Source organism: Pleurodeles waltl, chromosome 4_2, assembly GCF_031143425.1.
Source record: "Pleurodeles waltl isolate 20211129_DDA chromosome 4_2, aPleWal1.hap1.20221129, whole genome shotgun sequence".
In the NCBI taxonomy this organism is placed as follows: Eukaryota; Metazoa; Chordata; class Amphibia; order Caudata; family Salamandridae; genus Pleurodeles; species Pleurodeles waltl.
In genome coordinates this window covers 233,974,888-234,046,976 of record NC_090443.1, presented here as the reverse complement: position 1 = coordinate 234,046,976, position 72,089 = coordinate 233,974,888, and positions in this window count along the sequence as shown.

The following is a 72,089-nucleotide window of genomic DNA, read 5'->3' as shown; positions in this document are numbered from 1 at the left end:
CACCTTGCTATTGGTTTGAAGCCACAGGGATGTGAATGTGATTGTGAATTTTCAGTGTTCAAAGTTCACCAGTAAGATTTATTCCTCGTGCAGAAAGCATCATCTGAAGAAGATCCTATTTTTTCTGAGCTTAGGGATTGTTTTGACAATTGGGATTGCAATCAGCAGGTATTTCTTTGTTGACACAAGAACAATGAAGTACAGAGTGAGCAATCCCCATACCCTGTTGATACCTCTGCTATTTGGAGGAGGGACAAGATGACTGCCATTTCTTATTCAGCGATATAGCATACAGATAAATAAAAAACATGAGGACTCTTGTTGCTGATTCTTACTACTTTTTATTTGATCTGAACCCTAAAGCGCGGTTTTTAAAATAATGATTGCCGGTGCCCAAGGCTCTGCTGAGAAGCCCGAGGCCAGTGCAATTAAATGTGGGTGTGCCGATCACCCAGTCTGTGTAGATTTGAATCCACCTCATGACTCTTTAGTCCACTACCAGGCACTCTCTCCCGCTTCATCTCTTGGAGGTCCGGCGATTCTCTGTTTGTGTAATTTTTTCCATCTTCCATCGTCCATCTCTCCCTTGCTCTGTCTTTGGCCTTTGTGTTTTTTCCCTCTATTTTTCTTGGTAAATGAACGACACAGAAAAATAAGAGTTCGTCCCCAAAATGATGTGCTGTGGCCCCCACAGCAATCTCTGGCTCAAATGTGGCACTACCAAACTCCTCTATGTGTACAGGTTGTCTACTCCTCATAGATGTGGCATCCCACCATGCACACTCTATGCTGATCTGCTGTAAAATGGCCAACACTGGATCGCTTCCTGTACATGAGGTAATTCACGTGTCTCGTTGACACCCCGCCTCCTGGTATCCTCTTACTACCTGACAGCATCATCTTCTGCAGTACAAAACCATGTAGCATTATGCAAATGGTTAAAACGTGCATTTAAGAGAAGCATCAGAAAATAAAACTGGTGGATTATTGCAGAAATGAGGGAAGAAATTAATAAGATAATTGGAAGTGTGCTTCTTTGTATGATGTATTCTAAAAATTGTTTGTGCTCCATTTTCTGTGGCTACACCAGAAGAAACAAAAATAGCTGCTTAAAATTAACAACTGCCAAAAGACTAAACAGCAAGGGATTAGGACGAATCCAATAGTTGCAAAGATTTGCACTTTTAGTATAATTTGTCAGAGTCCCTTTGAGAATTGAGTTATAAGTAATAGGATTGCTATTAATGTATATCTTTCCAAGAGCAGCGAAATTGCATTTCCAGTTATCCAAAACAACCATTTAGGTCATTTATTTTCAGTCTTGTAAAGGGCACGTTCTGAGTCATATTCCTGGAAATTAGTATTCAGGAAAAAATGCATCCTTGCTTGGCATTCACAATGAACATCATTTATAAACCTTTAATATAATATCACTGCATGCTTAAATTAAGGGTTCTTTTTGCAGCAGCAAAACGCATGGAATTTAAGTGTTCTACTTAGCAGGTTCTATCTTTTACATGCAGCCTAAACTATACCTAACTCTTTTCAGTATATATCAGTTCCATGTTGTGTAATTATATTCTTCGATTTTAAGCCGCAATGTAATAGAAACAAAAAAATTACTGAAACAAAACCTTAAGATCAGATTTTACTAGAGCAAATAAATATTTGAATGTTATTATTAAGAGAAGGTATGAGTCGACAACTGTAGGATGCCGCCGTAAATTTAATGAGCACTGCTGACATCAGCAATGGTCTCTAGGTAGCAAGTTTGAAAGCCGGAATTACTGACTATACACTTCATACTTCAGAGTGTAACATTAAATTGAGGCGAAAGAACCCGTTATTAGCAGAGATTCAAAGCTCTATTGGAGTACATATTAGGACTCAAACATAACATGGAAGACCAACTACAGCCTGGCCATATTTTAGAAAATTTGATTGAACAATAGCAACGTTCCTAAGTATAAACACACCCAAGAACACAAAACGTATATTACAGAAATGCAGTAGCAAAACGTGTACGCATTTTTACAAGAACCTGTGCATAACTTAACGACTTTTATTATGAAAAAGTACACATTGGAAACGATTGCCCTGGGAGCATCTTAGAATTAACATGCAGAGGCAATATATGTTAACTACGCTCCCTTTCTTATGTAAAACCATTGCCTTATGGGAAGGTACACACTTCATTGAGGCTCATGTAATTTCCAAATCGCTGAGCACCAACTGAGTGGTAGAACTGGGAGTTGTAAATTAAGACTCTGGGTTTGAGTTAGAGTTTGGTGGATGTGACATTCCATCACAAACATCATGGATATCCCATCCATGGCATTACATAACAAAAATAATACATTCTAATAATCAAGCACAAAAAAGATAGAGCACATCACCACCACAACAAAATGCCACAAAACAAATATGCACAAATGTTCTTGTCACACATTACCACTTCCTAATCCTGTTTTCATACTGCAGTGGTGTGAGAAATCAAATTACTACTTGGGTTCGATGATAGTCCACAACAAGTAAAAATATTACTATACTGATAGGTCAAGGTAAAGGTTTCAGTAATATAAATCTGAGCTCAGCTCTTGGTTGGCATGGCACAGAGCAGACAGCCTTCACTTAGGAAAATAAGTAAATAATTTAGGAGCACCAACAAATTAAAAAAGCTGAGAACACACCATAATAAATATCCCACTACAATTTCTAAAAATAAAGAATGCTTTAATAAACAAAATGACACCAAAACAACACAAATCCATTAGGGGAACAAGGGATGTACATTTTTTAAGTTCTAAGTGCAAATAGCATTGAAAAGCTCAAAGTGCCAATGGTAGTCAATGGAAATGTAAGAACGGGTCCTAGGTGCGCTTTCAGACTGAACACGATAAAGCACAGGTCGGATCCAACAACCAGGTTCAACCCGGTTAGAGGTTTTATCTTGGGAATTAGGGCCTGATTTAGAGATTGGCGTATGGGTTACACCATCACAACTGACGAATATCACTTCAGCCATATTACAATTTCCATTGGAAATACTGGAATTGTAATACAGTGGACAGGGTTTCAGTTATGTTTGCGATGGAGTATCCTGCTCCGCCAAACTCTAAATCAGGCCCTTAGTCTGTTCTCAGGAAGTCAAAATCCTTCAGTAGCGAAAGCTAGTAGCCTGTGTCTGAAGAGAATTCCACGCCATTGGATAGAAATTTGACGAGGTCCCTGTGAAGTTGTTGATTTATGGGGGAAAAGCTCAGAGTGGGAGAAATTCAAATTCTGTGCCCAGGGAAATCCTCTTGCTATTTGGATAGTTATGACACCTTCACCCAGATGTCTACTATCAGACTTGAGGCCTGATTTAGATCTTGGCAGACAGGTTATTTCGTCACAAACATGACAGATATATTGTCTGCCGTATTGTGATTGCCATGGGATATAATAGGAGTGTAATGCAGAGGACGGGATATCCGTCACAATTGTGAGGGAGTATTCCCCCCTGCCAAGATCTAAATCATGCCCTTAGTCTCTATTTCTTTTAGCTTGGAATCCTCTAGTTAGTCAAGACTGCAGGATGTATCCGAAGAGGGATCCATGAGACCAGATACCTTTTCTGTGAGGTCCTACTGGAATGGATTTGCTGCCTTAGAGATGCTCTGATGAGGGAAACTTGTTTCTTCAGCCAGCGGCAATGCACTTCGGTGGGTCAACTTGACAGGTCGTCTCAGTCCTCTGCAGTTCTTTAGTCCAAAAATGTTCATAGTTCTAGGATTTTCAGGCATGTTAGGAGGAGTACACTTTGCAGAGTTCAGGTCAGGACCTGGTGGTACTGCTCAGTTGGGTTCAGGGAAAAAGCCTCTTCAACCTTGTTAAGCCATGTAGCTTACACAGAAGATCAGCATAATGACCCTTGCATTCCACTACTTTGTCCTTAGTACATGTGAGAGCATGTCCCTGCTTCCCTCATAGCCCTCAAACAACAGGTGCAGTCCCTTTTCTGTTCTTGCACAGGTCCGACAATTCTTAGGGTTATGCCAGAGGATTCCCTATTTATGCCTTCCTGTAGCTTGTCGATGGGGGTGACTTTTGCCACTTTTCTGATCAATAGGGAAAAAGTTTTCAGGGTTACCCTACCCACTTTTGCAACAGTTCCTGTCTGCCTTACTGTAAGCAATCCCGCAGTGGCCTTCTCACTCTAAATCCAAGATAGAGAATCCCTCTCCCCTTGTACAGAGCCTGTGAGTCCACAGGGATGTGTAACTAGGGACATGAGCAGGTGCACTTTCTCACATGTGGTAAAAGGTGTTTGGAGCAAGCATTGTTACAACCAAGGACAAGAATAGCACCATTCAAAATGTTTTGTGATCTTGCACAAAAGCTGATCCCACATGGACGAATTAGTCGCTTGTGCAGTATTAATAGAACAATTCCAAGAAACAAATTTGTGAGCACAAACACCTGGGATAGGTAGCTTCATGGAAATCCCCTGTTCACCAGCAAATCCCCTTTCCTCAGCACCTAGAATTACCAGAGCCCATGATGGATAGTTTACAAATTGTGCCCTGTAAGGAGGTTGCAGGATATTGAGAACAGTTCTTTGTCAAAATATAGCATACAATGCATCTTTTGAAAAATCACAGATTCCAAAATATAGGGCCTAATTTCAAATGGGATTTATGTTTCGACGAACAGGATATCAGTCACCGTTGTGATGGAGAAACCCGTCCGACAATATCCAAATCAGGCCCATAGTCTGCCAAAACCTCTTTGCTGCATAAATATCTCCCTACACAAACACCTATTTGATTTATTTTCATTTTACTTTTCTAATTCCTTCCCTAAATCATTTGTTTGCAAGTATTTAGAGAAGGTGTTTTGCAAGCTGTCCATGTGTACACGATCTGTAGTACTGAATGAAACTGAAGACTTTTGCCATCATGAATTCGCTGAGCCACAAACAGTGCCATATAAACAGTAAGAACGAATGGGCCTTTGTTATACTGTGACAAGTGCAGTAACCTAGAAGGAACCTAACAGGAATGCAAATGTTTGCAGAAATTAGGCACTTTTCAAAAACCATGCCTTGTGAAAAATGACTTTTTTCTCATGATCACCCCCATTTTTTTGTACCAATGCCGCTGTTTTTTGCAACTCTGCTAAGCATTCTCCAATGAATGTGCTCTGACCCCTAAAACATGCTGAAATTGTCTATAGTCCTTATTGACATATTTACCTTATCTATAAGTTCCTAGTATTTGGTACAGCATATTCCCAGGGCCTACAAGTTAAATGTAACTGGTGGATTGCAGCAAATATTGTGCCATCAATAGGCCTGGGCAAATTTCACGTAGTTGTGCTACGTGAAACTCCCAAGTGGCAAAAATATCCACTTCGCTACACGGAGTTCTGCGAGCAGGTGGAGTTTCTTGCTACACCCGTTCGTGTAATGTTTAACATCAATGGCAATGTGAAATGCGTTCTTGCACTGGAATTCCCCAGCTAACGGCACCACACAGTTCACATGGGCAAGACCATCTTGATTTTGACTTTGTTATGATGTGAGGGCCTACTTTATCCCTTAATAATCTCTTCGATCCTACATTTATAAAACATATTTCCTCTCATTTGTATTTGTTATCTTACCTTTTCTCTTTGTATTTTTATATTTCATGTTTTTCCTAATTTTTCTGTGTCTTTTATTGACTTTTGTACTTTTAATTTTTTTTTGCTTTACTTTCCTATTATTTTCCTTCCTTCCATTTCCCTTTCTTCTATCTTCCCTACAAGTGCCCGAAGCCATGGCAGAGCAGGGGAGCGGCAGCTCCAGCCCCCCCCAAACCACCACTGGCAGCCACCATCCCTGTTAGCGATGGCCCCGCGAAGGGGTGCAGCAATGCACCATTTTTTCTGTGGTGTTTATTTATGTGCAGCGCCACCTCCCCTCCAACCTGGCAGCAGGTGGCAGGTCCACGGGTGGGTACTGCCTTCGGGAGTGCTGGCAGCACTGGGAGAGGGTGCGCTGGATTGTGTGCCACAGCTCAGAGGTCCGGCGCACCCAGCAACAGCTGACACAGCAGTAGGCCGACATCAAAGATTTGGAGATGTACCTGCTGGATCTGCTAGGTGTGGAGGTTGGGGGCTTGGTGAGTAATAATTAATTATTAGTTGTGTTCTATGCTAATATTGTTTCCCAAACAGCAAGCATGCTGCTCACATGCAGATGAGTTACCTTTATGTTACAAATATTATGTGATTTGCATTAGACATGCTCTGACCTACCTAATCATACTTGTTGTTGGTGCCTGCTTCAGCTGATTATTTAAGAAATCATGCAGAGACTCCTCGTGTGTCTTGTCCTGTCACTCAGATAGTGATAGTTATTAGTATTAGTGAGTTAGCATGTTCTCTGACTTCCCTATGCCTTTTGTTTGCAGCTCATACATTGCTAAGCAACTTCAGAGTCATGTATAGCTATGCATGCATGCATCAATCTACGCATTAAAAAATGCAGAAAGAGTTGGCCCATCAAAGGGTGTTGAGACATTGAGAATAAGATGAGAAGCAAAAATCGTTAATTGAAATTTATTAGAAATTCCAAAATGTAGTTTAGGAAATGTGGAATAGGGTAGGGAAATTGGAATAGGATGGTCCACAATACCAGTACTATAAAGGCGATCTGATTTAGAAAAGTTCAATGTTACTGCGATTGCCTTTTCTTGACAAAAATATTTCTGGAGAGAATATCATTAACTGTACCACTAATCTTTTGAATTTGTTTCTTTATTTCTAACATCGTTCAGCATTCAGGGACAAAAAGAGTTTTGAGTGAAAGGATGTGTGGGTGAAAGGGTGCAAAAAAGTCTTATAGGTGGGTGACATAATGCATGGGTGAGTAAAGGTTAGAAGAAAGGGTATACGGGTGAAAGGATGCCTTCCTAGGTGGGTGAAAGGGTATAGATGAAAGGATGCCTGCCTTGATGGGTGAAAGAAAACCTCAGGTGGGTTAGATCTCAAATGGGTAAAAGAGTGCATAGGTGGGTATTGGGTAAATGTATGTTGGTAAAAGGTTCATTGAAAGCTATGTTTGGAATTTGGATGGTTTTCAAAGAAGAAAGACTGGATGAGAGAATGTACATCTCAAATGGTGTTTATCAAAGCCAAGGGTGAAGAATAAGAGTACTAGGAGAACAATGCAATAATGAATGGATAAATGTTTGTAATGAAGAAACCAGGGAACTCTTCTGGATAGGGGCATTCTTCTTACCTACTTCAGTTGCTTGGAATAGTTTTATCAAAGGTTTGATTTAAGGTTTGAGGTGGTATTTCTGACTATTCTTTTGACTCACAGTGTTTTTCAAGTGAGGCAGATAATGTGTATCCCATCAGCATTAATCATCATCCCCTTCCCTAGGTATGGCATTTCACCAATGACACCCATGATGATCTAACAGCTGCAAGGTTCAATTCAGCAGAATCTACACTGCAATGTTTGGCTGTGCAATGTGCATCTACTTAAGTTAAGTTACTGTGTCATTTATTTCAATGTTTTCAATGCATGAAAATGCAAAAACAAGGTGTGTTTCCTTTCCCTCCCAGTGCCCACTCACTCAGTCACTTCCTATTTCTTCATGCCTTTAATCTTTCTTAATTTATGTCCCAGCCTTCTGAAATTTGTGAAAAATCTATTCTTTGCTTGTGCCACGTTTTTGAGCCAAGTGATACATTTTTTATGTCTTCCGTTATGGATTGATGTCTGTTCAAATTTTTCCCTTTACAAATTTGCCAACCACAGTGACTCATACTACTAGCCAAACCATAGGCGCATGATAATGATGATGAATTGATCAGTAAAGCATCTCCACTACCTACCCAGCCTAATTCCCTCTAACTTATTCTGCAGTAAAGTAAGTGAAGATTCCTTTCCTTACTGGCAAGCAAATGTATTTTGGTGGAAAGAAGTAATTTTTACAAACTGTTGTGGAGGTGGGGGATGAGGACAGGGACTAAAGTGGGACTAAGTAAGTGCCTTGACTTTTATGGATGTGATAGTCTGTGAAGAATAAGCCAAATACAATTTATATATCCTGTTCATTAATCCTTTCCTTGTACTGCAGTATATCACTTTTCCCACTGACCACTTACGGCAGACAGGATGTCAGCATGATTGATTTTATTATATTATGTGATGTGTATCATTCTTAATATTCATCTGCCTTATAGTCAGGGTAAAATTGAAAGGCGTTTTGGAGAAGAGCAGGGCCACTGGAATATGATAATTATCTATTACAGCTGCTGAAGCTGCAGACAGTAACAAGTACAACTAGGGTGCCAGCGGAACTAGCATGCTTCTATTAATTTAGCACAACAGGAGAGAGAAGAATACTTGTCCCCCATAGTGCATATTGGCTGTGGCTCTATTCACATCAAAATCGAATGGCCTGAGGTGATCAGCAAATGTACAGCTACTGTGCCACTACATGATTTTAAACAGGGGTTTTACACAGAACATAGTTTACAAATTCTCTTTTTACTTTCTTGATTTAGCTATTCCTGTTGGTCCACCTTCTTGGCAGGAAATAGCAGCCTGGCTCCGGCAGCATAAGCTGGAGGCTATCAGAGCTGATAATCAGTGTTAGAAATGGGGTTTTTGGTTGGCAGTCAGGTTACCCTCTGTCCAAGCAAGAACCCTCACTCTAGTCAGGGTAAGTCACACACAATCCAAATTATCCTGTGCCCACCCTCTGGTAGCTTGGCACTGAGCAGTCAGGCTTAACTTAGAAGGCAATGTGTAAAGTATTTGTGTAATAAATCATACAATAACACAATATAGCACCACAAAAATATACCACACAGTGTTTAGAAAAATATATAATATTTATCTGGATAATTGCAGGTCAAAACGAATAAAGATGCAATGTGAAATTGTAGAGATATCACTGAAAAGTGATATAATGGGCCTGATTCTAACTTTGGAGGACGGTGTTAAACCGTCCCAAAAGTGGCGGATATACCACCTACCGTATTACGAGTCCATTATATCCTATGGAACTCGTAATACGGTAGGTGGTATATCCGCCACTTTTGGGACGGTTTAACACCGTCCTCCAAAGTTAGAATCAGGCCCAAAGTGTCTTAAGTCTTTAAAAAGCAAACAAAGGGGGTCATTCCGAGCCAGAAAAGACCGCAGCGGTCATTCTGGGTTTCCCACTGGGCTGGCGGGCGACTGCCAAAAGGCCGCCCGCCAGCCCAGTGGGAAACACCCTTCTACGATGAAGCCGGCTCCGAATGGAGCCGGCGGAGTGGAAGGTGTGCGACGGGTGCAGTTGCACCCGTCGCGAATTTCAGTGTCTGCTAAGCAGACACTGAAATTCAAAGTGGGGCCCTCTTACGGGGGCCCCTGCAGTGCCCATGCCATTGGCATGGGCACTGCAGGGGCCCCCAGGGGCCCCACGACACCCCTCACCACCATCCTGTTCCTGGCGGTCGAAACCGCCAGGAACAGGATGGCGGTGAGGGTGTCGGAATCCCCATGGCGGCGCAGCAAGCTGCGCCGCCATGGAGGATTCCCCTGGGCAGCGGAAAGTCGGCGGTACACTGCCGACTTTCCGTTTCTGACCGCGGCTGTACCGCCGCGGTCAGAATGCCCAAAAGAGCACCGCCAGCCTGTTGGCGGTGCTCCCGCGGACCCCGGCCCTGGCGGTAATTACCGCCAGGGTCGGAATGACCCTCAAAGTCTCTTTCAAGCACAAAGTACCTGGTTTAAAGTGGAAAATCTCCGCAAAGGGCCGCAGAAGAAGAGATATGTGGAAAAATGGTGTGTGCGTCGATTCCTCCCATGCACATACGGACTTGCTTTGTTATTTTTCACGCTGGGAAGTCGTGCGTCGTTTTCCGGTGTGTGGACAGGCTCTTTCTGTGGTTCGCGGGATTACCAGATGTCCTGGGGTCTGTGCGTGGATTCTTCGGCTTGGTTTCCGGCTGCATGTTGTTCTGGGAGGCTGTGCGTGGAATTTTCATTCTCACAGTCGTCGCGTCGATTTCCCCTCTGGAAGTCGGGCTGCGTTGTCCTTGCGAGGCCGTGCGTCGAAGTTCCGGGCGCCCCGAAGGCGTCACGTCGATCAGCCTTGGTGTGCGGCGATTTTCTCGCCGCGGAGCAAGCTGTGCGTCGAACATTTCGGCGTACGAAGAGTCCAAATGAAAAAGAGAAGTCTTTTTGGTCCTGAGACTTCAGGGAACAGGAGGCAAGCTCTATCCAAGACCTTGGAGGGCACTTTTACAGCCAGACAAGAGTTCAGCAAGGCAGCAGGCCAACAGCAAGGCAGCAGTCCTTTGTAGAAAGCAGACAGGTGAGTCCTTTGAGCAGCCAGGCAGTTCTTCTTGGCAGTATGTAGTTTCTGGTTCAGGTTGCTTCTCCAGCAAGTGTCTGATGAGGTATACCCAAATGTGCCTTTGAAGTGGGGGAGACTTCAAAGAGTGGCTTAGAAGTGCACCAGGTCCCCTTTCAGTTCAATCCTGTCTGCCAGGGTCCCAGTAGGGGGTGTGGCAGTCCTTTGTGTCAGAGCAGGCCCTCCACCCTCCCAGCCCAGGAAGACCCATTCAAAATGCAGATGTATGCAAGTGAGGCTGAGTGCCCTGTGTTTGGGGTGTGTCTGAGTGAATGCACAAGGAGCTGTCAACTAAACCTAGCCAGACGTGGATTGTAAGGCACAAAAATATTTAAGTGCAGAGAAATGCTCACTTTCTAAAAGTGGCATTTCTAAAATAGTAATATTAAATCCAACTTCACCAGTCAGCAGGATTTTGTATTACCATTCTGGCCATACTAAATATGACCTTCCTACTCCCTTCAGATCAGCAGCTGCCACTTTAACAATGTGTGAGGGCAGCCCCAATGTTAGCCTATGAAGGGAGCAGGCCTCACAGTAGTCTAAAAACGAATGTAGGAGTTTTACACTACCAGGACATGTAAACTACACAGGTACATGTCCTGCCTTTTACCCACACAGCACCCTGCTCTAGGGGTTACCTAGGGCACACATTAGAGGTGACATGTGTAGAAAAAGGGGAGCTTGAGGCTTGGCAAGTACTTTTAAATGCCAAGGCGAAGTGGCAGTGAAACTGCACACACAGGCCTTGCAATGGCAGGCCTGGGACAAGGTAAAGGGGCTACTTGAGTGGGTGGCACAACCAGTGCTGCAGGCCCACTAGTAGCATTTAATCTACAGGCCCTAGGCACATACAGTGCACATTACTAGGGACTTATAAGTATATTAAATAGTCCAATTGGGTATGATCCAAAGTTACCATGTTTAAAGGGAGAGAGCATATGAACTTTAGCACAGGTTAGCAGTGGTAAAGTGCTCAGAGTCTAAGAGCCTGCAAAAACAGAGTCCAAAAAGTGGAGGGAGGCAGGCAAAAAATTAGGGGTGACCACCCTAAAGCATGTCAGGTCTAACGTGTGTCCCCGCCAGCTGAAAGTGGGGAGAGCTACTGGACCTCCTGGGAGCTCTCATCGCTAAGGCAGAAGTATCTGGAGAGACCATCAGCGTTGGCGTGGTCAACCCCTGTGCAATGCTCCACCGCAAAGTCCATCCCCTGTAGGTAAATGGACCACCTCAAGAGTTTTGGATTCTCACCCCTCATCTGCATGAGCCACCTGAGGGACCTGCGGTCTGTCTGAATCTGGAAGTGAGTCCCAAACAGGTAGGGTCTTAGCTTCTTCAGTGCCCAGTCCACAGCAAATGCTTCTCTCTCAATAGCACTCCACCTTTGTTCCTGTGGTAATAGTCTTCTGCTAATAAAGACTACTGGTTGGTCTGAGCCCTCCTCATTTAGCTGTGCTAGAACAGCCCCTATGCCATGCTCTGAAGTGTCTGTTTGCACAATAAATTCCTGGGAGTAGTCAGGGGCCTTGAGCACGGGGGCCGTGGACATGGCTTCCTTCAGAGAATCAAAGGCTTTCTGACAAGCCTCTGCCCAATTCACCAACCTAGGTTGTTTCTTGGAAGTGAGTTCTGTCAAGGGGTATACAATGGTACCATAACCCTTGACGAATCTGCGGTAGTATCCAGAGAGGCCCAATAAGGCTCTCACCTCGGTCTGTGTTCTAGGTGGTTGCCAGGCCTTGATAGTCTCAATCCTGGCCTGGAGTGGCTGCACCTTGCCACCACCTACTAGTTGTCCCAAGTACACCACGGAACCCTGCCCAATCTGGCACTTACTAGCCTTGATAGTCAGGCCTGCCTGTTGCAGAGCCTGAAGCACCTCCTTGAGCTGGAGCAGGTGTTCCTCCCAGCTGGAACTGCAGACAGCTATGTCGTCCAGGTGCGCTGCACAGAAGGCATCTTTACCAGCTAGGACCCCGTTAACCAACCATTGGAAGGTAGCGGGGAAATTTTTCAGCCCAAATGGCATCACCCGGAATTGGTAATGGCCATCAGGGGTGGAAAATGTTGATCTTTCTTTAGCCCCCTCAGTCAGGCCAATCTGCCAGTACCCTGAAGTAAGATCGAACGTACTCAGAAACTTGACAGCGCCTAGCCTGTCACTGAGCTCATCAGCTCGGGGGATGGAGTGAGCATCAGTCCGGGTGACTGAGTTGAGACCCCGGTAGTCCACACAGAACCGGAGTTCTGGCTTCGCACCTGGGGCAGTAGCCTTAAGAACCAATACCACAGGGCTGGCCCAGGGACTACTGGATTTCTCAATGGAGGAAGAGGTGGTGGTTGTAGGAGGTGTACGTTTTGTGGCTTTGGGTGCAGGTGCATGCGCTGGAGGCTGTTGTGAGGTGGATGTATGTTGGGTGGGTGTGTGCCTGCGTTTGTGTATCTTTGGAGGGGGGTCACAGACACACTGGAAGAGGACACAGGGAACATGTGAATGGTAGTGGGGGTGGTGACTGCACGCGAGCGGGGTGTGGTGGTGGGTGTGCTGGTGCGGGACGTAGTGGCTGTAGAGGTAGTGCATGCAGGTGTGAGTGTAGACAAGACTGGGAGGGAGGAGGGAGACGACGAGGAGGGGGACACAGTGGAGGCAGTGGATGTTGGTGTGTCTGTATGTGTGTGATGCTTGCGTGAGTGCCTGTGGGATGTGTGGTGCTTATGTTTGCCTGAGCTTCCCTTGTGTGGTGAGGTGTGTGCAGGCTGGTCTGATGGTGTGATTGGGATAGGCAGAGGTACAGGGGATTGGGTCTGGGTGGAGGGGGGAGGCTAGACACAGGGACAATGGCTGCCATCAGTGCTGAGGCCAGAGTTTGAAAGGATCGTTGAAGGGCTGCCTGACCAGAATGAATGCCCTCCAGGAATGTATTGGTTTGTTGCAACTCCCTTTCTACACCCTGGATGGCATTCAAAATGGAAGACTGCCCAACAGTGAGTGACCTGAGGAGGTCAATGGCCTCCTCACTGAGGGCAGCAAAGGTGACAGGGGCGAAGGTGATGCCCACCCTCCTGGGTGAGCGGTCATGGGGCGAAGGCTGAGGGGCTGCTGGGAGGGCGGTGCTGGTAGGGGGGGTGACGGCTGTACCTGTAGAAGTGGGGGGCACAGAGGTTGCCATCAGAGGACGAGTCTGTGTCTCTGGTTTCAGCTCTGTCCCCGCCGTGGTGCTCCCCTCGCCCTCTGTCCCACTGGTGTATTCAGAGTCGGTAGTGTGGCCCTCCATGGCCATGTGGCATGCAGCTCCCTCGTGCTCCGGTGCCACTGCTCCTCCGCCTGATGATGCTAATGCACACAAGAACAGAGAGACCGCAAAAAAGGGGGGGAGGGAACAGAAGAAAGACATGTTGAGTGCATGGCTTACCGCTACCGTTGGCGGACATGACAGACACAGAACCCCCCTGCACTATGTCGCACTGTTGGGCTCTGCAGTGCAATTCCTGGGAAATGGCCTACAAGGCTATGGACGGCACATATGCACACATAGATGACACAGGTGCATGAATAGCTGTACTTGGCACTCTACAGAGGTGGGGTGGGGGGCCACAGGGCCATGCCTTACGAAGGGGCCTAGCCTACGGAACTCGCCCTGGCCTGGGGAAACCCACAGCCCTCCTCCCCCACCCAGACCCCTCCAGTGCACGCAAAGTCAGCTGAATGAGAGTGTACTCACCCCCTTGTGTCTGCTGTGATGCCCTCAAGCGCCCATCCAACTCTGGGTAGGCCACCGCCAGGATCAGGAACATCAGGGGGGTCATGATTCGATGGGCACCCCTCCCACGTTGGGAGGCCATCCCCAGCTGAGCCTCCGCCGTCTTCTTACTCCAGCGGCGAATGTCCTCCCATCTTTTCCAGCAGTGGGTGTTCCCTCTGTGGTGGACCCCCAGGGTCCGGACGTCCTTGGCGATGGCACGCCAAATATCCTTCTTCTGGTGGATGCTGACCTACATGAAATGTACAGGGCAAGAAGAGAAGTCATTAACAACTGCGCCGTCAAAGGGAGTGGCCCCCATCCCTACCATTGCCATGTGGCACATGCACCCACTGTCTTTCATGCATGCAGAACTCTGCCCCCTTACTTCTTACAACCAGCCCTCTCCACACAGGCAAAGCCCATACACCATGCTCCCTGTGTACTTACCTGTTGGTCTGGAGGACTGTAGAGTAGTGTGTACTGGGGTAGGACCCCATCGACGAGCTTCTCCAACTCCTCTGATGTGAAGGCAGGGGCCCTTTCCCCAGACGCACAAGCCATTCTCTCTTCCAGACCGAGGTCACAGCAGCACTTGCAGTGTAGGTCCTCTCCTGTCGAAGATCACGTATCAAGTGATTATACAGATAGAAAATGGCAGTCATGTCCGCGGCGGTCACGTCCGCGGTGGTGCGTACCATCACCGCCGGCGTACATCGTCATTGGCTCCTGGGACCCATAGGGTCCAATGTTAACCAATGCAGCATTGTGCCGCGGTCTTCGACCGCCTGCCGCGACGGTGTACAGCGCCAGCGCAGTTACCTCACATCCCATTGTCCCACTTTACAGGTCAGGCAGCCGCCATTTCAGGGGCTCACATGGCCTAATTACCAACTGCGTCACACATACCTAGGCCTATTCTCAACACACATACAGGCCACATTTTGGGTATGAATGGTGTTCTGTGTAGACTGTGGGTACATACCTCTGAGTTGTTTGACTCTGTGCTCGTTGTTGTCCTTCATTGGCACCGTCCGCTGGGACATGAAAGGAGATGGCGGAATCCTCCAGTGTACCGACGGCTGGTGGACCTGTCGACAATGGAGGTGCTATCAGTGCTCCATTTCCTTGCAAGTGGGTCTTTTCAAACAACTGTGGCCATGGCATAAGGGATGTCCCAGCCTATGTTTTCCAACGTATTGTCCAGAGTGTTGTCTGCCCTGCTGAAACACATGCGGAGCTACATCGTTTTCCATCAGGTGGAGGATTTGCCTACAGTGAAAGGTGACTTCTATGCCCTTGGACATATCCCCGACATCATAGGTGCCATTGATGGGACCCATGTAGCTCTGGTCCCCCCCAGCAGCAGTGAACAGGTGTACAGGAACCGGAAGAGTTATCATTCCATGAATGTACAGATGGTATGTTTGGCAGACCAGTACATCTCACATGTGAATGCCATGTTCCATGGCTCAGTGCATGACGCCTACATCATGCGGAATAGCAGCATCCCTTATGTGATGGGTCAACTCCAGAGGCACCGTGTGTGGCTATTAGGTGACTCTGGTTACCCCAAACTGTCATGGATACTGACCCCAGTGAGGAATCCCAGGACCAGGGCAGAGGAACGCTACAATGAGGCCCATGGGTGAACTAGAAGAGTGATCGAGCGGACCTTTGGCCTCCTGAAGGCCAGGTTCAGGTGCCTCCATATGACAGGTGGATCCCTATTCTACTCACCAAAGAAGGTGTGCCAGATCATCGTGGCCTGCTGTATGCTTCACAAGTTGGCTTTGCGACGACAGGTGCCTTTTCTGCAGGAGGATGGTCCAGATGGCGGTGTTGTGGCAGCTGTGGAGCCTGTGGACAGTGATGAGGAGGAAGCAGAGGAAGAAGACATGCAGAACAGGGACTCAGTCATCCAGAAATATTTCCAGTGAAACACAGGTGAGAATACATTCCTGCCTACTACATGTACTTTTAAACTTCTACCTCTATCCTGTCTGTCGATTTCAACCAGTTTATGGTCACTGAGTTGTCACTTTCCCTTACGGTTTCCCAGGTGTAGGTCCCAACGTGTGTCATCTGCTTAGATTCCTCATGGACTAGAGCTGTGTGACATAGGTATGTTGACATTGCTATTTCATGAACATTTTGTCACTGTAATTGCAAATACACTATTTCGAAATCACAGACAGACTCCAGATCTTTTGGTGCTTTAGGTGTGTTTATTTAAATACAAAATATTGGAGGGGGAAGTTAAAAGGTGAGGGGTGATGGCAAAGGAGTGTCCATGGCAGAGTCCAGTCTATTGGTCTCACAGGTACATTGCCCATATGGGCATAGGAAGTGGAGCTGGGGCAGTTTCAATATGGACAGAGTGACAAAGTGGGACAGTGGGATGACAATCAGGGTGGTCTAATTTCTTGGCGGGGTCTTGGCATCGTGCTCTGTCTTGTTCCTGGATCTCAGGGACCGTTTGTGGGGTGGTTCACCCTCTGCAGGGGGTGGGGTGCTGGTGTGGTGGTCCTGTGGTGGTGCCTCCTGTCCACTAGCGCCGGCGGAGGTGGTGGGCAGTTCATCATCCATGCTAGTGTCAGGGGCCCCTTGTAGTGCCACCGTGTCCCTCCTGGTGTTGAGTACTTCCTTCAGCACCCCTACCATGGTGCCCAGGGCGGAGCTGATGGTTCTGAGTTCCTCCCTGAACCCCAAATACTGTTCCTCCTGCATGCGTTGGGTCACCTGAAACTTGTCCAGTACCGTTGCCATCTTCTCCTGGGAGTGGTGGTATGCTCCCATGATGGAGGAGAGGGCCTCGTGGAGAGTGGGTTCCCTTGGCCTGTCCACCCCCTGTCGCACAGCAGCCCTCCCAGTTTCCCTGTGTTCCTCTGCCTCTGTCCCCTGGACCGTGTGCCCACTGCCACTGCCCCCAGGTCCCTGTTGTTGTTGGTGTGGTGGGTTATCCTGGGTTCCCTGTAGTGGTGGACACACAGCTGATTGACGTGTCCTGGGGACGGAGGTATGGGCCCGCTGGGTGGGTGCTGTGCTGGTGTTTCCAGAGGGGGGAATGTCTGTGGTGGCCTGTGCATGTGTGAGGGGAACCGACTGTCCCGAGGCCCACGATGGTCCGGGCTGGTCATCTAGATCCAGGTGGACAGAGGTGCTGTCATCACTGTGGGCCTCTTCTGTGGGTGGAGTGGCGATGTCTGGACCCTCCTGTCTGGTGACGTTGGGTAGTGGTACTGCAGGGGTGGAAAGGCATGATTATTGCATCTGTGTGTGTCATGGTGTGCAATGAGTGGGTGACCGTGTACCCCAGTGCTGGCATTCCTGTGTGGGGGCTTATGTGATGATGGTTTATGGGGGTGTCTGGGTATGTGCAGTGGGCATGCTTTAATGATGGGTGTCTATGCGTTGGTGTTGCATGCAGGGCTTGGTTTTGGGATGTGTGGTTTGTGATATTGGTACATTTGTGAGGAGTTGGAGTGATAGGGGTGGGGGCGAGGGTGGGGGTATGTGATAGCATGCAGGGAGGGTGGGGGATGTAATAGTTAAGATTTGACTTACCAGAGTCCATTCCTCCGCCTACTCCTGTGAGGCCCTCAGGATGCAGAATCGCCAAGACCTGCTCCTCCCATGTTGTTAGTTGTGGGTGAGGAGGTGGGGGTCTGTCGCCAGTCTTCTGAACCGTCTGGTGGTGTCTTGAGACCACGGAACGCACCTTCCCCCGTAGGTCGTTCCACCTCTTCCTGATGTCCTCCCGATTTCTTGGGTGTTGTCCCACTGCGTTGACCCTGTCGACTATTCTTCGCCATATCTCCATCTTCCTTGCAATTGAGGTGTGCTGCACCTGTGATCCAAATAGCTGTGGCTCTACCCAGACGATTTCCTCCACCATGACCCTGAGCTCCTCCTCAGAGAACCTAGGGTGTCTTTGCCGTGCCATGGGGGGGTGTAGGTGATGTGTGGGGTGGTGTGTGTGGTGATAAGTGTGGTGATATGTAGTGGTGTGTGGTGTTTTGTGCCTGGAAGTAGTGTGGGTGATGGTGTTGTGTGTCTGTGGATGCTAGTTTGTGGATGGTGGTGTCTCTCTCTGGCCTTCTCTCTGTAATAGTGGTCGTAGGGGTTTGTGGGTGATGTGAGTGTGTGTTTTATATTGTAATGGGTGTGTGGGAGTGGTTTGTGTAGGTGTATCAGGTGTGTGTAATTTGAATTGTCCAATGTGGCTGTGTTTTGTAAGAGTGTGTGTATTTTGAGCGCAGCGGTGTGTACCGCCAATGGAATACCGCGGCTGAAAGACCGCTGCGCGGATTCGAGTGTCATGATAGTGTGGGTGTATTTCTGTTGCCGTGACGGGGTCGGTTTTGTTTTCGCCAGTTTATCACTGACCTTTGGTGTGGCGGCCTGAATTTTGTTGGATTCCGAGATGTGGGTCATAATAGCTGTGGCGGAATTCGGCGGGCGCATCGGTGTGTTGGCGGTCCTTGCACGCCGGTAAGCGGCTTTTACTGCCAATGTTGTAATGACCCCCTAAGTGTCTTAAGTCTTTAAAAAGCAAACAAAGTCTCTTTCAAGCACAAAATACCTAGTTTAAAGTGGAAAATCTCTGCAAAGGGCCGCAGAAGAAGAGATACGTGGAAAAATGGTGTGTGCGTTGATTTCTCCCCTGCACACACGGACTTGCGTCGTTATTTTTCACGAGGGGAAGTCGTGCATCATTTTCCGGCGCGCGGACCGTCTCTTTCTTTGGTTCGCGGGATTACCAGATGTCCCGGGGTCTGTGCGTGGATTCTTTGGCTTGTTTTCCGGCTGCACGTCGTTCCGAAAGGCTGTGCGGGGAATTTTCATTCTCACGGCAGGCGTTGCGTCGATTTCCCCGCTGAAAGTCAGGCGGCATTGTCCTTGCGAGGCCGTGTGTCGAAGTTCCGGCCGCCCAGAAGGGGTCGTGTCGATCAGCGTCGGTGTGCGGCGATTTTCTCACCACGCAGCAAGCTGTGCATCAAAATGTTCAGCGCACGAAGAGTCCAAATGAAAAAGAGAAGTCTTTTTGGTCCTGAGACTTCAGGGAAAATGAGGCAAGCTCTATCCAAGCCCTTGGAGACCACTTTTACAGCCAGACAAGAGTTCAGCAAGGCAGCAGGCCAACAGCACGGCAGCAGTCCTTTGCAGAAAGCAGACAGGTGAGTCCTTTGAGCAGCCAGGCAGTTCTTCTTGGCAGGATGTAGTTTCTGGTTCAGGTTTCCAGCAAGTGTCTGAGGTGGTAGGGCAGAGGCCCTGTTTTATACCCAAATGTGCCTTTGAAGTGGGGGAGACCTCAAAGAGTGGCTTAGAAGTTCACCAGGTCCCCTTTCAGTTCAATCCTGTCTGCCAGGGTCCCAGTAGGGGGTGTGGCAGACCTTTGTGTCAGTGCAGGCCCTCCACCCTCCCAGCCCCGGAAGACCCATTCAAAATGCAGTTGTATGCAAGTGAGGCTGAGTACCCTTTGTTTGGGGTGTGTCTGAGTGAATGCACAAGGAGCTGTCAACTAAACCTAGCCAGACGTGGATTGTAAGGCACAGAAAGATTTAAGTGCAGAGAAATGCTCACTTTCTAAAAGTGGCATTTCTAAAATAGTAATATTAAATCCAACTTCACCCGTCAGCAGGATTTTGTATTACCATTCTGGCCATACTAAATATGACCTTCCTACTCCCTTCAGATCAGCAGCTGCCACTTCAACAATGTGTGAGGGCAGCCCCAATGTTAGCCTGTAAATGGAGCAGGCCTCAAGGTAGCGTAAAAACGAATTTAGGAGTTTTACACTACCAGGACATATAAACTACACAGGTACATGTCCTGCCTTTTACCCACACAGCACCCTGCTCTAGGGGTTACCTAGGGCACACATTAGAGGTGACTTATGTGTAGAAAAAGGGGAGCTTGTGGCTTGGCAAGTACTTTTAAATGCCAAGTCGAAGTGGCAGCGAAACTGCACACACAGGCCTTGCAATGGCAGGCCTGGGACAAGGTAAAGGAGCTACTTGAGTGGGTGGCACAACCAGTGCTGCAGGCCCACTAGTAGCATTTAATCTACAGACCATAGACACATACAGTGCACATTACTAGGGACTTATAAGTATATTAAATAGTCCAATTGGGTATGATCCAAAGTTACCATGTTTAAAGGGAGAGAGCATATGCACTTTAGCACTGGTTAGCAGTGGTAAAGTGCGCAGAGTCTAAGAGCCAGCAAAAACAGAGTACAAAAAGTGGAGGGAGGGAGGGAGGCAAAAAGTTAGGGGTGACCACCCTAAAGCATGTCAGGTCAAACAATCAGCAGCTGGTGGTCTTGGAGGAGGAGAAGGTGGCAGCTGCAAATGCCCAGGGCAACAGCCGGCCCTCAGCACCCTCAGCACTTCCAGCCTCTCAGTCTCAACAACAGTTTTGCAGTTGATTGGCAGCCTCCCACCACCATTCCATTACTGCTGCCCCCTCAGACAAAGCTTTTCAACACTGCTTCCTGCGAAAGCTGGTGCAAATAGAAGCCAGGCAGGCAAGCATGGAGGGGTTCCTTAGACAACTCCTGGCCTGTCATTAGTGCCCTTTTCTGCCCCTTTTTAACCTTTGTTTTGGTGGGTGGCACTTGTGGTGGGTAGAGAGGGTGGGAATGGGTCAGGACTGTTGGACTTTGTTTTCTTTTATCTTTGGATGTTAGACCTGGCAGCTTTTTGGCGTGTCTCCCCTATCTTTTTGCCCTCTGACCTCCTGTTTTTATGGTTTACTGGACTCTGTTTTTGCTGGTTTATTATCTCTGCAAACCTTACCAACACTGATCAGTGCTAAAGTGCAAGTGCTCCCTAGGTAAATTGTACTGTTGATTGGTTTATCCATAATTGGCATATTTGATTTATTGGTAAGTTCCTGGTAAAGTGCACCAGAGGTGTCAAGGGCCTATAAATCAAATGCTACTTGTGGGCCTGCAGCACTGTTTGTGCCAACCACATAAGAAGCCCAGTAAACATGGCTCAGACCTGCTACGGCAGTGTCTGTGTGTGCAGTTTTAAACTGCCAATGAGACTTGGCAAGTGGATGTAAGGCACCCCCTAAGGTAGGCACTAAGTAGTCCCATGGGGAGGGTCAATGTATTTAAAATGTCCTAACAGTGAAATACTATCAAATTTCGGTTCCACTGTTGCAAGGCCTATCTCTCTCATAGGTTTACTTGGGAGGTGCCTTTAAATAACTTCAAAGCGCAGATTCCCTTTGAGGGCAGATAGAAATGTGGAGTTTGGGGTCTCTGAACTCACAATTGGAAAATACATCTTTTAGTGAAGTTGGTTTTTAGATTGTGAGTTTGAAAACACCACTTTTAGAAAGTAAGCATTTTCTTGCTTAAATCATTCTGTGACTCTGCCTGTTTGTGGATTCCCCGTCTGGGTTAGTTTGACAGTTGGGCTATTGTGAATTTCATCTAGACAGTGGCACACAGGACTCTGGGATGTAGCCTGTATATCCTTATGGGCCATCTGAGCTAGAGTGGAGGGAGGAGTGGTCACTTACACCTGAACGGACTGTGTCTGCCCTCACACAATGCAGTCTCCAACCCCCTGGTGTGCATCTGGGGCCTGGCCTGGACAAAGAAGGATCTTGCAAACACTTGAGAATTTGCTTTGAAGTTTGCCAACTTCAAAGGCAGAACATGGTATAAGAAGAAGACCTAAAACCCCAGACTTTCTGGAATCAAGAGGAACCTCAGCCAAGGAGAAAAGCTGAAGAGCTCGAGGAGGAGCACTGTCCCTTTGCTGTGTTGCTTTGCTGGACTGGCCTGCAGCTGCTGCTTCTGCCTGAAAAGAGTGCAAAGGGTGAACTTTGCCTGTGTGTCCTGCTTGAGAAAGTTCTCCAAGGGCTTGGAGAAGAGCTTGCCTCCTATTGGAAGTCTCAGGGACAACAAATAATTCAGTGTCCTCGACCTGCAGCACTGAGAACTGTGCGTTTTGTGCTGTTCAAGAGGACAACCACTGCGATTCTGCCAGAGATGCTGCTGGCCTGCATCGTGACCTGCCGACACTGCATAGAGTCACATTGCCCCGCTTCGCACTGTGACCCTTATCTCACTGATGCCATCATCAGATGACTTCACTGAGCCACTGCATGCACCACGATCTGTGGGCCCGCACTCCGGCATCGCCTCCTTATACCAAAGCCTGGGCATCCCTGACGCCACCACTCTTGCTGACACTGCCACTGCTGCCTGTACCGTGGCCTGTGGACACCGCTCATGAGATACACAAAGCACCTTCCCATCCCACACCGCAGCCCGGTCCACCAACACTAGCACCATTGACTCCAGTGTTGTCACCAGGCATCCTTCCCATACTGTCACCTGTAGACACCGCTTGTGAGGGTCAAGAAGCACTGTCCCGTCCCGCACTGCTGGCTTGGGCCTACTGACGACAGCGCTTCAGCAACGATGACAATGCTGTCTACACCATGACCTGGTGTCACCGCACCTTACACCGCCCCGCTTCATACCGCAGCCTTCGTCTCACCGAGGCCGCTGGATGCCATCACCGGGCCACTGTCTGCACTGGGACCTGTGGGCACTGCACGTCACATTGCCCCGCATCATACCACAACCTCAGCGCCATCCTTCTTCATCAGCCCGGAGTTCAATTCACAAGGTGTGTGACTGCAAGAGCCTGATGACTCCTGCACCGACTCCAGAACCAACACTGCAACACTAGCGGCAGCGCTCTCCGTAACTCACTGTGAGGATCACAACGCCCTGCAATTCCACATGTACTGTTTGCTGGTCTTCCCAACACCGTAGCTGGCCCGCGATACTGCAGCCGGACCGAACTTTTGGTTTTGTTGACCACGAAGCCGTGATACCCCCAGGTGGAGCTATCAACTTTGAGGAACTGTATTTTTGATTAAATCTTGCAGAATTCATATATTTATTACTGTATGGTGGATTTTGTATCGTATTTGATCTTGTGTTATATAGATAAATATTGTCTATTTTTCTAAAACTGGTGTGGTGTATTTTTGTAGTGTTGTCATTTATTACTGTGTGTTATGTCAAATGTTTTACACATTGCTTCTGAGATAAGCATGACTGCTCGTTGCAAGCTACCAAGGGGCTGAGCAGGGGTTATCTGAGTGGGTATCTCCCTTATTCTGACTAGAGTGAGGGTCCCTACTTGGACATGGTGCAAACCGACTGCCAACTAGAGACCCCATTTCTAACAATGGACAGTTGACTTCTTTTTTAGACTGGTTGTGGACAGGAAGATTTGTTTGGGGAGAGGGGTGGGCCAGTTATGAGTGAAAGGAGTGTGTTTATATTCTTCTTGTTAGGGTTACTAAATAATTTATTTAATTTTAGTTATGCCTCAATCTTTTTTTTTCAGTGTTTTACTTTGCACCGCTGTCTTTTAGCACAGCGTGTTCTTAAAATCTGCTGATAGTGTATAGAAATTAATTATGCGGTTAGGTACCCTCTTCTACTACTCTCCTAGTCTCTGCACTGCAGTCTCTAACTATATTTGACCCATAAGGAGTCAGGGGTAGAGATTTGCCATTACCTATTATATTGCCTAGAAGTATAACATTGCTCCATATTTCTCTTAACTGAACAGGTGAAGCGAGGGCTGCATCATTTCCCAAGGTGCCATAGTGTTGGTAGTAGTAGCATGCCAGTGTACTAACAGTGAAGGTATCAGAAGTGAGGTCCACCTCCCACCAAGGTGAACTGAAATAAAGATCCAGCACACTGAGTTGGTGTTGCTTCCACCACACCCACCCCCCAGGTGTATGAATAATTACTGTTGTAAATTAGTAAGTCACACCTCAATAAATCTCACAGCCCAAGAGAAGAGGGTTAGGGATTTGATGAATGGATGGGAAAGGGGATTTAGGGAAAGGTGTGACAAAAAGATAAACACAACACAAACATAAGATCCATCTGGGCAATGATCAGCTGCATGTTGTGGGAGGAATAAAAGAAATGATTATGACTCAGTTTGTTTTGTAGACATTTTAGTTATAGCTCCATGCACGTTATTTTAACACACTAGGCCACTGTGCACTTTGACCTAGATATATTTAATTCAGCTTTTTCTTATCTAGCCTTAGAACCTGCCGTAGCGGGCTCTACTGGCTATTAAAGGCCCGCTCCCCGCGTTAAATGCCCGAGCCGAAGGCGAGGGCATTTAACAAGGGAGAGGGACTTTAATAGCCGGTAGAGCCCGCTACGGCGGGTTCTAAGGCTATTAGAACATTCTGCCACTCAAGGCAGAATGTTCTATTAAAAAAAAATATGTTCACGGAGCCCGAGGGGATTACAATCCCCTCGGGCTCCGTGAGGCTTTGTTCACAGCTGTTGCTGTGAACCAAGCGAACATTGGAATGTTGGCGCTGCTGGCTTTTACCGGCCAGTAAAAGCCCGCAGCACTCCATTGTTTTCAATGGAGCCCCCAGCATTCCAATGTTCTAATTAGTGTTACAATAACCATTTTTACAGTCTTGTTTTATCTCCGTCTATGTAACTGTTTTGCCTAGGCCAGCACTCTGTTCTCAAACAAGACATTCTTGATCACTCAGCTTTTTTCAAGGCTACAACACGGTACATTGCCGGTGAACGTGGTAGAAATCGAGGCCCTCATTACAACCCTGGTGGTCGTTGTTAAAACAGCAGTAATACCACCAACAGGCCGGCGGAATAAAAAATGCAATCACGACCATGGCGGAAAACGCCAACATAGACAGCCACTTTAACACTTCGACCACCACGGCGGTAGAAACAAACACTGCAGTGGTAACCACCAACAGACAGGCGGAACACAGGGTTCGGCCCACTGTATTACAACACGCCTATCCGCCAACTTTTCCGGGGCAGTACCAACGCCACGGCGGAAACAGTATTTGGAACGTAAACCACTCACCTTTCGACACTTTACTGGCCTGTAAGGTGGGACAAGGGGATAAGAGGTAACTGCGCTGGCGTTGTACACCGTTGCGGTGGGCGGTCGAAGACTGCAACGCAATTCATCATTGGTTAACATTGGGCCCTATGGGTTTTAGGAGCCAATGATGATGTACGCCGGCGGTGACGGTACGCACCGCCGCAGATGTGACCGCCATTTTCTGTCTGATCACTCACTTGATACCTGACCTACAACAGGAGAGGACCTACACTGCAAGTGCTGCTGTGACCTGTGTCTGGAAGCGACAATGGCTACAGGGTCTGGGGAAAGGGTCCCTGCCTTCACTTCATAGGAGTTGGAGAAACTAGTGTATGGGGTCCTCCCCCAGTACACGCAACTGTACGGTCCTCCAGACAAACAGGTGAGTACACTGTGAACATGCTCCATGGGCAATGCCTGCTTTGAGTGGTGTGGATGGAAGAGAAATAGGGGGGTGGCTGAGGTCTGCATGTGCGGATGGTGAGTGTATGTGCGTAGGGGCATGGGTGGGAACTGGTGGGCAATGACTATGATGGTCCGGACGGCTGAGTGATTTCCTTTCCCCCTGTACCATTCCTCTAGGTCAGCACCCACCAGAAGAAGTGTATTTGGCGTGCCATCGCCAAGGACGTCCAGACCCTCGGGGTCTACCACAGACAGAGCACCCACTGCCGTAAAAGATGGGAAGACCTGCGCCGCTGGAGCAAGAAAACGGCGGAGGCCCAGCTGGAGATGGCCTCCCAATGTGGAAGGCGTGCCCATCGCACCATGACCCACCTGATGTACCGGATCCTGGCGGTGGTGTACCGGAGTTGGATTTGAACTTGAGGGCATCACAGCAGCCAAAAGGGGGTGAGTACACTCTCCTTCAGCTGACTCTGTGCGCATAACGAGGTGTCTGTGTGGAGGAGGTGGGCAGTGGGTTTCCCTAGGCCAGGGCAAACTCAGTAGGCAAGGTCCCTTGTGAGGCAGGCTATGTGGCACCCCAACCCCACTAGTGGTAAGAGCCATCTACACCTAGTCAGGCTCCTGTGACTTCCAGCTGTGCAGCAATTGGGCTTAGGACTCGTACCCCATGGGCAAGTGAAATTTCTAGGAACTGTTAGTGCATGGCGTAGTGCAGAAGGCTGCTCCCTGTGTGTTGTGTCTGCCAATGGTAGTGGTGTTGCATGCACTGAACATGTTTTTCTTCTGTCTCCCCCCCCTTTTGTGGTCTCCCTGTTCTTGTGTGCTATAGCATCATCAGGCGGAGGAGCAGTGGCATCGGAGTAGGAGGTAGCTGCAACCCACTTGGCCCTGAAGAGTGAAGCATTGGAGTCTGAAGCCACCAGTGGGACGGAGGGCAAGGGGAGCTCCATGGCAGGGACAGGAGCACACACCAGTGACAGTGACTCCTCCTCTGATGGGAGCTCCCTTGCGGTGGACGGCACCTCTGTGCCCACCGCATCAACAGGTACAGCTGCCACCCCCCTACCAGCACCACCCTCCCAGCAACCCCTCAGCGTGTGTCCCGTGCTCACTCACCCAGGAGGGTGGGCATCTCCTTCACCCCAGGCACTTCCGGCCCTGCCCCAGTCAGCCCTGCTGCCCTCAGTGAGGAGGCTATTGACCTCCTGAGATCCCTCACTGTTGAGCAATCTACCATTTTGAATGCCACCCAGAGTGTTGAGAGGCATTTCTAACAAACAAATGCATACCTGGAGGGCATTCATTCTGGGCAGGTGGCCCAACAGAGAGCATTTCAGGCTCTGGCCTCAGCACTGATGGCAGCCATTGTCCTTGTGTCTAGCCTCCCCCCTCCAACTTCCTCCACCCAGACCCAATCCCCTGTACCTCAGCCTATCCCAACCTCACCATCAGACCAGCATGCACACACATCAACACACAAGAGTGGCTCAGGCAAACATAAGCACCACAAATCCCACAGGCACTCACACAAGCACCATCCCCATGCAGACACACCAACATCCACTGTCTCCACTGTGTCCCCCGCACGTCCTCCTCCTCCCTCCCTGTCTCGTTCCCACTCACACCTGCATGCACTACATCCTCAACCACTACCTGCATCACCAGCACGCCCATCACCACACACCGCTCACGTGCAATCACCACCCCCACTACCATTCACACATCCCCAGTGTCCTCTCTCAGTGTGTCTGTGAGCCCTCCGCCCAAGGTACACAAATGCAGGTTCACACCCACCCAACAGCCATCCACCTCATAACAGCCTCCGGCCCATGCACCTTCACCCAAATTCAGCAGACATACACCTCCTACAACCATTACCTTTTCCTCCACTTCCAAACACCCTCCATCTTCCCGTCACAATGTATCTAAAAAACTTTTCCTTGCAAACTTTGAGCTCTTCCCTTCACCTCCCCCTCCGTCCTTCCCCTAGGGCCAGGCTTTCCAGGTCCCAGCCCAGCACCTCAGCCACCAAATCCCCAGGCACAGTGGTGCCAGGAACTGCGGGGTCATCGAGTGTGTCACTCATCAGGGCTGCCAGTGTGCCACGTAGTGAGGGCAAGGACATTCCACCACCTGCCAAGGTGAAAAAGGTGCCCACATCCCAGAGGGAGAAGCCGAAACAACCAGCCACCAAGGCCTCAGCAAAAATAAAAGAGGATAGTGGCAAGACAACTGCGGCACCATCAATGGTGTGGAAGGGCCAAAAGAAGAAGAGCAGGTCAAGGGAGGGCATGGTGGCACCGACTGAGGGACCAGTGTCACACCTTCTGTTCACGACCAAACCAACCTGTAAGGCGGCGAACACCGCTAGCTGCCCCGCCACCTGCACCGCTACCTGCACTGCCACCGGCACGTCTACAGCCTCAGCGACAGTCCCCAGCCTCTTCCCCAGTGGGCAGCCATCCGAGGCTGCAGGAGACGTCCTGCTGTGTCCCGCAGCAGGTGCTGACCCATGCACTGCCAGCAGAACCGCTGCCACAGACACTGCTGCAAGCACCGCTGCCAAAGACACCGCTGCAAGCCACGCGACTTGCTCGGACAGTGGCACCACCGCTGACATGGCCACCATCCCCAGTGGTCAGTTGTCCGAGGCTGGAGGAGAGTTCCTGGACCCTGGGCAGCTTACATGAGGCACGACTGCCGTCACTGTTTGCACCTGCAGGTGGAAGGCGAAGCGGCAGCAGTGTGGGGTATGTCTCTGCCTCCATGGCGTATCATGCTACCTGTACCTCTGCAATCTCATGGCACACACACACAGGTGAGGGAATTGTACCGGCCACACTGCATGTCGAGCACTCTGGGCACAAAGCCCCCTCCAGAACCAGTGGAGAGAGGCATCCACTACCTCAGTCCTTGGCAGGATGAAGCACTCTGGGCACAAAACCACCTCCAGAACCAGTAGAAAATCACATCCACTACCTCAGTCCTTGGCAGCATGAAGCACTCCGGGCACAAAGCCCGCTCCAGAACGAGTGGAGTAAGACATCCACTACCTCAGTCCTTGGCATGATGAAGCACTCTGGGCACAAAGCCCCCTCCAGAACCAGTGGAGAATCACATCCACTACCTCAGTCCTTGGTAGGATGAAGCACTCTGGGCACAAAGCCCCCTCCAGAACCAGTGGAGAATCACGTCCACTACCTCAGTCCTTGGCAGGATGAAGCACTCTGGGCACCAGGCCCCCTCCAGAACCAGTGGAGACTGTTATCCACTTGAAAGACTGTGGCTTTGCACTCCCCAGGATAAAGCAGTGGGCAACCCTCCCACTGGAAAGACTTGAGAGACTGTGGCTTTGCACTCCCCTGGATAAAGCTGTGGGCAACCCACCCACTGGAAAGACGTGAGAGACTGTGCTTTGCACTCCCCAGGATAAAGCAGTGGGGAAACCACCCACTGGAAAGACTTGAGAGTCTGTGGCTTTGCACTCCCCAGGATACAGGAATGGGCATGGAGCACCCTCATGCAGCAGTGGCGTTGTGATTTCATCTGGCTGAGGTGTCCCCCCTCCCCCTCCCACTGAGGTGACTATATATTTTTGATCTGATGTCCCAGCTGTGTTCTCTCCGTTTCGAGTCAGGTATCATGTGTGGGCTTCACCCATGCATTTTGGGCCCAGTGGTCCATGGACAATGATTGGTACACTATCTGGACTTGTGTGGTTGGTGTACATATTTGTATATACTGACTTTTGAATTTTTATTATCTGATTTTTCATGATTACAATCTTTACAATCATTTCCTTTTGTCCTTGCGTTCTTCCAGGGGATGGGGGGTGTATATGTAATGTTGCTGCATGTATTTGTGTGTATGTTGTGGGTGAGGGTGGGGGTATTGCGTATTGCGTGTGTGTGTCACTCTCTCCCCCCCTGTGTTGTAGGTGCACTACTCACCGTGGTCGTCTGCGCCGCCCTTCGTACTCCTGGTAGATGAGAAGATACACCAGAATGGGCAGTGCGTGTAACTCGGGCTCCATGGCGTCCTAGTTCCTCGTTGGGTGTCGAGAGGTGAGTGTTTTCCCTTCTGTGTACTGTTTCCGCTGTGCTTTTGATCGCGTTGGTACTGCCCCGGAAAAGGTGGCAGACAGTCGTCTTGAAATACAGTGGGCAGTACTTTGTCCTCCACCTGTCTGTTGGTGGTTACAGCCGCGCTGTTTGTTTTAACCGCCGTGGTGGTCAGAGTGTTAAAGTGGCGGTCTATGATGGCGGTTTCCTCCATGGTCGTAATTCCATTTTTTTTTCTACCGGCCTGTTGGCGGTATTACCGCCGCTTTAACACTGACCACCAGGGTTGTAATGAGGGCCTAAGTCTTCCCCAACGCAGGCGATTCTGCCACTCAAAATCCAGTAGTCTCATTAGAATAATGAGACCTATGCGACATGGCGCCCGCCGCAGACATCGCTCCTGATTTCAAACAAACCATTACAATGTGTGTACTTGGACCACTGTGGTCCCCTAACACCTGACAGCGCGTACAAGTATATTTTAGTCGCTGTTGATTCATGCTCCAGATTTTTATGGGTGTGGCCATAGTGCTTGGCTGATGCTCGTACTGTTATTAAAGATTTGCGAGTCTTTGTAGGTTCATATGCGGTTGCGGCTTTCCATTCAGACCAGGGCCCTGCTTTCCCCTCAAGGGCATTCAAGGACACCAAGGCTTCGTTGGGGGTCCAACTCCAGTACTCATCTCCATTTCATCCTGAGGGAAATAGTGTTGTGGAGCGATTAAACCGTGATTTAAAGCAATCCTTAACAGCCAGAGTCTTGGGTACGGGTTGTATTTGGCTTAACCACCTATATGGAGTCCAGAGAGCACTTAATAATCTGCCCAGAAGGTCCCTGTGGGGTCGTACTTCATATGAGTGCCTTTTTGGAACTCTAATGTATGTTCCGGATATTGATGGTCCTGGTGTGGAGGCAACAGAAACACCTTTTGACATAAATGAACATGTCACTGCCTTACAGGAATTACAACAGTTCCGTGATGATAATTCTTCCATCAGTGCTGCCTCCACAGGAATCAAGGATGTGCCTGTAACATCTACAGGCTGGATTCGCAAAGTTGGGGATCTTGTACATGAAAAAGTTGCTGTAAACAAGGAATTTGGCCCTTCATATCGAGCACCAGTCCCGGTACTAGGGATACACGGTACCAGAACAGTTATTCTACCTCCGTTTGTAGGTGCCAAAGAAAATCGTTTTGTCTCCATCGACAATGTCAAACTACACCATGTGGCCGATCCTGCGCAGCAGACCAATAGGAACATCCAGTAGCTCCCAAATCCCTCTCACTGCTGGCGAGGAGGTTCCTCTACAAGTTGTTTATATAAACACCGACACCTACGAGCTTGGGGAGAGTGGAAGATGATCCAGCGTTCGTTCCACTAACATCTAACAATTTAGAAATGTTTGACCGAGTTGACCCTGCTCCAACACAGCTGAATGGTGCAATTTACAGTGTGCCACCAAGGGAAACACCAACTCCACCACTGACAAAGGCCCCACCATTTGCACAAACTGCTTCTGGATATTTTGCCGACTTCAACAACGACTTCTCAGACTCATTCGCCTCTTCAACACCTGACTTGTCAAGAGCACATAAGCAAAAAAACTGGCTTAAAGAAACATATTTTGTTTTTCCATGGAACTATCTATGGCTCTTCATGACTGTTCTAGCTTTCCTATTAAGAATTGGTTTTGTCATTACTTTTTTCTTATTAATACATGGTCATTTTCTTCCTGAAAAATCAACAGTTGATTTGGTGGAGGAGGTCTTAAAACCACATTTTTCATCACATAAGGTCCGAAGAGACTTATCATTTGTAAACATTTCCGCAGTACCAATTCCTGATGGGATTGTTTGGGACAAAGTAATATTTGATATATATGGTCCCACGGAAGTAACTCAAATACCATATGTGTTCAAATTATCAATGAATTATATTGTAATACCAGACATTGTTTCTGATGATTGGGATGTAAAAACAATTGATTCTATGATGACTGAATTGCAGTATTATAGTCTCTTTGAAAACAAAGATGTTTATCAATCTAAAGATAAGTATGGTGGTATGTTTTGCTATAATTATTATGGGCACAATTTTATACATAGAGCTAGCAGCCCCAAAACTGTTTTTAATTATACACAATGGGAGCATTGTTTGACTCCACCACAGGGGAGTTCTAAAGCATATTCTCAAAAGTTTATATATTTTTCTGGGCATAATGTAAAAAAAGCTGAGTCATATTTTTTTAAGGTACCACCCACTAAGGATATACATATATTAATGATGAATACGAAATTTATATATTCAGAATCCTTTGTTTCCCGATTGTCTATAGTGTGTGGGGAACAAAAAATTGGCAAATTAGGGAAAGGGAAGCTTTGTTTAGAGCATGCCGTATTCCGTACAAATTATCTTTTTAAATGAAACGGTACAAAAAAACAGTTGTTTAGGATTAGCTAAAATTGAGGAATTAAACACACCCAGTATACCTGCCCCTGCAAAATTTTATAAATGGCAAAAATATATAAATGCTACTGAAGATCAGCTCGACAAATGGGTCCTGAATGGTACAGTTAATGTTTCACTGACATGTCCTGGAGGGTGGGTATTGTGGCCAATAGATACCAATGGGTGTCATCAACGTTTTATTAACTCCTCAGGGGGTTTTAGAACTAGTAGGCCAGACCATCGCTATATATCATCCGAACATGCGGTTATAGTTACGGCATATAGTGTGGGGAAATTGTGCCAGCAATGGTTAAAATCATCCTCACTAGATACGGTCAGAGAACACCTCAGTCTTCTGTCTAATAACACTGACGTGCAGGACTTCCTATTAGGCCCCAAAAAACACTGTAGGAAGCGTTTCTTACATTAAGTATATAATGAAATTTGGAAGCTTTCCCAACAAGAAGCAGCTGCCGGGTTAAGGCAAATAGACCAGGAAAATCTAAAAAAGGCATTAGCTGTTGTGGATAATGGGATTAATACCTTGTCCGACCGGATATATATTTTAAATAATATTGTCTATTCTGCTATAGACATTATGCAAACAGATATGTCTTCTTTACACCATGGACAGAGTCAGCTAAGGTCCATCTGCTGAATGGCTAATACACAGGGTCATTAATCTGCCTATTTCTACACTTCAATTCACCTTCTGTTTAAACCACAATCCGTTAGGCAGACATGAAAGGCTGGGAGATAGTTACATTCATGGGGTGTGGGAGCTTCCCTTCTCCTACAAATGTTTCAGTGGCATGAAAGAAGTCTTTCTTAGCGGTAGTGAATGCGAGACTTCAGTCAGCCACTCTATGGTTTGTAAACAGCTGTCCTTGCATGGGGCGTGCAACGCCTCTGCTGCAAACTTGGCTTGTTATCTAAAAGGAGTTCCTGTCCCCTCGATTAGGCCTACGTTACAGAAGCTTTCCAATGGCAGCGACATCCTCCTCAATGGTGAAGACTGTTGTGGCATGCGAGCCGGAATAGTTTACGTTGTTTCGATCTCTAAGGTTGTTACATGCTGCGGGACCGTACTCTTTCCCCCAACTAAAATTAAAAAGGTAGCTGACATTTGGCCTCACATCGCTATTTCAAATGTTAATTTTGACAAGTTGAGCAGACTCAAGGCTTTACTGTTTCAAAAACATGTGGCCCTTACATCTGCACGCGAGACCTACGCACGTCAGGTGGCAAAGTTGTTGGCAGAGATACAGTCCGTATTAAATGCAAACTTTCCGAGACACTTTGGTGAGCTCGTGGGATGAATATTTAATGCATCCAGTACAACTAGAATCGCAAATGTTTTTGAAACTGTAGGTTCTGGTTTCATTCACACCTTCTCCTCTGTATTCGGTTTGATACCATTAGCAATCCACTCAATTTTCTCTAGCATTTTTGGGGGATTTCCAACAACTTTTGCTTTATTAGCTGGCATATTGCTGTTGCTATTTTTTATGCGCAATGGCTGTCCCGGCGCAACGAGGATGAATGATGGCGCTACCATCAGCGCAGCTGGGCCGTGAACGCATGATGCAGTATTTTGGAGCAACACTCCTGGAACAATTGAAGTGTGGCTGGTCTTTGTCATTCAGACCTGTCTTGCATTGTATGCATCCTGTGTTTCGAAGCCTCTGGTGCTCTTTTGAACATGCACTGGAAGTTTGTCTTTTGACGCAGCGATTGCCTACTTTGGACGCTGATCTGTTGATGTTCTTGCTGAAGGCTTATTACTGTACATGCGCTTTGAGGTTGCGTTTGCTACAAGAAGCTACTTATGAGCAACCCTTCTTGGAAAATGTAGCTCACAACTCATCACCGGGCACACCACGAAATGCCGCCTTGGCTGAGGCTATGGAACACATCTGCTCCTTGACCCTTCTTGGCGATGACTTTGCGACCTTAATATCGGCCAAAGTGGAAGATCTCCTATTATCCATGACTCACAGATCAATTGGAACTTTTCAAAATTGACTTGCCCTTTTAAATTAGCACTTATGCCACATGCTCAGGTTTTAAATTGTCACGTTGTATGCTCATGTGTCCCTTCAACTTGTCATCATTGACATTGCTTTTATATATATCTTAGGTTGAGCTTTTTAGCAATAAATTTATATATTTTGGCTTTGAACCACTTTCAACCGACAAGGGGAGATGTTGTGTAGCTATTTTAGTTATAGCTCCATGCACGCTATTTTAACACACTAAGCCGCTGTGCACTTTAACCTAGATATATTTTATTCAGCTTCGTCTTATTATTGTCACATTAACAATTTTTACAGTCTTATTTAATTTCCATCTATCCAACTGTTTTTGCCTAGGCCAGCAGTCTGTTCTCAAAATAGACATTCTTGATCACTCTGTGCTTTTTCTAAGGCTACAGCCTGGTACGTTGCCGGTGAACGTGGTAGAAATTTAGTCTCCAACATTCGTAGAAAATACACATCTTTACATAGGGACGCTTTCTCAGAATATCAGCTGTTTTATTATAAAAACACTTCCTTGTCCCTTACACGTTAGAAGGAGATTCCAGCCAGGGAACCACGACTGTATGCTGATTGCTAAATGTTTCACTACAGATGCTAGCGCAGACTGCAGGCCTTTGCTCAGGTATGGGGTTGATGTCTTCCCAGGGGAACCTGAAGGGCAGACTTAGAGCTTAATATGCTGTGCTCTATCCTAGCCTAGGTAGGGATTAGTCCATTGACAATAGTGACAATATGATAGCGTTATTTTTATGCTTCACTTTTCTCATCACAATTTTAATACTGTCATGTTGTGTCATCCTGGTTATTGCAGCTCACGCCTTGCTGTCTAAGATGCAGTCGTTTTATTAAACTCATTATTGAAACATGTACTGCTTCTTTGTTATTTATATATGAGACTAAATTGTAAATGAGAGAACCGTCTGAGACCTGAGTGACCACGACTTCCCTGAGAAGCCCAAAATGTTATGCGCTCGGCTGCCCAGTCATCCCTATCTTTGGGTAGAGATGAGGCACTGCTAGTTAGCCAGAGCAAAACCCAGATTCGAGCAAAAGGTGTCACCAGCAGTGGGTTAGATTAAGTCTCCCAAACCTGGACGATTCTGCCGCTCAAAATCCAGTAGGCTCATTAGAATAATGAGAGCCTACGTGACAAGTTAATGGATTGCAAACATTCTGTTAGCCCCAGAGAGACCCAAGTTATTATATATACTGTATAAATGTTCTGACACCTATGTTTGCAAAATAGTAAAGATAAATAATGTTGAAGTGAAGCTAACACAAACAGGGGCATATTTATACTTTGTTTGCGCTGACTTATGTCATTGTTTTTATGCTAATTCAGCTCAAACGTATCTCCATATTTATATTTTAATTCTAGACATGCCTAGTGCCAAAATATTGGAGTTAAAGTCATTTTTTGCCCCTGGAAAACCACCTTGCCTCAATGAGATGCAAGATAGGCGTTCCTGGGCAAAAAATGACGATATGGCCTTAGCACTATATTTATCCAACCGTGCTAAAATAAAGCATGGGGTATGGAGGCCTTACATAATGGCGCTAAGCAAGCTTAGTGCCATTATTTAATGCCTGGGTCAGGGCTGGCGTTAGGGAACCTGTGGGCCTTTTTTCTTGGTCAGAGACCATGGAAAGAGCCCACAGGTGCCCTTATCTAGCCCCAGGACACCGTTACCCACACCAAAGGGACAGCAGAGTAAGGGGGACCCCATCCCAGGTAAATAGGTAAGTAGCGGTTAGTATTATTTTTTATTTTCTGTAGTGCGATATGGGGGCATAACTTGGGCTCCCCTACATGGCATTGGGCCCATTGGCCATGCCGAGGGGACATGTGTCCCCTGGGCATGGCCATTGGCGTAGAGGCCATGACTCCTGTCTTTACGAAGACAGGAGTCATGTCAATGGGAGTTTAACATCAGAAAATGATGCTAGTCTGGTTAGAGGTATTTATATGCCTCTGTCCGTACTAGCGTCATCCTTTGATGCAAAACCCCCTGTTCCTCCTATGCCTCCCCCACCTGGCTAGGGTCCTGATTCATGATGCTAGCCGATCCTTACCACCGGCTCCCGTCATACCATAAATATGACGCCCGGCTGGCTTCTTGGGAAGCGTTAGCCAGAGGTATACTTTTTGACACTAAACTGCGATAGCGCAGTTTAGCGTCAAAAAGTATAAGTCAGGGACTCAGTTCTAAAAAAGATCATTAAAAGAAAAATTATACTATTCTGTTTTGTCAAATTGGGTGGGGCATCTGCATTGTTCTTGGATTGCCTGCCTGGCTGAAGCGGTCTGAGAAGGTAAGCATTAGCGTTATGGTGCTTTTGCCTTTTGGGCAGGAGAAGAGAAGGCCTGAAGATTATAAAATAGAAATGATTATCAAGATAGTGTAGAATCAAGAAGGATAGAATGGAAGGTAAGCTTCATGAGGAGTAGTTCACAAAGAAGACTCAGAGGAGTCAGAGCAGCAGCACAGTCCTTTGCAATCATTCATTTTATGAATGATGTGTGATTAATTAAGTGCTATCAATTACAACAAGCAACAAACACAGACAAGTGGCTGCATATATATTGGGATGATCAAACTCGCAACTGTCATGATGATGATAATGATGATCATAATAACATTTAACCTAGAGCACGTGTATAATGTGAAGATGTGACATCACCCATCACGTCTGTCTCCTCCAGTTTCCTACAATAACAGGCCCCCCCACTCAACCCCAAGTTTCAAATTTGAGCCACCCAGCACAAATACACAGCAGAAATGCATTTCCCAAATCAAGTCCACTGAGTTGAGTATGCCTTTTAGACTCATCATCTATGTTGATTTCCACAAAGTTGATAACTTCCTTCTTCTGGCAGTTGTTGAAGTTGGCAATTCATGCTCTGAGTCCTTCTATCATCCTCTTGACTCGGATTAAAAATTATGTTCAGCTCTGTGCTGACCGCTCCCGAGAGCCCCAGTCTCCCAACTCAATTGAAAAAGGGCGACCAGAAGTTCATAGCTGTGTTTAACAACAAAAGCAACATTGAGTAGTTTTTGTGTTTGTTAGCTAAATGGAAGGTCTTTGAGGAATCTTGCTAAGTGTCAAAGGGGAATGGGAAAAAAATCACCTTCAGGAAAAAAATGATCACTCATCAGGCCACCAACATTGTAAATCAATCACAAACACAATCAAGTGTAATAATGATTGTTAAACAATAAACATAGGCATGGGGAGGGGATGGTGGCAGGCATTGTCTCTCGTATGGCCTTGAAGGATTTTTGGGGGCAGGGAGGGCTTCTTCACTGCACAGTAGTCCAACTCCAATCCAGCCATTCATGTGTCTAAAACAGTGATGGTTAATTTGTCATTGAAACACAAACAAGGAAAATAATAACGTTCCCCCTGCTAGCTATATCATTTTTTTCTTTCTTTTTTTTTCAAATCAGTTGGTCGATAAAAAGAAGAAAGTTCTATTGTGACTGAGGTCTACTCAGAAGTCATGGAAGTAGAGTCTTTCCCCCAACTCGGGAGATTCACCATAACCTGAGTCTGACCAATCACCCTCATCCCCCTCCTGTTGTACTTCAAGTACGATGTAATACGGGGGCACAAAGAAAATGCTGATTCATTTTGATCTTGACGTTTGAGGTGAGAGACTGGTCCTTCTCACTGTGACAACTGCACCAGCTGCAGTGAACACATGTTCAGTAGAGACACTGGCTACAGGGCAAGCCAGATACTTTATTGCCAGCCTTCACCATGTCATAAGGTGAATTCCAACTTATTGGCACCTCCTGCATGAGTGTTTTAACTAGTATACTATTATGGTGGATAATCCTCAACTGCTTCTGGGCTTTAAAAGAATAGCTTAAATGAATGCAGATTCTTCTGCATGTGGGCAGTAAGTAGCTGACTGAGGTTCTTTTTAGAGAAAGTCATGCACAATGATGTTGATGCAGTTCGCCAAACACAGGACCCTGAAATAGCCACCATCTGACATGGCCTTAACTATATTATTGCCATTGACTGTGGCAACAAATCCAATGTTAAATTCTCTGGAGCACAGCCTTTCAAAGACCTTGTTGTTAAAGTCATCCAAGATGTTTGCTGCTATATGGTATTTCTCCATGGCGAACATGGCTATCATTGCATGCTTCTGAGCACCAATAAAAATGTCAGCAGTGTCAACACCTGCACATATAATTTATCTAACCCCAACACATGATATCCAGTGTCCAGTGATGCACATGTAATCAGTGGATTGGCAACTGGTCAATATGTCTGTCATCAGGGGATTGTGTGGGCAGCACTCTGCTGCAAAGCTTGTCCAACCAATTCCAGCACATTGTGATGTAGCACTGGAACAGCAACACTGCAAATTTTTAGTCAGCTTTTTGTTGTACAAGCGACTTCAAAGCAGAAGGTGGTGGTAGGCTCAATGTGCGTCTTAGCGGGGCAGCCACTGTATATTCTTGTCTTATTGTCTCGACCTGACTCTGAGTCTTCTTGTGCCCTTGCGATGTTGCTAATGCGGGTGATGATACTACTGCACTGCTGGGGACAGATTCACTGCTCTCCCGTCCCTCACCAACACCACTTACACCTTATTTGGCTCCTTTTCACTAACTGTAAAGAAATCCCAAACTGGGGAGGTCAACTTTCTAACACTGGTGCCATTGCCAATGTGGGAAGAAGTGGTGATAGGTGGGTGTTTTGATGATGTTTGCCTCTCTGCAGTTCCTATTTCTACTGAGGAGTAGGTCATAGCCGGGACCTTGTTGTGAAGATGGAAGCTGGCGGTGCTAGTATCTGTTCCACATCCCTCAGAGCAGGTTGAAAAGATGGGGTAATGTCGGATTCCACTGGGGCTTGGCTAACATCCATGATGACTGGCTTATCATCAGACTTGTCATCCTCCTCCTTCATTATCTATAAATCTAAGGCTTCAGGGACCCTCCCTTTTACTCTTTGCCTCTCCTGATGTGTCTCATACTGTGGTGGCATCCAAGTGGAGTTTTGGTCATCAGAACGAGAGCTTGAATAAGAAGATGGCGGACATCTGGAAGACAGTGGATCTTGTGAAAGAGGAGCTTCTTCAGATTCCTCAGCATGAAGCTCAATATCCTCCTGATGTGTTCCTACTTTGGGAGGAACTCCTATTGCTGGCTGCGGCTACTGTTGTCCACAGAGGTGAGTTTATATCAAAGATTGGGTACTACTTTGCAAAAGAGATACATCCAATTCAATATTACTGTTCATCGGAGTTGCCGTGATTAGAGAGGATGACTCTGTGCCAGAAAGATACTTGGGCCGAGTTTGGAGCAGGTCCTCTGATGTGGGAACTCACTTATGAAATCTCAACACAGCAAAGTCCGTAAACCCAATCTTACATCCAGGAGACAACAAGAGTGATCCTTCCAGCTCAAAATCCAAGTGAAAAGTGACCAAGAGATGAACAAAGCACTGGAAGATGCCTGCTGGACAGAAACAGGATGTTGGAGTCTCTGGGACACTTCCTCTTGTTGAAAAAAAACCTATTCCTCCACAAAAAAACAACGCGAATGGTCCATTGCAGAAGGTTTTTAACTCAAAATTGTGATTTAGCTGTTTGATCTCCTCCAGGTTGCAGCCATAGTCGATTGTTCTCATTCACGCTCACCTACATTTCAAAAAGAAGATCTGGAAGTTGCTGGCGCAAATGCAAAATCTCCCGGAAACTCGCACATGGGTAGAAACTCTTGTTTCCGCTCTGGAGTGCTCGGCACATCTCTCGCCGTGCTTCCAGCTCACACAAAATGACATCAAGTGCGTGCCAACAGGAAAAAAATAACTCAACTCTGTTAAGGAGTCTATCGCTAACTCCCTGTTCTCTGTGGAACGTGGAGTTGCGGAATTCCACAAACTCCAACAGCAGAGCGGAGTTTTTCACCCAGGTTTGACAACCAGTAACTTTGTTGTTTCAGAACAATACTTAGACCTGGAAGAGAATTCCAAGGGTTAGTTGGCTAACCTCCTGTTAAGCTACAGAGAAACAATAGCTGCAAGGGGCCCACTTTCCTAATACAGCTCAACGGACAAGTTCCAACTAGACCTGTCATGGACCATGCTGGTGACTACTGTTGTAGTGAGTCCTCACCTGAGTGCTGTTCCTGAGCACTGAACTTGGCTAGTCTAAGAGTGTTCTCACCATGTGCAAATTGCAAAATCTTGGACCAACTTTCTGCCTCGACAACCCATAGAGACCCATGAAGCACACGCAGAAGTGTAAAATTGCCATTAGTGATTGTTTATCTGCAGGAAAGGGCACCTTCCCACTCATAATCAAGCCCCTCAACAAGACATCCTTACACGATGGTGCAAGGATGCTTGCGTTGGTGCTAGGAGGCTCAATTTAGTGCCAGCACAAGAGACAACACAGGTATGTGCCGTATTCAATTAAATACAGCGCATCCCTGTTTTATGAAAATGATGGAGCGCGGCACTGCCAGTTTTGGAGCAGCGTCAGGATCCATAATTTTATGTTAAATATGGAACTTAGACTTCTAGATGTGTAAGATGATCTAATGGGGAAAAAAGCATAAGAGAATGATGGTTTTGAGAAACTCTTCTTCATGCCTCTGCACCTTACATTTATGTAGCCAAAATACTGCATTTAAACTCATATTTAGAGATAGGACCTTCCAAATGTATATTTTAGTTTTGGATATATATATTTGTTAAACCTTAAATATGATCCCTATTTGATCTTTTTTCTCAACACAAATATGGACACAGGCCACTTATTTAGTGTACCTTCATTGGTGCACATATGAACTAATCCAGTGGCACTTTCACCTGATTGTTTTAAGCCTCAAGCCCATGTGCCAAAATGAGTGGAAAATGCATTTCTGAATACTTGTTACGATTCTTCGAAATACAGATGTACAGACATTCACCTTCTTTGCATGGACTTTCATCACCATGCCTGATACACACCGAAAATCCCACCTTGTGTAGATTAATAAAAAATGCTGAGCCTTGTTTAGAAATTGGAGGATGGGATTCTCCATCACAAGTGTGGAGATATAGGCCCTCATTATGACATTGGTGGTAAATCCCACTTACCGCCATGCTGACTGCTGCCAACTTACCGTCACTGCAGCGGATATTCGTTCACCATTTTATGACACACATACACCAATCTGTCACTATACAGCCACATACACAAATCCGCCACACCAAAGGTCAGTGATAAACTGGCGGTATCAAAACCCACACCGTTACGCGAACAAAACAATGCCCACCACATTATGACCCACGAATCACCAGGGCGGACATTTAATGGTGGTAAACCATTAGCGGCACATACCGCTGCGCTCAAAATTGACACACACAAACAAAACACCACATTGGACAAATCAAACAACAAACACCAGACACCCATACACACACCACACCCACCCACTCACACCACTATAAAACACACACACAATACCCACAACCCTTTACAAACAATTGCCAGCAGAGAGACAGCAAGACCACAGACACAACCAGAGCCACACACTACTCACAGCTATACACTACTCAAGCACCGCACATCAGACACCCCAACACATTACCCAACACACCCCCACCTACACACTTCACACAACAACCATGGCACCAAAAAGACACCCCCGCTTCACAGAGGAGGAGCTAAGGGTCATGGTGGAGGAAATCATCAGGGTAGAGCCACAGCTATTTGGAGCACAGGTGCAACGGATATCGATAGCTAGAAAGATGGAGCTATGATGGAGAATTGTGGACAGGGTCAATGCCGTGGGACAGCACGCAAGTACTGGGGATGACATCAGGAAGAGGTGGAATGACCTACGGGGGAAGGTACATTCCATTGCAGCAAGACACCAGCTCGCTGTATAGACGGCTGCTGGTGGACCCCCACCTCCTCCCTGAGGAAATTCGATTTTTAATACGATCGTATCGACCCGCCATTTTGTGGCCCGCCGCCATTTTATGTTGCCTTCACTCAGGCAGCACAGCGAACGAAGTCCATTCTGCCTTTTCTGCTTATTCTGCAACATGGTGTTCAAAACAGCCTTCTGCCTCTATCTTTACAAGGCTGGTATTAAGGTCTGACCGAGTACACTAATCCCTGTCTGGTTTTCTAATCCTTGTTTCAACTATCTGTAGGCTCACACTATTCTCCGCCGATCTTATCTTATCGTCTGGCCTTCGCTGTCCTTTGCTAGTATTCTCTCATTTCACAACTGTCCTCCAAACGCACACAAACTTATCACACCACATGCAACTTCGTTGTGGATCGGTTAATGAATTAGTTCAAGGGAGGGGTGACAAACACAGCTGGAGGGGAGGCAACCTTAAGTCACTTGATACTTTGTTTTCCAATTCCTTCTATTGGTGCTGTCTTGTTTTCTGACATTTCTATTGGCTCTGTTCTATCTTTACATTATTCTTACTGGCTCCTTTCTATGTGTTCTGGGAGTGTATGTAGTTAATAAATGGTTTTTATACGGTATATAAGATTATGCGCCACAAAGTAAAGTGGCAGTCTCCTGAGAACATACCTTGTGTACTTCTTGGACAACTGTACTAGCTGCAGCTAATAAAATCTGATCTTTTACGCCTGACAGAGTGTCCCGTGTCTCTGTTAGTTGAGGCAGGTGAATCCAAGGAGATTTCAGGCGTACCCTGCGCCGCCAGGCCCATAAGGTTCTGGTTCTTCAACTGGCGCCCAACGTGGGGCGGCTTCAGCGGTACCGGTTCTGCCTGAAGGTCGTGAGGAACCCCGCAAGAAAATTCTGGAGGAATCGCGAGCCACGTCAAGCGACCCCTGTATGTCGAAGTGGTCCGAAGGTCTTTTTCAGCGCGGTTACTCCTTCCTGACGGCTACTGACGACTGCTGCCCTGACTGCTGCCCTGCCTTGGCCCTTTCTTTGATGATGTATGGTAAAGCGAGACGATAGACGGGCCTCTGTTGGTGTAAGAAGACATCCTTAGTTAAGTATTTGGTGGGTCGCGCCCACAAATTTTGGTCTTTGTTTTGTCCTTAGGTCCTTAGATTTGGCCATTGCAGTGGCCAAAGCCGAGGGGTAAGTGCATTTGTGCTGTGTAAACTGAAAGTTTTACCCCCTTGATGTTTGTGAACAGCCAGTAAAAATCGTGAGATGTCTGGTCTGACTAAGTTTGGAAAACTTTGTTGCTTTGGTTGTAATAGGGACTCCCAGCTTGAGGACTCCTGTCCGATTCCTTCGGTTGGAACTCCCACATATGAGCTCTATTCTAAACATGGTGTTGGTCCTATTGCCTTTAATAAGACATGGACCCGATATACAAAGAAAGATGGTGTTTTAAAATGGCCAGAAAATGTTAGTTTCGAAACTGATGTGCTAGATAATTTAGAAGCAACGTTATTTAAAAGAAAAGCCCGGCCGGCAATGTTTGACTCTTTTCGCCTTTGGCGTAAGGAAGCCAAACAGAGAGAAATTAAACAAGCGAAACGAGATAGGAAAACACAGGGAATGACGATTATACAGGCTGCTCAGCAATTCAAAGATGATGAAATAGATAATGCAATGGAAATTTCAGACAGACAGCATCGAATGGCAATAGATAAATGTTATCCGACGTTGCCTATCTCTTCCCTTGATAAGAGAAAAGATTTTGAGGAAGATTCCTTAATGTCCCACTTATTGAAATTGCCTCCGCCCTATGTACAAGGTGCTAATGCACCCCCGATGTTACAGCCTGTTCAGCCGCCAGTTGTGCTTCCGCCTGCTCTAGCTTTTCCACATTTGCCTCCTCAAGTATTGCCTATGCCAGCTTTGCCTTTAACTCCTTTGCCTTCTGCTCCTTTGGCAATTCCTAATGCTCCTTTAGTTAATTCACCTAATACCTTGTCCCCTATCCTTATGTCAAATTCTCCATCTATGCGTAAGCGATTTGCAGATACTGTCTCTGGTCTCTTATCACCTTTCTTTGAAGCTTTAAATGTGTCTCCAGCTTTTTCTCGAAGACAGTCTCGTAGTCAATTCCCAGACTCCGAAGAGCGAGAAAAATTGGACTCACTTGCTTGTAGATGGATCAAGAAGGGTCCCCAATATAGTACGTCTGATATTATGTCCACCTTTCTGCAATGGAATGCACCTACGCAGAGATATGTTTTTAAAGTTATGTGCGATACTCTCGCTAAAGAATGGGAGGATATGAATTTGGGTTCGGTCCCACAGGATCTGTTAGATGTTCAGGCTGACTTTGACAAAGGACTTATTGTGGGTCCTAAGGTTGAAAACGCTGTCAGAACACTTATTTCTTTCAGATCCCTATTGTTCTCACAGACTTTTCCTGATTCTGATCCTTCAGTTAGGACAGCACTGAAAAACTATCCCATGAGAGAGGTTTCTCCAATATGGAAGGAAGAAGTTGCAGCAGCAGGTGCTAATCCAGCTATTCCTGCGCATTTTCAGCGCATATGGATACATGTCCCCTGGAAAAGGTCTGAAGTTTTAGCACTTAAACAGTCACTACCAGATCCACGCAAAAATCCTGCTGGTTACTATAAAGAGTTGTCGCAAACAGTTGATGCATGTACTATGAATCTAGCAGATATTGACATGTTGATGGGAAATGTAGTTCCACAGACAATATGGGCTAAAATTCGTAGAGAGGATCACGCTCAAGAATTAGGCGGCGATTGGAACGCTATTATTGCCGCAGATAGAGGTCAAGTAGGTGGTGCAAAGCCCGACGCTTTGATCTCAGAACTCCCTGGTAGGATTATTACATTAATGAAAACAATGATGCCTGCTTTGAGAGTTAATTGGGATAAGCTAGCAGCATGTAAACAAAAGAAAGATGAAAGTGTTTCCGATTTCTTTACCCGATTCGAGGAGACATTCATTGATCACAGTGGTCAAGATATGGCTACAGAAGGGGGACAGCGATTATTTGTGGATAAGTTCGTATATAACTTGCTTCCTGAACTATCACACAAGCTAAAAGACTCCGAGAGTTCATGGGCAGTTTCTTCTTCAGCCCAGATATTGGCTACTGCACAATATTATGAAAATAGAGACAAAGAAGAAAGGGAAAAACAAGAGAAAAAGACGAAAGAATTAAAAACTAAAGTTCTCTTGCAACAGGCTTATCCTCCTCGTTATGTTCAGCCTCAGTTTCAACAGCCTCCGCAGTTTCAGAGGTTGTATCAAAAGCCTGAACCATTCATTCCAAGACCTTTGCTAGGTCCCAATCAATGTGCTTATTGTAGGGAGGAAGGTCATTTTAAGAACAATTGTCCGGCATTGTTGCAGCGTAATGGAGCAACATCTGCTTCACGAGGTCGTGGTGGTCCTCAGTTAGCAAATAGAGGTAGAGGTCGAGGTGTATTAACCCAAGAGCAGCGTTCTTTTGTTCCTCCAAATTCCGGAAATTACTTTGACCAGCAAAATGTTAGGTCTACACAGTATTACAGTGAGGATCAGTATATTGAAGGAGGGAATGAAAGTCTTCATTTTGAATAGGACAGCCATGGACAAAGTAAGGGGGTTACGTCAATTCCAGTGGATCAGAATGGACCTTATGTTAATGTCACTACAATGGGTGTTTCAGAGCCATTTCTTTTAGATACTGGTGCCATGAGAAGCTCTATCATTCATTCTAAACTCCCTGGCGCACCTTTGTCTGGCTTAACAAATGTATCTGTAGGATTTTCTGGCGCCCCTGTTCGCAATCCAGTTTCTTGCCCTTTGCCTGTTTCAATAGGCCCTTATGATTTAGAAGCTCCGCTTCTTCTGACGAATGGTTGTGGTGAAAATCTGTTGGGTTTAGATCTATTAAAAAGAATGCATGCTACGATATATTGTTCACCTTCTGGTGTATACCTCACTCTAGGACAGAAAATGACTAGTCCAATGTACTTATCAAAAGATCAATTCCCACCTGAATTGCTTTCTCTTCCCGAAACGCTTTGGGCTACGGGTCCGAATGACGTTGGCTGTCTTGAGATCCCACCTTATGTTGTTACTCTTAAGCCCAATGCTGAAATGCCACGTATTCCGCAATACAGAATCTCTACTGAAGGTGAGAAAGCACTTCTGGAAATTGTCCATGATTTGATTCAGAAGGGTGTGGTTGAGGAAACGAGAGGAAATACATGTAACAGTCCTGTTCTTCCGGTTCTTAAACGCACTGATCCTTCTCAGCCTCCTGTTTATCGTTTTGTAATTGATCTTCGGGAGGTAAACAAGATTGTCGTACCGCAGTTTCCTGTAGTCCCAGATATCACTGCTCTGTTGACGATGATACCTTCTACAGCGACTTGGTTTTCAGTTATTGATCTAAAGAATGCTTTCTTAAGTATTCCCATCGCCGAAGAGAGTAGAGATATTTTTGGTTTTTCCCTCGGAGGCCGAAGCTTCCGGTTTAAACGCGCACCTCAAGGTTATTGTGAAAGTCCCTCTATTTACAGTCAAGCTCTAAAATGTCATCTTGATGCCTTTTCCTTACCGTCCGGTGCCGCTCTCATTCAGTACATGGATGACTTATTAGTTGCCGCTGATTCAGAGGAGATTTGCAAAAACGTGACCGTTGCACTGTTGCGTCATTTGTTTGATCTGAATCACAAGGTTTCTCCTTCTAAATTACAATATGTCTGTCGCGAGGTGACTTATTTGGGTCATCTCTTGTCAAAGGAGGGACGACGATTGACCCCCGAACGAATTCAGGCAATTGCACAAATGTCAGTGCCATCCACACAAAGAGAGGTACGTGCCTTTTTGGGCATTACTTCTTATTGTAGACAGTGGATTCCGAGTTTCTCTTTATTGGCTAAACCGCTGTTGGCGCTAACTTTAAAAGATACGCCTCAGCCTCTTCCGTGGACTGACGAATGTCAGAAGAGTTTTACTGATTTGCGTATTGCTTTGTGTTCTGCTCCTGTATTGGGTACTCCTGATTACAGTAAGCCCTTTACGCTCTATGTCCACGAAAGAGAGGGTTGTGCATTGTCAGTCTTAACGCAGCGTTTTGGAGATCAACAGCGACCATGCGCATATTTCTCAGCTACGTTAGATCCAGTAGCTAAAGCATTGCCTAGTTGTCTTAAGGCGACAGCGGCAGCAGCAATTTCTATTCGACAGTCTGCTGGAGTAGTGCTAGATAATACTCTCATTGTTATGGTGCCACATGCAGTGGATACTTTACTAAATAGGACAAAAACACAGCATCTTACGAGTGCTCGGTTGTCCGGATATGAGCTGACGCTTTTGGCTAGTCACATACACATCAAACGATGTAATACCCTGAATCCAGCTACTTTGTTGCCTCTTCCAGAAGAGAGAGATGTCTCTGAACAGCATGATTGTTTTCTCCGTACTGAAGAAGAGACTAAGGGTAGAATTGACCTAAAAGACACGCCATTAGTGAATCCAGATGGAACACTATGGGTAGATGGTTCTTGTTTCAAGCTGCCGAATGGAGATACAGTTTCAGCCTACGCTATTACTACTTTGCATACGATTGTGGAGACAGCACGCATTAGACATAATTCAGCTCAGGCAGCTGAATTGATAGCCTTAACTAGAGCGTGTGTGTTATCCAAAGGAAAAAGAGTAAACGTGTACACTGATAGCCAATACGCTTTTGGTGTAGCGTTTAACTTTGGGCGCTTATGGAAGGAAAGAGGATTCTTTACTTCCCATGGTACTAAGATACAACATGGTCAATTAGTGACTGAACTTCTTGAGTCACTTACAATGCCTACTCAGATAGCGATCGTGAAGTGTAGTGCACACAAAAAGATTGTGGACGATGTTGGTCGAGGAAATGCATTTGCAGATGAGGTAGCGAAAAAGACAGCCAGAGACAACACAAGCCGAATGTATGTTGCAGGTCCCGCAAACTGCGTAAGAGAAAAGGGAATGTGTGAAGATACAGTAGAGAGTGTGAAATCAATTCAAGGAGAGGCTACGGAGAATGAGTTGAGAAAGTGGAAGGAAAGTACAGGAATGTTAGATGAGATGGGATGTTGGGTTGAATTATCAGAACATCAACGTTGGCTGTTACCAGATGCTTATGTACTACCTGTAGTTACTATGGCACATGGTCCAGCTCACCTAAGTGCAAAAGGAATATGTAAACTTCTGGCTCCAGTGTGGCAAAATGAGGGGATCCCAAAGTGTGCAAATAATGTAGTAAAACATTGTATTGTTTGCTTGATGTACAATCCGGGAAAGGGAACCCCAACTCCAGCTGGTCATTTTGCTCCTCCAACATATCCATTTGAGGTGTTGCAGATCGATTATATTCACATGGAACGATGCAACAACCTCAAATATGTTCTGGTGGTAGTATGTGCTTTTTCTAGATGGGTAGAAGCCTACCCTCTGAAGGACAATACTGCTTTATCAACTGCCAAAATACTTTTGAAAGAATTCTTCCCTAGGTTTGGTTTGCCGCGCATTGTCTGGAGTGACAATGGGAGCGAATTTGTGGGTCAAGTCATGCAAAAAGTTTGTGCAGGTCTTGGCATAAAACAGAAGTTCCACGCGGCGAATCACCCACAGTCGGCTGGTTTAGTAGAATGCTACAATGGAACCTTGAAGCTTAAAATTGCTAAGGTGCAAGCTAGCACAGGACTTAATTGGCCTGATGCTTTACCATTGGCTCTTCTGTCCACCAGAACAGCAGTACACTCTCGTTTGGGGCTTAGCCCTTACGAAGTGATATTTGGTCGCCCAGCTAATGTATGGGGAGTTCCTCGCCCTAAGAAATACTCAGACTTGCCATACCCGATGTTGATTGACTACTTGCATGACCTTACAACTAAATTGCGTGTTCTTCATCAACAGGTTCAGAGTGCTCTACCAGAGGCTTCCACAGACCCAGGTCATTCCATCCGACCAGGTGACTGGGTCTGCACGAAAAATTTCCAACGACAGAGAAATTTGGAGCCCAGATGGAGAGAGCCACGCCTGGTTCTTTTGACCACAAGAACAGCAGTTAAAGTCGAAGGAAAGAAAAACTGGGTGCATGCCGTGCACTGCAAGAAAGTGCCTTTGCCCTTGCCTTTCGATCAGTGGGTCCGTAGAGGCATCAGTGACTCTGAAAGTGAGAAAGTTCCGCAATTTGTACCATTCAGTGATGCGCGTCTAATTGGAACACTTTCTGAGAAAGAGGACGACGACATCCTTCAAGAAGCAATACCATCGCATCGTCGCTTGAACACGACAAATCCAGGAACATTGTTTCAAAACCAGACTGCCTCTGGACAGGAACGCTATAATTTGAGACCAAGACCAAAGAACTTGTAAATTTCTCTCCTATGTAGTACTCTATCCCGGTTGCAGGGTCACGGTAGGAGTCTTAGTTACGACCTGAGTAAGTGGCAATAGGCCTGCAGGACCTCACAGTGTCATAGGACGGTAGATAATCGTGACTACAGTGATTGAGGAAGATTGCCGTGAGCATCCACTTAGAAAGATGGAGGCTACATTAGATAAAAGAGAAAGTAAAAATGTAAAGAATAATTGTAAAGAAATATATAGTCGTTGTAGTATTGCTCTATGCGTCATTATATTGTCGTGTATTCTTTTGGCATCTGTAAACTGGATCATTATTACTCTGCAGCAAAAAGTTGTCTCTTCTCCTACCTCTACATCTTCTTCTACTATCTCTCCGCACCTATTTCACACTCTTCCCCAGCATGAACTCATCAGAAGAACTGAATACTTTAACAATTCCTTCGTCCAGTTGTTACATCAACATCAGTTAGTGATCAATACAACTGACTGTTGGGTGTGTGGACTCATACCACATACGGTAGAAAAAGGAATGCCATATTTAGTTCTTCCATTCTCCTATGAAGGTTCCGCTTGGGCTTATTTTGTCATTTTCAATAATGCATATCAAAGTAAAATTAAACAACCTGTCAGTTCACATAGTGTTGGTTCAGATTTCAGTCATAGTTTATTGATAAAGGGAATGGTAGCTATGGCTAAAATCATGGAAAAAAGTGAAGCTTCCATAGATGAAAGAAAAGCATATACCAATTGGAACATAACTAATTACATTTCCAGCCTCAATGATAAGGTTAAGCAAGGAAAATCTCCTCCGATACGGGTCATACCCCAACAAGGAAATTTCTGTCTGCAAATAAATGGTAGAACTCCAAACACCGGACAAAGAGAAAGTTTATGTTCCCATACATATGTTTATTCAGCCCTGAATCCACTGCCGTTAGTACCATCTCAAGGTACATACTTCGTTTGCCACGATAGGGCTTATACATGGTTGCCAGCTGATTTCTCTGGTACTTGTTATATAGCCTTTCTTCTTCCCCCTACATACACCGCTCCTGCGAACCATCATAAAAATAGATATGGCAGAGGGATTGTGGATTCGAAAGACACAGGAGGACAAGAGGGAGGAGATTTCCTCAAAGGATTTCTTCCCTTCTGGGGTCCAATGGCCAACAGCAGAAATATAAGGCAATTGGTTCGTGTCGTAGAAACCACCATAGACATCACTGTAGGAGCTTTAAGTAACATTACAGCTGAACTACAGGCTGATCGTCTTATGACCTTGCAGAACCGTGTTGCCTTAGACTTTGTTCTTGCGGACCGTGGTGGAGTATGCAAATTGATCGGATCAAGTTGCTGTATTTTCATACCTAATGACGCTCCGACAGTATACCAAGCTATCTCTAAGTTACACATAATCTCCGAGTCGATTCATCAGGACGAAGGAGATTGGTCCTTTTCAGAGTGGTTTTGGGGATTACTGTCCAAATGGGGTTGGAAGGTATTGACATTCTTTGGAGTAATTTTAGCTTTTATATTCTCTTGTTGTCTTTGTATGCACTGCGGTCCTGCCATCTGTAACCTATGTGCTACTGCATGTATTCCCAAACCCAAGTCACAAAGAGCAGAGAATATCAAAATGATGGTACAGCAACAGCTTGATGACCTCATGGCCATAGACATCGACTCAGATTAACATGAGTTTGTGTATCTTGCCTGAGTTCTGGCAAAAGGAGGGTCTGAGGAAATTCGATTTTTAATACGATCGTATCGACCCGCCATTTTGTGGCCCGCCGCCATTTTATGTTGCCTTCACTCAGGCAGCACAGCGAACGAAGTCCATTCTGCCTTTTCTGCTTATTCTGCAACATGGTGTTCAAAACAGCCTTCTGCCTCTATCTTTACAAGGCTGGTATTAAGGTCTGACCGAGTACACTAATCCCTGTCTGGTTTTCTAATCCTTGTTTCAAGTATCTGTAGGCTCACACTATTCTCCGCCGATCTTATCTTATCGTCTGGCCTTCGCTGTCCTTTGCTAGTATTCTCTCATTTCACAACTGTCCTCCAAACGCACACAAACTTATCACACCACATGCAACTTCGTTGTGGATCGGTTAATGAATTAGTTCAAGGGAGGGGTGACAAACACAGCTGGAGGGGAGGCAACCTTAAGTCACTTGATACTTTGTTTTCCAATTCCTTCTATTGGTGCTGTCTTGTTTTCTGACATTTCTATTGGCTCTGTTCTATCTTTACATTATTCTTACTGGCTCCTTTCTATGTGTTCTGGGAGTGTATGTAGTTAATAAATGGTTTTTATTCGGTATATAAGATTATGCGCCACAAAGTAAAGTGGCAGTCTCCTGAGAACATACCTTGTGTACTTCTTGGACAACTGTACTAGCTGCAGCTAATAAAATCTGATCTTTTACGCCTGACAGAGTGTCCCGTGTCTCTGTTAGTTGAGGCAGGTGAATCCAAGGAGATTTCAGGCGTACCCTGCGCCGCCAGGCCCATAAGGTTCTGGTTCTTCATCCCCCACAACTAACAACATGGGAGGAGCAAGTTTTGGTAATCCTGCATCCTAGAGGCCTGGCCAGAGTAGGAGTGAGACTGGACTCTGGTAAGTCAACTCTATACTATTATCACCCCCCATCTGCATGCCAAAAACATACCCAAACCACACCCCACCATCACATCTCACTTATCCGAATGCCAAGCCCTGCATGCTCTACCAATGCATGGACACCAGCACAGCCCTGCATGGACACTCATCACTAAAGCATGCACACTATAGAGAACTAATCATCCCACCAAACACCAACCTACACAAGTGAAAGCTGCCAGGGTAAATACACAGATGCACAATATGTCAAACACAACAACCTTAATTCATCATTTACATCCCCACAGGTACCCCAGCCAACGTCACCGGAAAGGAGGTGCCAGCAAGATCCAATCCCCCAACTGAAGAGTCTGTCAGGGAGACCAGATCCTCGGGACCTGCGTACGCTCCCAACATGTCCACCACTAGACAGCTCCAAAACTCTGATAGAAATATCACAGAGCCTGAGAGAGTCCAAGCGGGGGGAAAGGGGATTAGGTAGGGAACAGCTGGGAAGGAGACCTGTAGGAAGCAAAAGGTTAAACAACACAAGATTTTATCACATTGACTTTCACTAGACTATGGTTCTAAGCGTTGTCATACTGTAACCATGGATTACTTAAGAAAGGACTAAAATTAGATCTCATGAATTCTGGGTACCTGTAAAGGAATCAAGAATGGTTAACACAATGTTTCATATGAACTTTTCATGAATAGTTTCACACTGCTAGGAATATACGAACCTTCTACAATAATGTTTCAGAACAAACATTGCATCTTTACATGAGACCAAAAAGTAATCTGAAACATTCCCTGGAAAACAACAGGAATTGTTCTAAGGACTTAGGTGGTCATTACAACCCTGGCAGACGGTGTTAAAACGGCGGAAAGTCCGCCAACAGGCCAGCGGTAAAAAAATTGGAATTCCGACTGTGGCGGAAACCGCCAACAAAGACAGCCACTTTAACACTCCCACCGCCACGGCGGTACAAACAAACAGCGCGGTGGTCACCGCCAACAGACAGGCGGGAGACAATGTACCACCCACTGTATCACAACCTACCAAACCGCTACCTTTTCCGCGGCGGATTCACCGTGGACAAAAACACGGCGGAAACAGGACTTCGAAGGAAAAACGCTCACCTCTACACACCCACGAGGAACGTGGACGCCATGGAACCAGAGCTGCACATCCTGCCAGCCCTTATCTTCTTGCTCCTCTACCAGGAGCACGAACGGCGGCGGCGAGGACAACGGTGAGTACTGTACCCAAAACACAAAACAGGGACACACACGCAACACCCCCACCCTCACCCACGACAACACACACACCAATACAGCATGATACATTACAGTTGCACCCCCCAACCCCTCCGGAAGAATGCAAAGACAAAAGGAAATGAGTGTAACCATTGTAATATATTAAAATCAAGTACGCACAAATATATATATACACTATAAACAACATATACGCCAAGCTTAGTAGTCCAGGCAGTGCTCCAATGAAGTCCGTGGAACACTGCGCCCACACGGTATGGGCGAGGCCCACACAAGATCCCCAACAATGACGGAGAGAACACTGCAGGGGCATCAGAGAGCAAGAAAACAGGCACCTCAAGGGGATGGAAAGGGGGGGCACCTCAGCCGGTTGAGTGCACAATGCCAAATCCACGAGAGGGCCACATGCCCACTGTTCCATCCTGGGGAGTGCAAATCCATAGTCTCTCAAGCCTCTTCAGTGGGTGGGTTGCCCACTGTTCCATCCTGGGGAGTGCAATGCCACAGTCTCTCAAGTCTCTACAGTGGGTGGGTTGTCCACTGCTTTATCCTGGGGAGTGCGAAGCCACAGTCTCTCAAGTCTCTCCAGTGGGTGGGTTGCCCACTGCTTTATCCTGGGGAGTGCAAAGCCACAGTCTCTCAAGTCTCTACAGTTGGTGGGTTGCCCACTGTTCCATCCTAGGGAGTGCAAAGCCACAGTCTCTCAAGTCTCTACAGTGGGTGGGTTGCCCACTGTTCCATCCTTTGGAGTGCAAAGCCACAGTCTCTCAAGTGGATAACAGTCTCCACTGGTTCTGGAGGGAGCATTGTGCCCAGAGTGCTTCATCCTGCTAAGGACAGAGGTAGTGCATGACAGTCTCCACTGCTTCTGGAGGGGGCATTGTGCCCAGAGTGCTTCATCCTGCTAAGGACAGAGGTAGTGCATGACAGTCTCCACTGCTTCTGGAGGGGGCATTGTGCCCAGAGTGCTTCATCCTGCTAAGGACAGAGGTAGTGGATGACAGTCTCCACTGGTTCTGGAGGGGACATTGTGCCCAGAGTGCTTCATCCTGCTAAGGTCAGAGGTAGTGGATGACAGTCTCCACTGGTTCTGGAGGGGACATTGTGCCCAGAGTGCTTCATCCTGCTAAGGATAGAGGTAGTGGATGTGTAGTGGATGACAGTCTCCACTGGTTCTGGAGGGGACATTGTGCCCAGAGTGCTTCATCCTGCTAAGGACAGAGGTAGTGGATGTGATTCTCCACTGGTTCTGGAGGGGGTATTGCGCCCAGAGTGCTTCGTCCTGCTAAGGACAGAGGTAGTGGATGTGATTCTCCACTGGTTCTGGAGGGGGCATGGTGCCCAGAGTGCTTCATCCTGCTAAGGACAGGGGTAGTGGATGACAGTCTCCACTGGTTCTGGAGGGGGCATTGCGCCCAGACTGCTTCATCCTGCTAAGGGCAGAGGTAGTGGATGTGATTCTCCATTGGTTCTGGAGGGGGCATTGTGCCCAGAGTGCTTCATCCTGCTAAGGACAGAGGTAGTGGATGACAGTCTCCACTGGTTCTGGACGGGGCATTGCACCCAGAGTGCTTCATCCTGCTAAGGACAGAGGTAGTGGATGTGATTCTCCACTGGTTCTGGAGGGGGCATGGTGCCCAGAGTGCTTCATCCTGCTAAGGACAGAGGTAGTGGATGACAGTCTCTACTGGTTCTGGAGGGGGCATTGTGCCCAGAGTGCTTCATCCTGCCAAGGACAGAGGTAGTGGATGTGATTCTCCACTGGTTCTGGAGGGGACATTGTTCCCAGAGTGCTTCATCCTGCTAAGGACAGAGGTAGTGGATGACAGTCTCCACTGCTTCTGGAGGGGGCATGGTGCCCAGAGTGCTTCATCCTGCTAAGGACAGAGGTAGTGGATGTGATTCTCCACTGTTTCTGGAGGGGGCATGGTGCCCAGAGTGCTTCATCCTGCTCGTGACGGACTCGGTTGCGTCAGTGCCCTTGGCGCTCATGGGCCAGCGGTGCTTGTAGCAGCAGTGCCCTGTTCAGCGCTGCTTGAGGCGGCAGTGCCCTGTTGAGCGGTGCTTGTAGCGGCAGTGTCCTGTTGAGCGGGGCTTGAGGTGGCGGGGCCCTGTTCAGCGGTGCTGGTAGCGGCGGTGCCCTGTTCAGTGGTGCTTGAGGCAGCGGTGCCCTGTTCAGTGGTGCTTGTGGCGGCGGTGCTCTGTTCAGTGGTGCTTGTAGCGGCGGGGCCCTGTTCAGCGGTGCTTCAGGCGGCGGTGCCCTGTTCAGTGGTGATTGAGGCGGTGGTGCACTGTTCAGCGGTGCTTGTAGCGGCGGTGCCCTATTCAGCGGTGCTTGAGGCGGGCGGGGCCCTGTTCAGCAGTGCTTGAGGCGGCGGTGCCCTGTTCAGCAGTGCTTGAGGCAGCGGTGTCCTTGGCAACAGTGCTTGTGGCAGCGGGCTCCTTTGCAGTGACTCAGCTGCTGGCGGTCCTCTCTAGCCCAGCGGGGCTTGTGCTGGCGGTCCTCTCTAGCCCAGCGGGGCTTGTGCTGGCGGTCCTCTCTAGCCCAGAGGGGCTTGTGCTGGAGGTCCTCTCTAGCCCAACGGGCCTTGTGCTGGCAGTTGCCTCCTGGGCAGCAGGGCAGGTGCTGGCGATGGCCTCTTGCCCATCAGGGCAGGTGCTGGCGGTGGCCTCTTGGGCAGCAGGGCAGGTGCTGGCGGTGGCCTCTTGGGCAGCAGAGCAGATGCTGGCGGTGGCCTCCTAAGCAGCGGGGATGATGGCGGTCTTCTCCGCCGTGCTGCTCTTCCCAGACTTGCCGGGTTTCTTGTGGCCCTTCCCCACCTTGGAAGGTGTCGCAGCTCTCCCGGACCCCTGGGAGCTAATTTGGTGGCTTGAGTCTTCCCCCTCTCCCACTGGGCACTGGCCAACTTTTGATGTTTGACAGGTGGGGGTCTGTCCGTGCTGTGGCTCCGTGCCATACTGGCTGCCCTGGTGGCCGGCGCACTCCAGATTCCGGTGACTACAGGCACCAGTGTTCCCAGGGATGTTGTGGCTGAGGTGCTAGGTTGGGACCTGGAGAGTTGGGCCCTAGAAGACAAACGGGGTGGGGGAGGTGTGGGAAAGAGGTCAAGGTTGGACAGGAAAAGTTTTGGGAGACACTGGGACGGGTAGCTGGAGGAGGTTTGGGAGTGGAGGAAGAGGTTGTGGTTGTAAAAGGTGTTCGTTTGGTGACTTTGGGTGAAGGTGCATGCGCTGGAGGCTGTCGTGAGGTGGATGGCTGTTGGGTGGGTGTGTTCTGTGTTTGTGTATCTTGGGAGGTGGCGTCACAGACACACTGGGAGAGGAAACAGGGGACGTGTGAATGGTAGTGGGGGTGGTGACTGCACGTGAGCGGGGTGTGGTGGTGTGTATTCTGGTGATGGCAGTAGTGGCTGTAGATGTAGTGCATGCAGGTGTGAATGGAAACGAGACTGGGAGGGAGGAGGGAGACGTGGAGGAGGGGGACACAGTGGAGGCAGTGGATGTTGGTGTGTCTGCATGTGTGTGATGCTTGCGTGAGTGCCTGTGGGATGTGTGGTGCTTATGTTTGCCAGAGCTTCCCTTGTGTGTTGAGGTATGTGCATGCTGGTCTGATGGTGTGCTTGGGATATGCTGGGGTACAGGGGATTGGGTCTGGGTGGAGGAAGTTGGTAGGGGGAGGCTAGAGACGGGGACAATGGCTGCCATCAGTGCTGAGGCCAGAGTCTGAAAAGCTCGCTGAAGGGCCACCTGACCAGAATGAATGGCCTCCAGGAATGCATTTGTTTGTTGCAACTGCCTTTCTACACCCTGGATGGCATTCAAAATGGTAGACTGCCCAACAGTGAGGGACCTGAGGAGGTCAATGGCCTCCTCACTGAGGGCAGCAGGGGTGACTGGGGCGGGGCCTGAGGTGCCTGGGGCGAAGGTGATGCCCACTCTCCTGGGTGAGCGGGCACAGGGCAAAGGCTGAAGGGCTGCTGGGAGGGCAGTGCTGGTAGGGGGGGTGGCGGCTGTACCTGTAGATGCGGGGGCACAGATGTTGCCACCACCACAAGGGAGCTCCCATCAGAGGACGAGTCTGTGTGACTGGTCTCAGCTCCTGTCCCTGCCGTGGAGCTCCCCTCGCCCTCCGTCCCACTGGTAAACTCCGAGTCCGTAGTGTTGCCCTCCAGGACCATGTGGGATGTAGCTCCCTCCTGCTCCGGTGCACTGCTCCTCCGCCTGATGATGCTAGTGCACACAAGAACAGGGAGACCACAAAAAGGGGGGAGGCCACAGAAGAAAGACATGTTCAGTGCATGCAATACTGCTACCGTTGGCGGACACGACAGACACAGAAGCCCCCTGCACTACGCCGCGCTCTTGGGTTCCACTGTTCAATATCTGGGACATGGCCTACAAGGCTATGGATGACATCTGCACACATGGATGACACAGGGGCATGACTAGGTGTACTTGGCACTCTACAGAGGTGGGGTGGGGTGCCACATGGCCTGCCTTACAGTGGGACCTTGCCTACTAAACTCGCCCTGGCCTAGGGAAACCCACAGTCCACCTCCCCCACCCAGACACCTCCACTGCATGCAAAATCAGCAGGATAAGAATGTACTCACCCCCTTGTGGCTGCTGTGATGCCCTCAAGTGCCCATCCAACTCCAGATACGCCACCGCCAGGATCCAGAACATCAGGGGGGTCATGGTGCGATGGGCACCCCTCCCAGGTTGGGAGGCCATCCCCAGCTGAGCCTCAGCCGTCTTCTTGCTCCAGCGGTGAATGTCTTCCCATCTTTTACGGCAGTGGGTGCTCCGTCTGTGGTAGACCCCCAGGGTCCGGACGTCCTTGGCGATGGTACGCCAAATATCTTTTTTCTGGTTGGCGCTGACTTACATGAATTGTACAGGGGGAAGAGAATTGTTATTACCAACTGCACCGTCACAGTCATTGGCCCCCATCCCTACCCTTGCCATGTGGCACATGCATTCATCGTTGTTACATGCACGCCTCATTCCCCCCACCCATCTTTCATCTACCCCACTCCACACAGGCATAGCCCATACAGCATTCTCCCAGTGTACTTACCTCTTTGTCTGGATGACCGTAGAGTAGCGTTTACTGGGGGAGGACCCCATCCACGAGTTTCTCCAACTCCTCCGATGTGAAGGCAGGGGCCCTCTCCCGAGACACTTGAGCCATTGTCTCTTCCAGACTGAGGTCACAGCAGCATTTGCAGTGTAGGTCCTCTCCTGTCAAAGATCAGGTATCAAGTGATTGAACAGATAGAAAATGGCGGACACGTCCGCGGCGGTGCGTACCGTCACATCCCCCGAATACACCGTCATTGGCTCCTGGGACACATAGGGTCCAATGTTAACCAATGCAGCATTACGCCGCGGTCTTCTACTGCCTACCGCGAAGGTGTACAACGACAGCACAGTTAACTCACATCCCATTGTCCCACTTTGGAGGTCAGGCAGCCGCAATTTCAGGGGCCCACATGGCTTACTTTTTAACTGCGTCACACATACCTAGGCCTAGCCTCAACACACATACAGGCCATTTTTCAGATTAGGATTTGTTTTCTGTGTAAGCTGTGGGTACGTACCTCTGAGTTGGTTGACTTTGTGCTCGCTGTTGTCCTTCATAGGCACCGTCCGCTGGGACATGTGAGGAGATGGCGGCATCCTCCGGTGTACAGACCGCTGGTGGACCTGTCGACAATGGAGGAAAGACATGTGATCATCACCTACAGCCTTGATCTTGCCACAATCCATGAACTGTGTACCCAGCTGGAGCCAGATCTGATGTCAGCTATCCGCCATCCTACAGGAATCCCCCCTCAAGTGCAGGTGCTGTCAGTACTCCATTTCCTGACAAGTGGGTCATTTCAAACAACAGTGGCCATAGCATCAGGGATGTCCCAGCCTATGTTTTCCAACGTGTTGTCCAGAGTGTTGTCTGCCCTGATGAAACAAATGCGGAGCTACATCGTTTTCCCTCAGGTGGAGGATTTGCCCACAGTGAATGGTGACTTCTATGCCCTGGGACATATCCCCAACATCATAGGTGCCATTGATGGGACACATGTGGCTTTGGTCCCCCCGCAGGAGTGAACAGGTGTACAGAAACCGGAAGAGTTATAATTCCATTAATGTGCAGATGGTGTGTTTGGCCGACCAGTACATCTCCCGTGTGAATGCCAAGTTTCCTGGCTCAGTGCATGACGCCTACATCCTGCGGAATAGCAGCATCCCTTATGTGATGGGTCAACTCCAGAGGCACCGTGTGTGGCTATTAGGTGAGCACCTGGAAGCAAGACAGTGGGAATGGTTGTCTGGGTCTCGGGATATCCCTACAGGTTAGTGTGTGTCTAACAGTTGTCCCTCGCCATTTGCAGGTGACTCTGGTTATCCAAGCCTGTCATGGCTACTGACCCCAGTGAGGAATCCCAGGACAAGGGCAGAGGAACGCTACAATGAGGCCCATGGACGAACTCGGCAGATTATAGAACGGACCTTCGGCCTCCTGAAGGCCAGGTTCAGGTGCCTCCATATGACAGGTGGATCCCTATTCTACTCACCAAAGAAGGTGTGCCAGATCATCGTGGCCTGCTGTATGCTTCACAACTTGGCTTTGCGACGACAGGTGCCTTTTCTGCAGAAGGATGGTCCAGATGGCGGTGTTGTTGCAGCTGTGGAGCCTGTGGACAGTGAAGACGAGGAAGCAGAAGAAGAGGACATGGACAACAGGAACTCGGTGATCCTGCAATATTTCCAGTGAGACACAGGTAAGAGTACAGACCTGCCTACTACATGTACATTAACACTACTACCTCTCTGCTCTCTGTCGTTTTCACCCAGTGTATGGTCACTGAGTTGTCACTTTCCCTTACGATTTCACAGATGTGGGTTCCACTGTGTGACATCTGCTTTGTTTCCTCAAGGACTAGAGCTGTGTGACATAGGTATATTGACATTACAATTGAAAGAGCATTTTGCCACTGTAATTGCTAATACACCATTTCGAAATCACAGACTGACTCCAGATTGTTTTGTGGTTCAAGGGTGTTTATTTAAGTGCTCAATATTGGAGGGGGTTGTGAAATGGTGAGGGATGATGGTGGAGGATTGTCCATGGCAGAGTCCAGTCTATTAGTCTCACAGGTGCATTGCCCAAATGGGCATAGGAAGTGGAGCTGGGGCAGTTTGAGGATGGACAGGGTGACAAAGTGGGACAGAAAGATGACATTCAGGGTGGTCTCATTTCTTGGCGGGGGTCTTGGCTTCATTCTCTGTCTTGTCCTGGATCTCAGGAACTGTTTTCAGGGAGGTTCTCCCTCTGCAGGGGGTGGGGTGCTGGTGTGGTGGTCCTGTGGCGGGGCGTCCTGTCTACTAGCGCCGGCGGAGGTGGTGGGCAGTTCATCGTCCAAGCTAATGTCAGGGGCCACTTGTTGTGCCTCAGTGTCCCTCCTGGTGTTGAGTACTTCCTTCAGCACCCCTACGATGGTGCCCAGGTTGGAATTGATGGTTCCGAGTTCCTCCCTGAAGCCCAAATACTGTTCCTCCTGCAGGTGCTGGGTCTCCTGAAACTTGGCCAGTACTGTTGCCATCATCTCCTGGGAGTGGTGGTAGGCTCCCATGATGGAGGAGAGGGCCTTGTGGAGAGTGGGTTCCCTTGGCCTGTCCTCCCCCTGTCGCACAGCAGCCCTCCCAGTTCCCCTGTGTTCTTGGGCCTCTGTCCTCTGAACCGTGTGCCCACTACCACTGCCCCCAGGTCCCTGTTGTTGTTGGGGTGGTGGGTTAGCCTGGGTTCCCTGTAGTGGTGGACACAGTGCTGCTTGACGTGTCCTGGGGACAGAGGTATGGGCCCGCTGGGTGGGTGCTGTGCTGGTGTTTCCAGAGGGAGGAAGCTCTGTAGTGGCCTGTGACTGGGTGAGGGGAACCAACTGTCCAGAGGACCCCAATGGGCCAGGCTGGTCATCTAGATCCAGTTGGACAGAGGTGCTGTCATCACTGTGGGCCTTTTCTGTTGGTGGTGTGGACATGTTTGGACCCTCCTGTCCAGCGACGTTGGGTAGAGGTCCTGCAGGGGTATAAAAGGATGTTTATTACATCTGTGTGTGGCATGGTGTGCAATGGGTGGGTGACCGTGTACCCCAGTGCTTGCATTCCTGTGTGGGACCTTGTGTGATGATGGTTTAGGGGGGGTGTATGGGTATGTGCAGTGGGTTTGGTTTGGTGATGGGTTGTCCATACTTTTTTGTTGCATGCAGGGCTTGGTGTTGGGATGGGTGGTTTGTGATAGTGGGACATTTGTGAGGAGTAGGAGTGATGGGGTGAGGGTGAAGGTGGGGGGTATGTGATGGCATGCAGGTAGGGTGGGGGATGTAATAGTGAAGCTTTGACTTACCAGAGTCCATTCCTCCATCTGATCCTGCAAGGCCCTCAGGATGCAGAATCGCCAAGACCTGCTCCTCCCATGTTGTTAGTTGTGGGGTAGGAGGTGGGGGTCCGCTGCCAGTCCGCTGAGCCGCAAGGTGGTGTCTTGAGACCACGGAACGCACCTTCCCCCGTAGGTTGTTCCACCTCTTCCTGATGTCATCCCGATTTCTTGGGTGCGGTCCCACTGCGTTGACCCTGTCCACTATTCTTCGCCATAGCTCCATCTTCCTAGCTATGGAGCTGGGCTGCACCTGTGATCCCAATAGCTGTGGCTCTACCCAGAAGATTGTCTCCACAATGACCCTGAGCTCCTCCTCCGAGAACCTGGGGTGTCTTTGCTGTGCCATGGGGTGGTGTGGGTGATGTGTGGGGTAGTGTGTGTGGTGATAAGTGTGCTGATATGTAGTGGTGTTTTGTGTGAGGTGCGTGGAAGTTCTGTTGGTGATGGTATTTTGTGCCTGTGGATGCTTGGTAGTAGTTTGTGGTGTCTCTCTCTGGCCTTCTCTCGGTAATTGTGGTCGTAGGGGGTTGTGGGTGATGTGGGTGTGTGTTTTATATTGTAGTGGGTGTGTGGGAGTGGTGTGCGTATGTGTATCATGTGTGTGTATTTGAAATTGTCCAATGTGGATGTGTTTTGTAAGAGTGTGTGTATTTTGAGTGCAGCAGTGTGTACCGCCAATGGAATACCGCGGTTGAAAGACCGCCGCGTGGATTCGTGTGTCGTGATAGTGTGGGCGTATTTCTGTTGGCGTGACGGTGGAGGTTTTGTTATCGCCAGTTTATCACTGACCTTTGGTGTAGCGGACTTCTGTGGGTGTCTGAAGTTTGGTGGATTCCGTGCTGTGGGTCATAATAGCTGTGGTGGAATTCCGCAGCCGTGGTGGTGTGTTGGCGGTCTTCTGCATGGCGGTAAGCGGTTTTTACCACCAATGTTGTAATGACCCCCTTAATATGCACAAAGAATGTAACATCTTGAATTTAGCACCTTTGCAGAAAATTCAAAGGCCCTGGATAATTGTGTGCACTTCATGAAACACTGCACATCAAGGTTTTAATTGCCATGAAATGATCACGAACACTGTAAGTGATCTGAACATCAAGGTTTAAATGCGGAATGAATCGCACACACTGCCGTTCCCAACAAGAATATGCAAATGTCATGAAATGATCGTGCACTCTGTAAGTGATCTGAACATCAAGGTTTAAATGTAGGAATGAATCACGCTTCTTGCTGATTCAAATGCCACCATGCAAATGCCAAGAAATGGTTGCGCACAATGAGTATCAAGAGTTAAATGCAAGGAATGAATCACGCTTCTTGCCGATTTGAATGCCACCATGCAAATGCCAAGAAATGGTTGCGCACACTGAATACCAAGAGTTTAATGCCAAGAATGAATTGCATGTCTTGACGATTCAAATGCCACCATGCAAATGCCAAGAAATTGTAGCGCACACTGAATAACAAGAGTTTAATGCCAGGAATTAATTGTGCGTCTTGCCGATTTGAAAGCCAATATGCAAATGTCAAGAAATGGTCACGCACACTGTTGCCGACCCGAATCTCAAAAGTCAAATGCCAAGAATGACTCGCGCATCTTGCTGATTCGAATACCAACATGTAAATGCCAGAAACTACAAGCACATTCACACGCACAAGGAAAATCTTTCAACATGAAAGCTAGGCCCAACAACTCGAATGCCTTTGAAAATGGGGTCGGGGGCCCAGCCCGACCTCCGTCTTACCGCCCTGATCAAGGATCACCAATACAATGAAGGGCAAGGCCTGGAAGGTCAAAGTAGGCCTCCGGAACAGGAGCTCAGGAAGTTGCTGCTGCTCGGCACCGGGACCTCTGAATAGTGAACACGTGGAGCTGGGCGAGTTCCCTTATGTAGAGTCTGGACCAGCCCACAACCACACCCAGTAATGCTGCAGAGAAAGCTTCTGGAAGGTCCTAGAAAGGGACCCCACCCTAACACACTCAGTAAGTCTGCACCAATACCCTGCAAAAGAACAGTTATTGTAAACATCATTAATAGTGTTTTTCATGGTTAAAGTCTGCAATGCAAAAGGTTAACAAACTGCATATAAACACAATGCATGAATTATGCTCTTGCACAAAGGCTGGCTTTTTGCATTTTAGTCGCCCGTAGAGCACGCACTGCCCTGATGTTGACAAGGTCCACAGTGAAGACAGCTACTCTGGTCTTCTGGATGACCAACCTGGCCCATCAGGGACCCCTGGAGAGCCAGTTACTCAGGCCCTGTCACACGCCACCACAGAGCCTCCCCCATCAGGAAATACACCACAGCACCCACCCAGCGTACCCATACCTCTGTCCCCAGGTCACGTCAATCAGCAGTGTGTCCACCTCCACAGGGACCCCAGGGCACCCCTCATAGCCATGACAATCAGGGGCCTGGGGTCAGTGGCAGTGGGCATACGGTTCAGGGGACTGAGGCACAGGTCAACAGGGAAACTGGGAGGACTGCTGTGCGCCAGGGGGAGGACAGGCCCAGGGAACAGACTCTCCAGGAGGCACTTGCAGAGATTCTGGGAGCATATCAACATTCCCAGGACAAAATGGGCCAGATCCTGGACAATGTGCAGGAGAACAGGCGGCTGCAGGAGGTTCAGTACCAGGGGATCAGGGAGGACTTTCAGGCCATCAATAACACCCTTATCTCCATAGCAGGGGTGCTGGCAGACTTGGCCGTTATTATGAAGGAGGCAGTCACAGAACAGCGGGCCCCTGCCCCTAGCCAGACATCTGAACAGCCTTCCACCTCGCTACTGCTAGTGGCCAGGAGGCCTTGCCACAGGACTCACAGGCCAACAGCACCCCTTCCCCTGCAGAAGGAGAACCACCCTGCAAAAGTTTCCTGCACTCCAGACAGAAGCCAGAGACAGTTGCCAGGACCTCAGCCAGGAAATTAGACTTTCCTTATTGTCCCCCTTGTGTCCTACTAAGTCACCCTGTTCACCTTGAACTGCCATTGCTCCCTTTCCTATGTCCCCTTGGACAATGCACCTGTGCTACAAACAGACTGAACAATACCCTGGACTTTCCTCCATCATCACCCCATCCCATTGCACTTGTCCCCCTATATTTTAGCACTTCAATAAACACTCTTGTAAAAACAGAAGTTTGGAGTACGTCAAATATTTTAAGTATGTATTCATTGAAACTGGTGGAAACATTGCAATTCAACTGTACAGAAAATGAGCATAGATTAATGACCTGTAGCTGACTGCAGTGATCACATCAGGAGCATATGTGAGGTCACCAACATCTGCAAAATCAGTTGCCAAAGGGTACATTAAGTGGGCATAGAAGTGGGAAAAAACAGCATGCCAGTGCCACAGATATTCAAACAAATGTCACTGAAAAGTGAAGGAACACTGTCTTACCTGTGTGTCGTTGGAAGTATTGTCTGATCACTTATGTTCTGTTGTCCTCATCCTCATCCTCTGCCTCCTTGTCCTCACTGTCAACAGGGTCCACTGCTGGCACACAGGCATCTCCAGCCTCCTCCTCCGGCATGAAAAGGCACATGGTGTCTCAGGGCAAGGCTGTGCAACAGGCAACATGCCACTACTATCTGGCAGACCTTCTTGGGTGAGTAACATAGGGATCCACCTTTTAGACTGAGGTACCGGAACCTGGCCGAAGGAGGCCAAAGGTTCTTTCAATTATCCTTCTGGTTCACCCATATGCCTCATTATAACGTTCTTCTGCCCTTGTCTTCATTAATCACAGGGGTCAGCAGCCATGATAGGTTGGCGTAACCAGAGTCACCTGCAAATTTTGAGGGACAACATTTAGCCACACACTATCCCACGTGGCCCACACCATACCCATACACCAACATCTACTGGGTGGGAACCAGGGCTCACATATTAGCCACACCCTGTGCCTCTGTAGTTGGCCCATCACATTTGGGATGCGGCTATTCCTCAGGACAAAGGCATCATGCACCGACCCTGGACACTTAGCATTGACATCGGAGATGTACTGGTCCAACAAGCACACCATCTGTACATTCATAGAGTGGAATCTCTTCCGATTTCTGAACACCTGTTCATTCTGATGGGGGGGACATATGCAATATGTGTTTCATCAATCACCCCAAATATGTTGGGGATATGCCCAATTGCATAGAACTCGGCCTTCACTGTGGCCAAATCTTCAACCTGGGGAAATACAATGTAGTTGCTCATGTGTTTAATCAGGGCAGACAACACTCTAGTTAGCACTATTGAGAACATAGGCTGTGCCATTCCTACTGCCAAGCCCACCGTCACTTGAAAAGAACCAGTTGCCATGAAATGGAGCACTAATAGAATTTGCACTAGAGGGGGGATCCCAGTGGTGTGACGGATAGCAGATATCAGGTCAAGCTCCAATTGGGCACACATCGCTATGATTGTGGCCGTTGCGGGAGGTGGTCGGGAACAGCCATGTGTAGGAGGCTGGCCTGGTTTGTATTGGTACCAAGGGGTACTTACACTCTGCACCAGGTCCAGTTATCCCTTATTAGTGTAGAAGAGGTGTCTAGCAGCTTAGGCTGATAGAAAAGGTAGCTTAGCAGAGCAGCTTAGGCTGAACTAGGAGACGTGTAAAGCTCCTACTATACCACTGGTGTCATATGCACAATATCATAAGAAAACACAATACACAGATATACTAAAAATAAAGGTACTTTATTTTTATGACAATATGCCAAAAGTATCTTGGTGAGTACCCTCAGAATGAGGATAGCAAATATACACAAGATATATGTACACAATACCAAAATTATTCAGTAATAGCAATAGAAAGCAATGCAAGCAATGTACAGTCACAATAGATTGCAATGAGAGCATATAGGTATAGGGGCAACACAAACCATATACTCTAGAAGTGGAATGCGAACCACGAATGGACCCCAAACCTATGTGAGCTTGTAGAGGGTCGCTGGGACTGTAAGAAAACAGTGAGGGTTAGAAAAATAGCCCACCCCAAGACCCTGAAAAGTAGGTGTAAAGTACACCTAAGTTCCCCAGAGTGCACAGAAGTCGTGATAGGGGAATTCTGCAAGGAAGACCAACACCAGCAATGCAACAACAATGGATTTCCAGATGAGAGTACCTGTAGAACAAGGGGACCAAGTCCAAGAGTCACACTCAAGTCGGGAGTGGGCAGATGCCCAGGAAATGTCAGCTGTGGGTGCAAAGAAGCTGCCACCCGATGGGAGAAGCTGTGGATTCTGCAAGAACGAAGAGGACTAGGAACTTCCCCTTTGGAGGATGGATGGCCCACGTCGTGAAGAAGCTTGCAGAGGTGTTCCCAAGCAGAAAGACCACAAACAAGCCTTGCTGGCTGCAAGGGTTGCCGTTAGGGTTTTTGGATGCTGCTGTGGCCCAGGAGGGACCAGGATGTCGCCAATTGCGTGAGGAGACAGAGGGGGTGCCCAGCAGGATAAGGAGCCCTCTCAGAAGCAAGCAGCACTGCAGAAGTGCCAAAACAGGCACTACAAAGAGGAGTGAACTGGAGCTCACCCAAAGTCACAAAAGGTGATCCCACGACGCCGGAGGACAACTCAGGAGGTTGTGCACTCAGGTTAGAGTGTCGGGGACCCAGGCTTGGCTGTGCACAAAGGAAATCCTGGAAGAGTGCACAGGAGCCGGAGCAGCTGCAAATCACGCGGTACCCAGCAATGCAGTCTAGCGTGGGGAGGCAAGGACTTACCTCCACCAAACTTGGACTGAAGAGTCACTGGACTGTGGGAGTCACTTGGACAGAGTTGCTGAGTTCCAAGGACCATGCTCATCATGCTGAGAGGGGACCCAGAGGACCGGTGTTGCAGTTCTTTTGGTGGCTGCGGTTGCAGGGGGAGGATTCCGTCGTCCCACAGGAGATTTCTTCAGAGCTTCTAGTGCAGAGAGGAGGCAGACTACCCCCACAGCATGCACCACCAGGAAAGCAGTCGAGAAGGCGGCAGGATCAGCGATACAAGGTTGCAGTAGTCGTCTTTGCTACTTTGTTGCGGTTTTGCAGGTGTCCTGAGCAGTCAGCGGTCGATTCCTTGCCAGAAGGTGAAGAGAGAGATGCAGAGGAACTCTGATGAGCTCTTGCATTCGTTATCTAAAGAATTCCCCAAAGCAGAGACCCTAAATAGCCAGAAAAGGAGGTTTGGCTACCTAGGAAGGAGGATAGGCTAGCAACACAGGTAATAGCCTATCAAAAGGGGTCTCTGACGTCACCTGCTGGCACTGGCCACTCAGAGCAGTCCAGTGTGCCAGCAGCACCTCTGTTTCCAAGATGGCAGAGGTCTGGAGGACACTGGAGGAGCTCTGGGCATCTCCCCTGGGAGGTGCAGGTCGGGGGAGTGGTCACTCCCCTTTCCTTTGTCCAGTTTCGCACCAGAGCAGGGCTGGGGGATCCCTGAACCGGTGTAGACTGGCTTATGCAGAGATGGGCACCATCTGTGCCCATCAAAGCATTTCCAGAGGCTGGGGGAGGCTACTCCTCCCCAGTCCTGACACCTTTTCCAAAGGGAGAGGGTGTAACACCCTCTCTCTGAGGAAGTCCTTTGTTCTGCCTTCCTAGTCCAAGCCTGGCTGGACCCCAGGAGGGCAGAAACCTGTCTGAGGGGTTGGCAGCAGCAGCAGCTGCAGTGAAACCCCGGGAAAGGTAATTTGGCAGTACCAGGGTCTGTGCTAGAGACTCGGGGGATCATGGAATTGTCTCCCCAATGCCAGAATGGCATTGGGGTGACAATTCCATGATCTTAGACATGTTATATGGCCATGTTCGGAGTTACCATTGTGACGCTATACATAGGTAGTGACCTATGTATAGTGCACGCGTGTAATGGTGTCCCCGCACTCACAAAGTCCGGGGAATTTGCCCTGAACGATGTGGGGGCACCTAGGCTAGTGCCAGGGTGCCCACACACTAAGTAACTTAGCACCCAACCTTTACCAGGTAAAGGTTAGGCATATAGGTGATTTATAAGTTACTTAAGTGCAGTAGTAAATGGCTGTGAAATAACGTGGACGTTATTTCACTCAGGCTGCAGTGGCAGGCCTGTGTAAGAATTGTCAGAGCTCCCTATGGGTGGCAAAAGAAATGCTGCAGCCCATAGGGATCTCCTGGAACTCCAATACCCTGGGTACCTCATTACCATATACTAGGGAATTATAAGGGTGTTCCAGTATGCCAATATGAATTGGTGAAATTGGTCACTAGCCCGTTAGTGACAATTTGTAAAGAGAGAGCATAACCACTGAGGTTCTGGTTAGCAGAGCCTCAGTGATACAGTTAGGCATCACACAGGGAACACATACAGGGCACACTTATGAGCACTGGGGCCCTGGCTAGCAGGGACCCAGTGACACATAACAAACATACTGAAAACATAGGGTTTTCACTATGAGCACTGGGCCCTGGCTAGCAGGATCCCAGTGAGACAGTGAAAACACCCTGACATATACTCACAAACAGGCCAAAAGTGGGGGTAACAGGGCTAGAAAGAGGCTACTTTCTCACACAACCCCCCCCAAACGAAGGACAATAAGGCTAACCTTTGCCAGTTGAGACTTTATTGTCTAAGTGGTGATAAGTAGAGAGTAGCTCTGCAATAGACTGGTTACTCCCTTTATCATCCACTGTATGGTTACTTCCCTGTGGGGATGTAAACCACCCTGTTTGAAGTTTGTTAGCTAAGCAACAATGTGAAGATATATTTTCAGAGTTTCTATCAGTAAGTTTTAGTTTAGAACAGTGGGAATTGTCCACTGGACCTATTTCTAGTGATGAGAATGCCAGACAGGGATGCTGTCTCAGTAAAGCCATAGCTGGGCAAAAACTTTGTCCATATGGCTGGAAGAGAGAACAGGGATGCTGTTTCTCTTGAGTTGGAACAGGGCAGGGATGCTGTCCTATGAGCTCCACACTAGGGAAGGGCTGCTGTCCTAAGTGTTGTGAGGCAGTGCAGGGTTTCTGCACTAACGTTTCTCTGGGAGGGTTGGAGGGATGCTCTATGTTAACTAAAATGGTGCTCTTTTTTTCACCAATATTAGTTATCCCACAGAGAGGTACTTCCACCTCAGGGAGTACAGCTATGCCAGCTGATGATTCCCTTGGAACAGGTGCCACCCCAGGAGAGGTTTCTTCCACCACAGGAATGGTATCCTGAATGGCAGGGTGGGTAGGGAATACTGTGATACCCTTTTCACCTGTTGTTGGAGAGGGATCCTGAGTTTTCAGGCCTTCTCTCCTTTGCCTTTTCATTTCAGTAGAAATGAGAGGGAACAATTCCTCTGGGATGCCCAGCATGGCTGCATGGGCATAAAACTCTACCTCAGCCCAACCTGAGGCCTCTAGGTCATTACCTAAGAGACAGTCTACAGGTAAGCTAGGTGATACCACCACCTGCTTAGGGCCAGTAACTCCACCCCAACTAAGCTGAACTATAGCTAAGGGAAGAAAATTAGTGGAGTTATGGATATCAATAATCTTATACTGTTGTCCAATGATGTGTTGTTCAGGAGCCACTAGGTTTTCAGTCACCAAAGTGATACGGGCACCTGTGTCCCTGTAGGCCTGGGCCTCAACACCATTTATTGAAACTGTCTGACTGTACTTATCCATTGTAAGGGGACAAGCAGCCAGTGTGGCAAGGCCAATGCCACTAGATGTGACAGAAACTGTCTTGGGACTGACTACCCCAGTTTCTATGATGGACCCATAAGTGAACCCAACTACACCCTTAACTTGACTGTTGCCAGCCGTCCCACCACTAGCACCACTACTGCTAGGGGCACTAGAGCTTGATGTATTAGTGGTGGTAGGCTAAGGGGGTTTACCTGGACAGGACTTATCCCCTGGCCTATAGCCTCTGTTTTTACACACAAAGCACCAAGGCTTTTTAATGTGTGCAGGTTGTGAAGAAGAGGAAGAATTTGTTTTATCCCCACCCCCTGAAGAGTGTTTAGGATTTGAAGAAGGATCTTTGGTTTTACCCTTATCCCCATGCTTATCCTGAGATTTTTCACCATCTTTCTTCTTGCCATCCTTGTCACCACCTTTATGAACTTTTCTGTTCACTCTTGTTCTGACCCATTTGTCTGCCTTCTTTCCCAATTTTTGGGGAGAGGTCAGATCTGAGTCCACTAGATATTGGTGTAACAAATCAGACATACAGTTATTCAGAATATGCTCTCTCAGGATCAGATTATACAGGCTTTCATAGTCAGAAACTTTACTGCCATGTAACCACCCCTCTTTTCTGGTTTCTCTGAACTTAATCCTGTATTGTTCAGTGGTTAAGCCAAATCCATCCAAGAGAGCATTCTTTAAAACTGTAAAATTATTGACATCACTTTCCTTCACAGTAAGGAGTCTATCCCTACCCTTTTCACTGAAAGATAGCCATAGGATAGCAGCCCACTGCCTTTGAGGGACCCCCTGTACAACACAGGCCCTCTCAAGTGCAGCACACCACTTGTTAATGTCACCCCCCTCCTTGTAAGGGGGAACTATCTTATGCAGATTCCTAGAATCATGTTCTTTTACAGGATTACTATCTGTAATACTGCTGCTGCCACCATGGGGTCCTAACCCCAACTTCTGCCTTTCTTTTTCTAAGTCTAAAGTTTCCCTGTCTAGAGCCAGCTGTTGCTGTTTAAGCTTCAGCCTGGACTCTTCCACTCTCAATCTATTGAGCTCCCTTTCTAACATTCTGTCATCAGGGTGGGTGGGTTGGGCATGCTTTGACACAGAAGAATGGTGTGAATGAACAGAGGGAGAAATGTCCTTAACAGTTGGCACTCTAACAACCTGACCTGCAGGAATGACATTCCTACTGTGATGAGAACTCACATTAGTACCAGTTATGCTAGGTGGTCTGATAAGGGGCAATTTGGAAAGAATACCATCTAACATTCTTGCTGGGGCTGCCCCAGAATCAGAGTGTGAACCATCTCCTAACTTTTCAACAGATGTGCCAGCTAAGGCCTTCTCATTTTCAATGAGCATGTTAATCAACAATTCTCTAGAGGGATTCTTCCCTACCCCTAAACCTCTATCAATGCAGAGACCCCTTACACCTTTCCAGCTAAGGTGGTCATAAGCAGAGCTGACCAGATCAAGAGTAGGACCTGTACCAGACATGATAGAAAAAGGTTTAAGGGACAGAAAAAGAAAGAAAAAGTTTCAGAACTTTTTAAGGAAACAGAAAAAAACTTTTTCAACTTTTTAGAACTTTTTTGAAAGTTTTAGAGGTACTTTTCAGCACTTAGCAATAGAGTAAGAGAAGAAAAGCAAAACTTTTTAGTTAGGTGTACATACACTGAACTTGTTTTGTATATTTTTCTCTTATGAAAAGTACAAAATGACAAAGTGGTAAGTAGTTGCAAGTACTTATCCCACCGCTGCACGACAAATGTAG